The 72089-nt window shown below is 30.8% G+C and overlaps 2 protein-coding genes and 6 long non-coding RNA genes across 13 annotated transcripts; 7 read left to right on the forward strand and 1 right to left on the reverse strand.

The window, feature by feature from the left end:
• Nucleotides 1–10654: 10654 nt before the first annotated feature.
• Nucleotides 10655–14261, forward strand: LOC136271781 (uncharacterized). The gene is made up of 4 exons (XR_010709774.1): nt 10655–10799; nt 11236–11294; nt 12691–12813; nt 13709–14261. It is a non-coding gene; the product is annotated as an uncharacterized lncRNA (long non-coding RNA).
• A 1094-nt stretch (nt 14262–15355) lies between these two features.
• On the forward strand, nt 15356–23334 carry LOC105328236 (uncharacterized). Of its 2 annotated transcripts, none has more exons than XR_010709773.1 (6): nt 15356–16689; nt 16845–16900; nt 17826–17988; nt 18174–18305; nt 18741–18860; nt 21834–23334. It is a non-coding gene; the product is annotated as an uncharacterized lncRNA (long non-coding RNA). The 2 variants fall into 2 exon arrangements; XR_010709772.1 differs by having other exon boundaries at nt 15359–16689; nt 17857–17988.
• Nucleotides 23335–27488: 4154 nt separating this feature from the next.
• LOC105328237 (uncharacterized) lies at nt 27489–29902 on the reverse strand. Of its 3 annotated transcripts, none has more exons than XR_010709630.1 (4): nt 29591–29902; nt 28883–28938; nt 28189–28283; nt 27489–27962 (listed from the first exon to the last, which is right to left on the reverse strand). It is a non-coding gene; the product is annotated as an uncharacterized lncRNA (long non-coding RNA). The 3 variants fall into 3 exon arrangements; XR_010709629.1 differs by having other exon boundaries at nt 28883–28930; nt 29591–29896; XR_010709628.1 differs by having other exon boundaries at nt 28883–28916; nt 29591–29870.
• Nucleotides 29903–36991: 7089 nt separating this feature from the next.
• Nucleotides 36992–40355, forward strand: LOC105328239 (uncharacterized). Its single transcript, XR_010709750.1, has 4 exons — nt 36992–37124; nt 37348–37425; nt 37707–37799; nt 39123–40355. It is a non-coding gene; the product is annotated as an uncharacterized lncRNA (long non-coding RNA).
• A 2420-nt stretch (nt 40356–42775) lies between these two features.
• Nucleotides 42776–44638, forward strand: LOC117684459 (uncharacterized). The gene is made up of 2 exons (XM_066072282.1): nt 42776–43220; nt 43358–44638. Exons 1-2 carry the CDS (start codon nt 42881–42883, stop codon nt 44320–44322), a joined length of 1305 nt encoding a protein of 434 aa, XP_065928354.1. The 5' UTR covers nt 42776–42880; the 3' UTR covers nt 44323–44638.
• A 1056-nt stretch (nt 44639–45694) lies between these two features.
• Nucleotides 45695–47263, forward strand: LOC136271430 (uncharacterized). Its single transcript, XR_010709329.1, has 3 exons — nt 45695–45801; nt 46495–46553; nt 47138–47263. It is a non-coding gene; the product is annotated as an uncharacterized lncRNA (long non-coding RNA).
• Nucleotides 47264–50493: 3230 nt separating this feature from the next.
• LOC136271751 (uncharacterized) lies at nt 50494–54288 on the forward strand. The gene is made up of 5 exons (XR_010709732.1): nt 50494–50617; nt 50774–50829; nt 52479–52610; nt 53375–53488; nt 53699–54288. It is a non-coding gene; the product is annotated as an uncharacterized lncRNA (long non-coding RNA).
• A 5118-nt stretch (nt 54289–59406) lies between these two features.
• On the forward strand, nt 59407–71605 carry LOC117691368 (multiple epidermal growth factor-like domains protein 10). Of its 3 annotated transcripts, none has more exons than XM_066072211.1 (6): nt 59407–59541; nt 61431–61489; nt 61939–62070; nt 62405–62500; nt 63013–63105; nt 69941–71605. In XM_066072211.1, exons 1-6 carry the CDS (start codon nt 59447–59449, stop codon nt 70105–70107), a joined length of 642 nt encoding a protein of 213 aa, XP_065928283.1. In that variant the 5' UTR covers nt 59407–59446; the 3' UTR covers nt 70108–71605. The 3 variants fall into 3 exon arrangements, 2 of the variants coding, with proteins under 2 accessions (XP_065928283.1, XP_065928285.1); XM_066072213.1 differs by lacking the exons at nt 61939–62070; nt 62405–62500; nt 63013–63105 and adding exons at nt 67413–67544; nt 67864–67953; nt 68487–68579; XR_010709751.1 differs by lacking the exons at nt 59407–59541; nt 61431–61489; nt 61939–62070; nt 62405–62500; nt 63013–63105 and adding exons at nt 66787–66964; nt 67413–67544; nt 67864–67953; nt 68487–68579 and having other exon boundaries at nt 69941–70094.
• Nucleotides 71606–72089: the final 484 nt, after the last annotated feature.

The raw sequence follows: 72089 nt of genomic DNA on the forward strand, positions 1-72089 counted from the left end.
CCAAGTAAGAATTGCTTTTGTTGAATTGTTAATTTTTATTCGTAAAAGTAAAGCGTATATCTATCTCTCTATCTATCTCTCTCTCTCTCTATCTCTCTATCTCTCTATCTATCTATCTATCTATCATCTATCTATCTATCTATCTATCTATCGTTCTATCGTTCTATATATCGTTCTATCTATTTATCGTTCTATCTATCTATCTATCTATTTTGTGTTTCTTGTGTCAATCTTCGTGTTCTTCTGTACTCTGTTGGTATATTTGTTTGTATATGAATAACACTTTAACCATCAGCAAAATATATCCAACTTCCCAGAAGTGACAAATGTTAACAATTAGCAATTTACGAAAATCAACAAATGCAGTATCAATTAACGGAGGTTACTTTAACAATGGGATCTGCATAAACTCTATGTATCGATGTCTCTGTCTGTCCGAAACAAAACATTTCTGTCGCATTTTTCTCAGCAACTATCAATCGCAGATGCTTGAAATTTAAACACACTCTTTGGTAAGGCTAGTCATATGGTGGGATCCATTATTCTACGAATTTGATGTCAACTTCCTGTTATATGACGACTTTGTTTATTTTAAATGCTTGGAACTTTGATACACAATATCCGTTAAGGCATGCCATATATTGTGGTCTATTTTTGAACCAATCGAATGTCAACATCCTGTTAATATCGGCTTTCCTTATAATGCATATTAACATCAAAGCAGGTACTTAGCATCGTTTTTGAAAGTGAGGGGGTGGGTGCAGACTCATCCAAAGAAATCTTGACAAGCAAAAAAAAAAATGAAAAAAGAACTTTCCAAAACTTCAACATCCTAATCCAGGGGGGGGGGGGTAACCTTCATTCCCATTTTTTACAGACTCACAAAAAACGGGGGGCAACTCCGTGATAATTCAATTTTTTATATGTTAATTTCTGAAAATTAGTTCCTGCGTGAATAAGTCGGGGGGGGGGCACACACTGATGCTACGTGCCTGAAATACCTTGGTTTTTTTTTTTTAATTTCAATTTAAGCGTGACAAATGATAACACTGTTGAAGACCAAACACACGTTTTACCGGATTCAACAAATGCAGTATATATGGAAGGTTAATCGTATACATAATTGTGATATACAAAGTTTCGATGTCACAGTCATTTTAAAAGTCTCTATATCTTCCTGTCTCTGCCAAATACACAAACACATATGCTTTTAAAACACCGACCACAAAATTGTGATAAACATGTTTAAAAATGAATTAAATCAAATAAAATATGTACATTATCATATACATTATGTATAGTTATACATAATGTAAGTGTTATATACTTATATTTTGTGTCTACTGTAAAACTGTCTGATAATGGGGCCCGGTTTTGTCCAAAACGATGTTTGGTTCAGAAATGTCGTTTTTATTTAGATGTGATGGCTGGTACGACAGCTGAAGAACAAGCAACAGTTCTACAAAAATCAACAAAATATGAATCATATTTCAATAAAACTTTAGAGGAAGGTAAGACATTATTTATAGACAGTAAACAGAAATGAAGTAGGGCGATCTTATATCGCGTTTTATTACATACTTAGTAATGAATACAGATTTTTTGCATAATTATGTGATACTGATGACAGCACAAAACTCATACAAGTTATCAGCCCTACGGCTGATACAGATCCGTATCACAATCGTTGTGGAACTGCTCTGCCCTTTTTCTGTCTCCGCAATTGTGCATTTTAACAAACGAAAAAAAAAAAAAGATTTCTTACAGTCGACATATTTAAAAGCAGTTGAGTTGAAAGCTTCAGTTTTGGGGCAGTTATTTTCAAAACACGAGGATATTCCGGTTCTGTAGCTTCATGTTTGTTGACACAATAAGATCTTATTTATGTTAAATACATGTAAACTCTATCTTTTAAATAATATTTAAAATCAATTTGTTCAAGTTGATGCTTTTTTAAAAAAAAATTGTTTACTAAGTAATATGTAATAAATACCCCTTTTCCATATCACAGCCTGTATCAACCCTCGACCAATATCATCCCTCGGACCTTCGGCCCTAGGACTGATATTGGAGTCTTAGGCTGATATTTGCTGTGATATGGAAAATGGCATGTATTATTCTCTATATATCTACACTACATCACTAAAATGTGTTACGTTTATACACAAAGTCATTTTATGACCACTTTCATATAAAACAAATGTTGTTTTTTATCATTTATAATATTATTTACATGTATGTACTTATTCATATTCTCGGGAATATCACCATTTTTTAACATTCTTAAATTAAATAGTAAAATTAGCGCCTCGAACCCCCTTTTCTCCGTAAAACCTTGATATCTCCGCAACCTCTAAAGCATGTTTATGGATCCGCGCATATATGTTCACAGGTTGAGTAATACAAATTTTAAATTCTCGGTTCCAAAAAATCATATTATCCATACAAGTATGTGTGTTATACCTGACAACCCTTAATCCCCTTACTTTAATTACAATAGCATCATTTGTCTGGATTTCCTACACCTACACCAAGGCATATCAAGGCCAATTATGTTTAATTCCATTCGTAGACTATCGGTCTACATCCTAAAATATAGTGCTAAACCGGGCGGTACTGCTCGATTCGCACTGGTCTATATTCCTTTGGAATAAAGCCCAATGGCAGTCCCTTTTCCTCCTCTGCCGACACCCGAAGCTCCTAGACCTTTTTCATAATAGTTTCTTTGACCTATTAGGCTCATAATTTAGATAGATTATCAACACAAACAAGGAATGGTAAACATTATTCCTTACTTGTATCAAATATAAACCTATTTGCCCATTGCTGTTATAAAGTTTGAATTCTATGGCCATTCTCATTTCCCCTTAATTGGTATATTTTTTGTAATTCCGTATTTACTTGTGCAGGTGACCAAAAATACCCGTCTCCCTTTATATCTTCGGGTGATCTATACTCTATCAAATGTCATAATTTGTAATTTGATGTTTCCATGTACTGATATCTTCATTGAATTTTAGTGCATCCTGACTTTTTACTATACCCAGGTTAAATTTGTAAGCCAGTGATCCATTTTTTTATTGTTACCGTCTCTGAAAAGAGGTTGAAACGTTGAAGATACTAATTTTGTTTTTTAATATTTATTATTTGTTTAAAAAATGATGCATATAAGTTTATTTTGTCTATGTTACCACATTCATATTTAAATATTTATTTTCAGGTGTGTTAGTGAATTGTTCGTCTGTGCTACCATACATTACCAGGACATTTAATGAAATGTTGATTAGTCTTTGCATTTTGATATCTGCTGTCTTTGTCATCATTGCAATTTATCTTAGATTAAATGAAAGGCCTGCTACATTTGTATAGATGAAATTCGTTCAAAATGACTTAAGGTGGTATGGGACACTTTCATGTTGTGGTGTATTCTTTATCAAAATAAACAATAAAACCAAGTGTAATAATATTAGTAGTTTCCTACCCAATATTGTCACCTAACAGTGTAGCGCAGTGGTTTAAAGGGTTTATTACGAAACTGCAAGTCATGAGTTCGAATTCCGCTGAGGGTTTTACAATTTTTTACCTTTTAGATATTGTAAAATTTGAAAATTCTATACCGATGAAAGTATTTTAATTTTGATGTATTTATATGCACGTTAATATCGATAGTTACCTTAAAATATTTCATGAATGTATGCACTACATTTTATGACTCGATTTCTACCATATTGTTTAATTGTTACAAACACTTCATTACACGTTATCAATAACCGATATTATATCTATAGCTGAGATACACTGATCTCATTCACGACATTGAATTCCTATCATAAAGATGTGAATTCAGCACGCAATAGGTCGATTGACAAAATATGAATACATATAACTTGTTTTCGTATTTGAGGGCTGTTAATTTAAATCATCATCAGAGCATCAATATAAAGTTTGTAACTTGGCGGCAAAAAAGTAAAATTAATCAAAATAAACTCAAATACTGAATTTTGATTTAATTGTATGAAAATTCTAATAACTTTGTTTCCTAATGATTTTGACAGAATTTAGATTATTCTATTTTTCAAACAAGAATTTAAAGTTGCAGTTGTATATATACTTATCTATAGGGTATTTATATACCCATTTGAGATAATCCCTGAAAAAAACACCCTGACAATGATATGTTTGTACTTTTCATGTACCAATATTAATAGTATACAGAATTAAACTATTTTAAGACAAGATTTTTTCCTTTAAAATTAAAATGTGATTCATTGAAAAAATTACAACTTAAACCTATCCATCAATATGCAATTTTTTGATTCTTAAAAACGTGTTTCAAATTAGAACATAATGAAATAGTACATGGTGGCTACATGTATTTGTGGCATGTACAAAACTGAAAAGTTTTGTTCAACATTACGATAATGAAGACAAATAGTTTTCAAAGCAAAACAAAAGTCAGGTAGCTGTATATATTACACTAAGAATAAAGTTATAAAAATGAACTTTAAAACCATTAACTTTTTTCCCTCTAACATGCGCTTTTTTTAACAGTAACAAAACAGCAAAATAAACCTAAAAAGCTCAATAATTGTTTTATTTTTCTATATATACTTCATTCCCTGTCAAATGTGAACGGGCTTGAGTTAGCCTGGTAAGTACTATATATATGTGCATGAACCACTATTCGATAATCTTAATAAGGTACCATTTTATTAAATTTAAATAAAAATGGGTGCATATATCTTCTGTCATTCTTAGTAAACCATAAAAACGGGGGGCAACTCCGTGATAATTCAATTTTTTATATGTTAATTTCTGAAAATTAGTTCCTGCGTGAATAAGTCGGGGGGGGGGGCACACACTGATGCTACGTGCCTGAAATACCTTGGTGTTTTTTTTTAATTTCAATTTAGGCGTGACAAATGATAACACCGTTGAAGACCAAATACACGTTTTACCGGATTCAACAAATGCAGTATATATGGAAGGTTAATCGTATACATAATTGTGATATACAAAGTTTCGATGTCACAGTCATCTTAAAAGTCTCTATATCTTCCTGTCTCTGCCAAATACACAAACACATATGCTTTTAAAACACCGACCACAAAATTGTGATAAACATGTTTAAAAATGAATTAAATCAAATAAAATATGTACATTATCATATACATTATGTATAGTTATACATAATGTAAGTGTTATATACTTATATTTTGTGTCTACTGTAAAACTGTCTGATAATGGGGCCCGGTTTTGTCCAAAACGATGTTTGGTTCAGAAATGTCGTTTTTATTTAGATGTGATGGCTGGTACGACAGCTGAAGAACAAGCAACAGTTCTACAAAAATCAACAAAATATGAATCATATTTCAATAAAACTTTAGAGGAAGGTAAGACATTATTTATAGACAGTAAACAGAAATGAAGTAGGGCGATCTTATATCGCGTTTTATTACATACTTAGTAATGAATACAGATTTTTTGCATAATTATGTGATACTGATGGCAGCACAAAACTCATACAAGTTATCAGCCCTACGGCTGATACGGATCTGTATCACAATCGTTGTGGAACTGCTCTGCCCTTTTTTCTGTCTCCGCAATTGTGCATTTTAACAAACGAAAAAAAAAAAGATTTCTTACAGTCGACATATTTAAAAGCAGTTGAGTTGAAAGCTTCAGTTTTGGGGCAGTTATTTTCAAAACACGAGGATATTCCGGTTCTGTAGCTTCATGTTTGTTGACACAATAAGATCTTATTTATGTTAAATACATGTAAACTCTATCTTTTAAATAATATTTAAAATCAATTTGTTCAAGTTGATGCTTTTAAAAAAAATTGTTTACTAAGTAATATATATAAAAATAACCCTTTTCCATATCACAGCCTGTATCAGCCCTCGACCAATATCATCCCTCGGACCTTCGGCCCTAGGACTGATATTGGAGTCTTAGGCTGATATTTGCTGTGATATGGAAAATGGCATGTATTATTCTCTATATATCTACACTACATCACTAAAATGTGTTACGTTTATACACAAAGTCATTTTATGACCACTTTCATATAAAACAAATGTTGTTTTTTATCATTTATAATTTTATTTACATGTATGTACTTATTCATATTCTCGGGAATATCACCATTTTTTAACATTCTTAAATTAAATAGTAAAATTAGCGCCTCGAACCCCCTTTTCTCCGTAAAACCTTGATATCTCCGCAACCTCTAAAGCATTTTTATGGATCCGCGCATATATGTTCACAGGTTGAGTAATACAAATTTTAAATTCTCGGTTCCAAAAAATCATATTATCCATACAAGTATGTGTGTTATACCTGACAACCCTTACTCCCCTTACTTTAATTACAATAGCATCATTTGTCTGGATTTCCTACACCAACACCAAGGCATATCAAGGCCAATTATGTTTAATTCCATTCGTAGACTATCGGTCTACATCCTAAAATATAGTGCTAAACCGGGCGGTACTGCTCGATTCGCACTGGTCTATATTCCTTTGGAATAAAGCCCAATGGCAGTCCCTTTTCCTCCTCTGCCGATACCCGAAGCTCCTAGACCTTTTTCATAATAGTTTCTTTGACCTATTAGGCTCATAATTTAGATAGATTATCAACACAAACAAGGAATGGTAAACATTATTCCTTACTTGTATCAAATATAAACCTATTTGCCCATTGCTGTTATAAAGTTTGAATTCTATGGCCATTCTCATTTCCCCTTAATTGGTATATTTTTTGTAATTCCGTATTTACTTGTGCAGGTGACCAAAAATACCCGTCTCCCTTTATATCTTTGGGTGATCTATACTCTATCAAATGTCATAATTTGTTATTTGATGTTTCCATGTACTGATATCTTCATTGAATTTTAGTGCATCCTGACTTTTTACTATACCCAGGTTAAATTTGTAAGCCAGTGATCCATTTTTTTATTGTTACCGTCTCTGAAAAGAGGTTGAAACGTTGAAGATACTAATTTTGTTTTTTAATATTTATTATTTGTTTAAAAAATGATGCATATAAGTTTATTTTGTCTATGTTACCACATTCATATTTAAATATTTATTTTCAGGTGTGTTAGTGAATTGTTCGTCTGTGCTACCATACATTACCAGGACATTTAATGAAATGTTTATTAGTCTTTGCATTTTGATATCTGCTGTCTTTGTCATCATTGCAATTTATCTTAGATTAAATGAAAGGCCTGCTACATTTGTATAGATGAAATTCGTTCAAAATGACTTAAGGTGGTATGGGACACTTTCATGTTGTGGTGTATTCTTTATCAAAATAAACAATAAAACCAAGTGTAATAATATTAGTAGTTTCCTACCCAATATTGTCACCTAACAGTGTAGCGCAGTGGTTTAAAGGGTTTATTACGAAACTGCAAGTCATGAGTTCGAATTCCGCTGAGGGTTTTACAATATTTTACCTTTTAGATATTGTAAAATTTGAAAATTCTATACCGATGAAAGTATTTTAATTTTGATGTATTTATATGCACGTTAATATCGATAGATACCTTAAAATATTTCATGAATGTATGCACTACATTTTATGACTCGATTTCTACCATATTGTTTAATTGTTACAAACACTTCATTACACGTTATCAATAACCGATATTATATCTATAGCTGAGATACACTGATCTCATTCACGACATTGAATTCCTATCATAAAGATGTGAATTCAGCACGCAATAGGTCGATTGACAAAATATGAATACATATAACTTGTTTTCGTATTTGAGGGCTGTTAATTTAAATCACCATCAGAGCATCAATATAAAGTTTGTAACTTGGCGGCAAAAAAGTAAAATTAATCAAAATAAACTCAAATACTGAATTTTGATTTAATTGTATGAAAATTCTAATAACTTTGTTTCCTAATGATTTTGACAGAATTTAGAAAGTAACGTTTATTCTATTTTTCAAACAAGAATTTAAAGTTGCAGTTGTATATATACTTATATATAGGGTATTTATATACCCATTTGAGATAATCCCTGAAAAAAACACCCTGACAATGATATGTTTGTACTTTTCATGTACCAATATTAATAGTATACAGAATTAAACTATTTTAAGACAAGATTTTTTCCTTTAAAATTAAAATGTGATTCATTGAAAAAATACAACTTAAACCTATCCATCAATATGCAATTGTATCTTAAGGGTACTTTTTTGATTCTTAAAAACGTGTTTCAAATTAGAACATAATGAAATAGTACATGGTGGCTACATGTATTTGTGGCATGTACAAAACTGAAAAGTTTTGTCCAATATTACGATAATGAAGACAAATAGTTTTCAAAGCAAAACAAAAGTCAGGAAGCTGTATATATAACACTAAGAATAAAGTTATAAAAATGAACTTTAAAGACATTAACTGTTTTCCCTCTAACATGCTCTTTTTTTACAGTAACAAAACAGCAAAATAAACTTAAACGGGCTTGATATAGCCTGGTAGGTACTAAATAAATGTGCATGAAACACTGACCGATAATCTTTATAAGGTACCATTTCATTAGATTTAAATAAGAATTGGGTGCATATAACTTTTGTCATTCATAGTAAATCATATGCTGTATACGATTTTTTATCCATTAGTTTGTGATATGCAAAAAGCCTTTTAATAGAAAAAATAATTGCTGTATATTTTTTTATAAGGAATGACCATTGTTTATTCTTCATTATACTATTTTTTGTAAAAGTTTTTTTGTTTTTGTTTCTGTTTTTTTTTTCAAAATGATACTTATATATAAATAATGCAAAAACATAGTAAAGAAGACTCTCGGATAGGGTTAAAGATGTGAATACCAAGAGAACTGTATAATTGTTGATTTCATTTATTGACACTGTGATTATATCTTGACACTCTTAGTCAAAACACCTTTTTTCAAGAAAAAGGAAAATGTTGCAATTAAATATTCATGTATTGAATAGAAGAACATCAGGTTAAGAATTATTTTGTTAATCTTTGTAATTTTCATTTCTTTGTTTTGTTTTGATTTCAAGGCACTAATAAATTCAATGACAAAACAATGAGTGATATATGTTGCTTTTTACCACCAGCCTAATTTTATTTATTACATAACATTGTAACACATTAAGTATCATTATAAAACATAATATTACGTAAGTCTACGTAATATAATGAAATGATAATAATTTTTTGTGTGTAAAGTTGGAATGTTATTGAAATATGTCAAAATTATGAATTTGATATCAATGTAATGTTATGATAATAAAATTCAATATAAATTAGCAATGTTTAGTTAAATGAAGACTACAACATTACGAGACCAGACATATTACTAACGACGTCTTCATAATATACACTCAACAAAACTTCTAAGTGTTCACCCTGATAAATAGAATAATTTGAAAATTACAAATAAAATAATAGAAAATTCATTTTGTAACTGATGTCTTTTCATCATGGTAACTAATGTCCTTTTACCAAAAGCATAGATAAAATAAGACAACAACGATTGAAATCAATTACCAGTGACGAACTGTTAAAACATTATTTATAAATTGGTATTTTTCTGTGGATGCTTATTATAATGACAATTTTTTGTGATTTATTAAAAAAATGATCATTTACAAAACAACTATAGCTGTTAGAATATTGGTTTCTGCATTGTTTCCACGACATATGGTAGTGATTTTAAACTCCCTGGATTTTTTTTGGACTCGACATTGTATTAAAGATGAAGTAATCGAGGCAAACGACGTTATAAAAAAATTTTCTTCCAAAAGTGTTCGTCTTTTCATCGGTATTTTAAAACAATCCAAAATCTCTGAGCTAAATTCAACCAAACCGGAAGTGTTTTTGATATTTAGCAAATGTCAAGGTCAAGGTATCGGGTTGCAACTAGAAGTCAAGGTCAATGCATCGTTTTTAAAAATTTGAAATTAAAATGGAAATCAGTCACCGCGACAACGAGGCAAATAGATGTCCTTATTTTATGTCAGAAATACATTAAACTGGGTGAACACTTGGACGTTGTATAGAATGTACATTAAAAATTAAATAGTGGGGTAACTCGTAAATGGAGACTCAATGTATAAAAAGCATTTTCAAAGTAAATTTTAAACTCCCATAATCAATGGTTGAAAATCAAATTTGCCATAAAAATGCATTATTCTAAAAAGCGTGAAATTAAAATATTCTACGTAAAATTCTAAAAAAGGGGACAACGAGGCTGACTAAAATTACGGAAGATATTTTAATGTTGTAATATTATTAAAACTATAATGAGTAATAGTTTGTGCTGCAACAGCTTGATCATTTTCACTAAAATTAAGGAGGAACTTAACAAAATTTGTGTTTGCGTCCGCATGTAAATGTGTAGATGAATTGACAGCTACACTGTCTGAACATTTTCGAACATAATGTATTCTATCTGTAAGCATAATAAAGTATCAAATCTTCCGTGATTGACCCATGTAGAAATCAATGTGGCTTACTTAGATATAAAACAGACAAATTATGATAGTTACATTGCCTAAATGTTGTTATTGGAAGATCTGAATCGGCATCACATTGTATTCATACGCTGGAAATTAAAATTTGACTATATCCGTATTTAACACTTTAAATATTAAGGGTCAACACTGAAAAGCACTTTCATTAAACATATTAATTTAAAATGTCAAACTTGCCAGCAATATGGCTCTGAAATTTTATTTTTTATTTTCCTCCGCTGCCATATTAGTCCTTGTTTCACTGCCAACTTTAGAATGTTTTGATTTATTTTGGTAAGTACGTTGTATGCATGAACAAATGGATTATACTTCGTGGTGACATTTTAAAAATCTACCTAGTTGACTATATAAACATTTTTGATTAAATATATGTCGTTCTTCAATCGTATATAACGTTTGAAAACTATTGCAATCTCAGTGGTATTGATAAATTTTGTAAAATAAATATAACCATGTTTTGAATTTCAAATATTGGAGTGTCAGTGAAATATTCGTGCACAGTCTGAAAAGATTCTTTTATTTAATTTAATTTGGCCTTCTAAAAGTTTGTTAATGTAACGCAAATTTAAAAAAATAACCCCACAAACTGGGTGATATACGCTTTAACACAGGACAAACATCATGCAAAAAACTTTTTACATGTTTAGTTTACTAGAAACAAAAAATCGGTCATTTCTATGAATTATCAAGATTTTTGCGATGTTTTCAGGTATCTTCGGCGGTTTCCTGGAGTGTCACTTGCTAATAAGACCAGTGCTATTGTCAACAGTAAGTAATTCATTTTCTCCACCTACTAAACAAGTAATTCGTATCTTGATTTAGGAAAGGTATGACACGTAAGATCATTCCTTCTTCTAAATTCTTAAGTAAAAATTAAATCACTTTTATCCATATATCAAACCATTTATATCATTACCTTTTGTACCACTTTATGATAAGCAAAAAGTTTAAAGTTGTAAAAACTGATTTTCAATGTTTTAGTAGACTTTTTAACTCTCTTTTTTTTTTATAAATGCTTTGCAACAAAACCGTCTTATAATTATCATAAACAATACATAAAATCTTCTCATAATAGCTTTGAAAAAAAAATACCATACACTTTGGCTTAATTTGTAAAATTATGCAGTAAGCAAGATTATATCCTTTCTATGTGAAATCAAATGTAAACAGTCAAGCAGGCGAGGAGGACAGCGTTTGAAAACTTTTGCAATCAATCTTACCTCAGAAAGTAAAAGATATATTTACATATTTCCAGACCTTGATCCTTTTTTAAATGATAATATCTTTATTTATTAAAATTTATAGTTATTATGTTTATATGTTCTATATTCCAAGCCCGATATTTACTGAGGGGTTGCGGGCTGACTAATTAAGTTGGAATGAATCTTTAATTGCGCTTGCGTAAATTGGAATTCTGGGAAGAAATTAGACAGTTCGTGTTAGATAAATTCGTAATGGTCATGAAACTGGTCAGTTTCTGGGTCAAACTGCGCATCGTCGTATTGAAAGAATGTCCATGGGTATTGACCACAGCCGTGGTCCCGAGTCCGAATATATTCATGTATCTTCCCGACTCTCTTAGTGATTGGAAAAAAATACAACTTTAAGTAATAGGTAGGTGTGCAGTCAAACACTGCACACGGCTACCTGCTTGTCTTCTCACCTTCAGCCATAAAAAATAAAGGTGCATACTAAATGTACAACCGTATATTTGAATTGTTTTTGAAACTGTATATCTTATATTTTAATAGAAAGGATATTAATTTTTTATAACCTATAATTGATATTCCGCTGGATGACTTTCTTAGCTTTTTTAAAAGCTAACCCCGTTACAATTACAGTACCAGTACACAATTACTTATTACATTCTGCATCTGAATCAAATCAAATATTGACAAAAAGAAAGCTTTTTTTGTTTAAATATGCCTGTATCAAGAAAAGCAATGCAAATATAACGCAAATGAAAGTTAATCAGATATTGCAGATTTTGATATTTATTTTTTTTAAGAAAAAAAAATCCACTTAAATCTTAAAAAGAAAATACAATATGGACATGTGCATTTATGATAAAACAATGTTCGTTTCAGGTATCGGCTAAAATATAATAAATGACACAATGATATTAGCTAGGCGCCAAATAACACTTTGAATATCTTTTTTGTAGTCTCATCATCTGTAAAGATACCAAATGAATTGCCGACAGAATATTTACAAGATAAGTTACTTTTATCAAACCAAACAACAGCTAAAACAACAATGAGAGAAGAAAATACAACTAAAGGAGACGGTACATGTACTATTGAATAAAAAATTAAGGAAGAGTCTAAATAAATTGTTCTTTTCAACGCCCCTGATGTTAAAAGGATAAGTAATTTTATTCGATGATATTTTGAGTGCTTCTAATTATAAATGAAACAAAGGCGATTCACTTTTCCGTGTTCCATAGATTATTTTAGAAATATAATCGAGAATATACAAATAAAATGACCTTACATACTGTATATCCAAATCAATGTAAACCTTTTCTGTCGTTTTTATTCTATTTGTGGCCAAAAATGATTAGCTGACAAATAAAATGTTATCGATTCGATATCAAGTTTTTAAATTACTACAATACTTTGAACATAAAAATGTAAGAGAGAAAACGCCTAGGCTATATAAACGATGGATAAGTAATCATTTAAGGAATAAGGAATCAATTTTTGAGTATTACATGTATGAGATGATAATTTTGCTCGGGGCGTGGTCAAATTCAATTTAAAAAACCACAAAGAGCCTTATGATACATTTGACCACGCTCCGACCGAAATTATCACCTCATATTATATATTCAAGAAATGATTCCTTATTACTTATATCTAAATCATTTCCAATTTCTACACTTTAAAACAACGTAAAATAAAGCCACTATTTGTTCATGTAGCACATGCTATGTATTACTACGGGGCGCAGGCAACAGCGTTTTTCGGTTATGCTATAAGACACGCCCATATTGTGTCGTTCACCTTTTATGAAAGTATTGGGTTTAGGATTCAAAATTGATTCGTAGTGTTATCGTTAAGACAGTAGAAAATGTAAATATATATATTTTGTATTCGAATAATATGATTTGAAGATCTGATTATTATCCTCGTGTAAACATTCACAAAGTTTTTATTCATTCTGTGTGTCAATATTTTTAGAATTGTATCTACCAAATGAAAAGGATGACTCATGGCGTGCAAACAAAGTGTTAGTCTATTGCATAATAGGACTCTTATGTCTAGCATTGGCGATGGTGTGTCTTCATATTGTATTATGTGTTGTGATTAAACTGTGTCCATTAAAGCCATAATTAAAATGGCAATTTAACACCAATATACAGCTGTTAAACAATATTAGACTATGCGGAAGTCAGGAACAGAGTACTTGAAGGAATTAAATAAACTTTCTGCATTGTTTACATGAAAATAAAAGCCATTAGCCCTTATGTAATATAATCTGTTGTTTCATTTGATTATACATGTAAAAATACACACAATGTGTACATTATGCATTGGAGTAGACAGGACGAACAATTTCCGTACAGGGAAATTCTATTACTAGTAAACCATAAATTTATAATCTAATAAAACATTAGTCTTATGTAAATAAATACTATTTGTTAATATTTTAAACAAAAATACCTATTAGTTGAAATACACGAGGGAAAATTATTTTTTACATTTTTCCTTTTATTACATTAACTATAATAGATGGAGAGAAAAAAACAGCGATAAAAATACTTTCTAATACGCAGCTTTCCTAAAATAGTAATTGATCAGCATGATACATGTATGTCTTAGATTTGTTGTTTGACTGTTAAAACCCTTAACTGTTTTGAATGCTGCTATAAGAAGTAACGTACTTTTATAACACTGATGTATATATGTTTATATACATGTAAGCGTATTTCATTCTTGATCTTCTTTTTCGGATATAAACTTTAACAAGATCAATTTTTTTTATGATATCAAGATAAAATATTTGTATGACTCATGTCAATAGAGTGGTTACTATATTAAATTATGCTATATAATAATAATAGTGGTTACTATATTAAATATTATTAAGATATTACTTTAAAACTCAGGCAAATGACGGGATTTACACTTCTTTTGAGCTAAATATAACAACATACACATCTCATTTGCACATTGAATGACAAGAACAATTAGATGCAAGAAATTCTAATAACATTAACATCAACTAAGTAAAACAAAATCATACGTACGTGTATGCATTTTTTCAAACAAAAACATCACGATAGTATTTTACAAACACTTGTGATGAGAACATTAGCAACTGACTGAACAAACTAAATGGATTCTTATATCTATAGGAAAAGAAAGAAATTGAATGTATTTTTTTAGGCTTTTTTTCATTCATGATTCTTTATTCAGGATTGCGCATTTAAAAAAAACCTCTACAAATTCACCTGTAGCACCCGCATGTTCATAATAGTATATCATATTCTTAGGGTATGGATGTCTACGCACTTTTTTACTAACTTATATTAACATATCTTACTGCTGCACATTATTCAGTTAAAACAATCTTTTCGCAGAAGATTCATTGGCATTAATGCTGATCATTCACGAGACGTTCCTCAATTTATATAATTTTCGTTGATATGCCATTCCGTATTTATTAACATTTCAACCTATTAATTCCCAAAAATTTAGGGTACACTACCAGGCTCTTTGCGGAGCTAGCATACATTTATTTATTTTTTTCTCAAATAGCATGCAAAATGGATATAAATGCATAAATATAAAGTCATGTAATTGTTTTTATTTAAATTCTTTATATCTCAATCAAACGTAGCATATATCATGAAAATATAATTTGTGGATTACTTAGTGAGAATATTCACATTGTAGAGATAGGTAACATAGGAAAAAAATGAAATATAGGTCGCGTCTGAACGTATGGTAGCAAATTGAAATATATCAGAACTGTAAAAAATGTTTAGATGCTTATATGTGACACTTGACATTGGACCTAGATGAAAAAAATCAATCTTGTTCCATTCATTCTTAAATATACTGACAGACATTAGAAGAAATTTAATTCATAATTATTTTACCCATATATATCATTAACCAATAATATCTGGTATACATATATCATGTACAATTTTTCAATGTTGATTAATTTTTTGTATCATTTTATTTCAAGAGGCTACAATCATAAAAAATAACAATAAGGGTACGTCACAAATGCGGTTTAATTTTGGCCATTAATACGGGAATACTTGTGTTTTCCATTAGCATTGCTGAATGTTCGAAGGGGGCATGTCATTGACTTGCAGACACTTTGAATGGTCCTTTGAGGGATATTATACCACCCAAGACTGAAGCGAAGCTGAAGGCAGTGCAAACATGTCACCAGCTCGTCCAACAAATGCACGATTGAGTCAAGGAACAAAACAGACAAATTAAGGACGTTAATGTCGTTCGTTTTTTAGGAAATTTTGTGTAATTTACCCCGCCGTGGTCTTTGCGACCACGGTGAGGCAACGTGAAATGTTCTCGCAAATGACGTTTGCATATGTGTCTTTGGTGACGTGGAGTTGGCACAAACGGTTGGTCGTGTCTTGGAAAATCACTTGTTGATTCTGTCGGATAAAAACTCTCACAACAACAGGTGTACTATGGCGAAGGACATCAAAACGTTTTGCTACCTCCCACTGGCTAACGCCTACTTGCAGCATACCGATTGCTTGATTTCGCATTTTATTGTTTCAGCGCGGTACAGTGTTTTTCTATTATCTTCTGCTTTTGTAAGTGTTGCCTAAACGTGCGATAATAAAGTTGTTTAATTACCGTTTTGCGTTTTCATGCGTTTTGAATAGAGCTCTGAAAATTTCGATGCGATGCTTCTCACATTGTGCATACACTGAGAGCAGATAGGTCTAAAGTCCGTCAGACCAATTTTAGAAAATGTTTTGCTTTTACATAATTGCATTCTTATTTCCTTGTCCATTGGAGCGATAAAAATTATTTCAAGTGCTTCAACATTATTTCATTGTTTTATTTACGTTATTGATGAGAATGGGTAACATTCTACAAACGCGATGGATTGAATATATATATATTATAGTTTTAGCAGTGACATTAACGCTTGCTATGACATGCCACACGTAAGCAATCTTAATGTTGATTTGATTTTCGCTATTTATAAGATATGTTTATTACTGTAATCGTGACCGGATTCCGTTTTTGATTGTGTTCATGCAACAATTGAAGAATTTACATGACCATGTTTTAGGGTAATGTTTATGTAATTGTGTTATAGGCCTTTTAAGTGCTGTCTACGCTACCATATTGACGGAAAATCAAGTCGTTGTATAGGTATGTTCAAAAAATATCAAATGTATATTATAACTTGAAATCATTGATCAAATTATCGAAAGGATTTATAGGATGCAGTGCAAGTTAATGTTTCAATTTCTGAATCGGGTACAAATGCTTTGAGATTTCCCTGCACATTTGATTGTTTAAATAAGAAAATGAGGTTTGAAACTAGAGTTAAAAATTTAAATATACAGTCGCATCAATGTATCAAAATAATCATAAAAAACTAAACTGAATCAAATACGACAAATTATAAAAACCATTTTCATACATGTAGTACATGTAAAACACTTTTATGAAGTAATTACAATTTGAAACTTTCCATTCCATTCCATTATTATCTATGAAATTTGAAAAGAGCATAAAAATTACATGTTCATATCAAAGTATAATGATATATTTAAAGTATACACGGATTAATGCATGATACGCTAAGCTATTATACTTCTCGTTTAGATCACGACTCTGAACACACTGTCAATCTTTTTTGGGGGCAAACTCGTCATTTCCTTATAGAAAAAGGCTTAATTACATGTATCAATGCAATATCCAAAAAAATGTATAAATCACATTAGTTTTTTATGTGTTATAATTCTCATAAAATAAACAAAACCGTTAAGGTATAGTCATTTTAAAGTATACTGTAAATGTATATACAAGCCAATAGAAATTAATGTTTGAAAAAAATCATTAATTATGTTTAACGTAAACAAGGAAACACAATGAGGAAACAATCTTTGATTTCCTGGTTGATATATAAATACATGAAGTCGAGTTTAATGGAAATACAAAAGTTGTCAATGTATGATTTAGCTAATGTATACAATATTTATCAGTAATAATGGGTAAAACGTTTTACATGCATATCTATACTGTTAAACTTTTTTTTCTTGAGTTTTTGTTTGATTTTTTATCATTTAAGATTTCTGGTCTTTTAAGTCGCCTTTTATTAGAATGTATACCAGGATATTTTGGACCCTACTGCAGTAATACATGCCGCTATCCAACCTACGGCAAGGGGTGTCAGTTACACTGTTTTTGTGATGTGTCAGTCTGTGACTATGTTCAAGGTTGCAGAAGAAAGGGTAATGCTTAATCTTACTTAAAATTTGTTCATTTATAAGTTGTAAAATTCATAGCCACTTTTGTTTTTGGATTAAAAACACACGCTTAATTGAAATTGTAGGATGTAGTTTGAGCTATTTGACATCAAATACAAATATACATTGAGCTTTTGCTTATGTAAATGTGTTTTTAATTTCTTTTTTAGATTGTCCTTCTGGATATCATGGTCCTTTTTGTAGTGAGAAATGTCGTTACCCAAACTATGGCATCACATGTCAGTCTCAATGTTCGTGTGATGAACAGCACTGTAATCACATCAAGGGATGCTTAACACTAAGTAATGATATTGCATGTGTCATTTAGATATTGAAATATGAATGCTTTTCTTTTGCTGTTGACGTATAACTTATATTCAGTAGAATAAATAATTTTTGAGAGATCTGTAAAATTAATTTTCAAAGTTGCTATGAAATGTTGGTCAAAATGTAAAAATAAGATATTTTAATTTTTAATTCTTTGATATCATTGATGATATGCCAATTTATATTAAAAAATAACTCCAAGCAAGGTAAAACATCTTCTATATTTGTGTCTTTACAGCTGCATTATGCAGAATGGAGGTTGTTTTTGATAAATAAAGAATTTTGATTGTAATATCATTGTTCACTTTAAAATAATCATATGAAACATTTTCATGCTTTTGGCTTTTGAACAATTCTCAGTTTGAAATTAAACTGTTCGTCCACTATATTTTTGAATATTGGTATTGTAGTTTCTTCTGAAGAGATGCCAAATGCATTGCCGACAGAGTTCAAGCGTCAAGACAGATTAATGTTATCTAACCAAACAACAACAATACCACTGAGAAATGTATCCATGATAAAAGGAGACGGTAATTTTAATTAGAAGAAATGATATTATGTTCCTTCGTTATTAAGAGGCAAGACGACTGCACTAGATTTTTTGATGAAAATAGAAACACATAACATAGTTGAAATTGAAAATAGGCTAATTATTCAAATAAATGACAAAGATGTAAAAAAAAAAACCCACAGTAAATATTGAGGGGGTCCGACGGGACTAGAAAAACACCGCTAATACATTTTCAAAATATTTGGCAACATATAATATAGCATCTGACCCCCTACATAAAAAACATAGAAAAGTATGGCCCTGATAAGCCAATCATCAAAAAAGGGTGGGATATACAAAATATAAAATCGCTACAATTCAATTGCAAATTGGATCCCCCACCCAAAGGAGTCTTGGCTAAAAATAACTTTAACCAAAAAAGTTGTAAGTTTTTTAAAACGGAATGAAGTGCGAACATATATACAAAAGCTACAGTCCCAAGAATAGGGTTATACAAGACAAAATATTAGATATACAGGGTATTTCGTGCAAATAAAAGTAGTAAGAAAGTACATATAACTTGTAAGCAGAATATTTCTGTACTAACAAGTACCCTATGTTCTTTGGTTTACAAAAATTTATACTAATAGTGAAGTTCAAGTAACATAAGGCATAAAACACATTCAAAGCATTGTTGCAACCACTATTGAAATAAAACCACTATTGAAATAAATTATTTCAATAGTGGTTGGGAATGTATTTCATTAGAAAAATCACTTTGTAACCACTATTGAAATAAAACCACTATTGAAATAAAATATTTCAATAGTGGTTGGGGACTTATTTCATTAGAAAAATCACTTTGCAACCACTATTGAAATACAACCACTATTGAAGTAATGATTTTAATAGAGATTGGGGATGTATTTCATGATAAAAACTATTTTACAGACACCATTGAAGTTCAACTACTATTTAATTTATTTTTTTTATCGTTGATGGGAATGAATTACTTTATAAAATAATATTACTATGTAATCACTATTGTAACACATTTGGAAGGAAAGAAGTTGTAAATCATATTTGCAAACTATTTTGAAATGCAAGAAATCTAACGAATAATATCAAATACACAATTATGTTACAAGTTTCACTACTGTGTAGAAGTAAATAACCAATTCTTGCAAATAAACATGCATATACATTTCTTTTTATCTAACACCTAATTCAAATGCACAATTAAGGTACTAAAGACTTGCATATTTCACGGTAATAGTAATGGATCTATGATATAAATGTACTAATTTTAGGATGTCCACTGTTGTGCAGAAATAACCAATCCCCGCAGATAAACATATGAAATTGTGTTCATATCTTTTCTTTACCTTTCTCTTTCTATAGATATATCATGTTTTATGGAAATTGTAAATTATTTGTACTAGAAGACAACGTTGTAAATTGCCAGAACTTCTATTCAAAACCCCTGCATATTAAAAATAATTTATAGCTTATATATCATTATAGATTTATATAATAATGAACATCTCTATTAAGATAGATATTTTTAATAATGGTTGAGGATGTACTTCATTAAGACCAATATTGAATGAAATAAATTATTTCAATAGTGGTTGGGTATACGTTTCATTATAACCACTATTGAAATAAATTATTTCAATAGTTGTTAGGTTTGCATTTCATAACAACCACTATTGAAATAATTTATTTCAATGGTGGTTAAGGATGCGGTTCATTACAACCATTATCGAAATAAAATATTTCAATTGTGGTAGGATGTTATTTTAATGCCTATTATTCCGACTGTGCATAACACTTTCCGTTCCAGATGACAGATGGTATGGGAAACATGACCATATTGAGGTAAATCAAAGAACATTATAATCAAAATTGAATTCATCATCTCATAAGACATACTTCTTCTCTTAAGAAACTCCCCTAGCAGAAAGGAAAGTGTAACAAACAGACATAATAAAAGACATAAAACTGAAATGCATCATCAACCACTATTGAAATACTTTATTTCAATAGTGGTTGAAATGATAGGTATCCCCAACCACTATTGAAATAAATTATTTCAATAGTGGTTGAAATGATTTGCATCCTTAACCACTATTGAAATAATATATTTCAATAGTGGTCGTAGTGAAGTACACCCCCAACCGCTATTGAAATAATTTATATTAATAGTCATATTAATTTTATAATAATAATCATAAAAAAGAAATTATTCAAGACACAGGGGGCTTGAATAGAAGTTCTGGCAATTTACAAGATGTTCACTATTGTGCAAATAATATACAATATCATAGGACATGATATGTTTCTAGAAAGAGAAATGTAAAGAAAAAAATATAAATTGTCAAAGTAATATTAATAAAGAAATTCATTCTAAGCTACGATTGAAAAAATAATTCTAATAGTAGTTGTACTTCAACAGTGTCTGTAAATTGATTTTCAAAATGGAATACATCCCGGAACACTATTTGAATATATTATTTCAATAGTGGTTGTATTTCAATAGTGGTTGTAAAGTGATTCTTTAAATGAAATACATTCCCAACCACTATTGAAATAATTTATTTCAATAGTGGTTTTATTTCAATAGTGGTTGCAAAGTGATTTTTCTAATGAAATGCATTCTCAACCACTATTGAAATAATTTATTTCAATAGTGGTTTTATTTCAATAGTGGTTGCAACAAAGCATTAGCAATGCGAAAGTATATAAGTATAAACATTTTTTATCAGGACACACAGGGAACAACATCAAAGAAATGATATGATGAAGATGATATTATATATATATATATATATATATATATATATATATATGAGGTATTTTTAATAACCCTTGTAAGACATTTTTAAACATTCTTATGGAATTACATGTTTATCCAAACACCCGGTAATCATTATTTAAGATATAAAGTCACCCTAGGAATAAAATTCAGAACAACAAAGGTTTTATTTATATCGGCATTTCTATATTTTAGAATGGTATCTACCACATCAAGAGGGCAAATCATGGCATGTAAACAAGGTGTTCGTCTATTGCATAATAGGACTAATGTTTATAGCGGTGCTATTGTTGTGTCTTCATGTTCTACTATATTTTGTTAATTAAATTATATTCATAATAGCCACATTTACTAAGTCAATTTAATTTTTTTTTTCCGACTGATTCACAGATATTTTGTTTAAAACATGGATACGTTAAAACATGTTTAAAACGTCGTTAGGTAATATGTAAGCTTTTGTTATGTGAGGAATAGTGTTCAAAAAGGCAATGCTACATTATACTAAACCGTGCTTGTTTCTGCATTGTTTATATATAAAAAGAAAACCATATTTGCGCCTGTATAGTAGGTGTTGTTTTCCAATTGATAATGGAATACGCAAAGAGTATACATTACACAGGTTTTTTTTTGTTTGAAATAGAATATTTCAACAAAATACCGCACAGAAAGAACCAAGTCACATTCATTCCTTTAATGACGTTTTTCAACAATAATCCCATTTTTAGGTAGGTTTAAGACTGAAAAACTTTTTTATCTTGCAATTTCCCTTACATGTTGATGGATAAGCATGTTTCTGGAATGATACTCAAAATTTTATTGTGCACACCTTCAATATGCAGAAGTAAGCTGATAAAAATAAAGCTGTTGTTTTGAATCCTATTGATATCGATAAACGTTTAAAAAAAGACCGTGATAAATTATTAAAAAAAAACAAAAAAAAAACACAATTGTATGCCCTTATACACTTCCGAAAAACTCTTTCAACATCACCCGTGATTGAATTACCTATTCAATGGCTATGCGGACGATAGCAAATTTGTTTTCTCTCGAGACAGCAACTTTTTCACGAGGCCAAGTAAAATAGTTGTTGTCTCGGGAGACAATAAACTTGCTTTTTTCCTCAAAGCCAGTAAATATATAGGTATTTAATTATACCGAAGACAACTGTCTTTTTATGCGATTCAGGTTAACAAATTAGAGTTACTGGACTTTGAATTTATCTGAGCGACTTTGAATACACCGGAGGTGTTCCGAGATTAAAAAGGAGGGAAGTCGAATGCTGCGGTTATTGTTTTTCACGGTTAGAGAGAATAGCATGTTTGTTTATCGTATTTTTAAATAGAAAATATTCACAGTTACATTAACAAAGAATAATGGGTGCCTTGATCATGCATATTAATATGTAATAATATGTGTTGTTTTCAATTTATAACGAATTGATGTATGAAATAAACACAATGTATACATTATGCAGTTTGTATTTCTGAAATATACACCTTATGTATGAAAGAAGGAAATTTGACTTAATTAAACACAGATAAAGAAAGGAAGAAGGAAATTTGATTTAATCAAACACAGATAAAGAACGTAGACAAATTCGAGTTATTTGCAGTTTTCGTTTATTTTCTTCGCAGAGGATGCACATATTGGTATGAAATTTGGTATACATGTTTATCTAAATAATATTTAGGTCACGTGTGATATTGGATATGATCGAACACTTTTCGACAAACTTATGCCCCTTGGACGTAGAAAAATTATATTTATTTGCAGTTTTTGTTCAGTTTCGTCGCAGAAATTTCTGCACAGAGAAATTCACTTTTGTTGGAGCTCCACCTTCTGCCCCGACCGAGGCTTGAACTCACGGCCTCTGGAACCCATTCTCCTAGCAGTGAGCGGCCCCCTCTATCCCCACTCGGCTATCTAGGCAAGACAAATTCTAGCTTTCGATAACGAACGGAACCTAGCGCGCTGGCCGCGCACTACACAGTCGCTTGAGATACAGGTGGAATACAGTTAAACGACAATTTGAGAGGATCGGAACGATACACATTGCATAGATACAAACATATATAATAAGCACAAACATTGCAATAACTCTCAAATTGACATGTACCTGCCCATAGGGAATGATACAGATATATATAAAGCACAGAGAAATTCACTTTTGTTGGAGCTCCACCTTCCACTTTATATATATATATATATATATATATATATATATATATATATATATATATATATATATATATATATAGATTTTAGACAGAGTTATGCCCTTTGGACTTTCCAGTTATTTGCAGTTTTCGTTCATTTTCATTGTGGATGTCTCCAAGGGAGGGGGGCATACGTGTTTCACAAACATCTCTTGTTTACTTAATAAAATGAGCATTGTTTTATTTCTGTATTATATTTTAGCAGGAAATGTTTTGAAACCATAATTTTTTTTTTGGTGAAGCATATTTCCTTATTCCTTGATATATAGTGTTTGTTTCCAAGTTCATGAAATAAATTTATTATCAAGCATTGTTTAAACTAACTTTGTGTATTGAAGAGATGAAGTGAAAAAAATGAATTATTGTGTATTGAAATTATACATATTTATTTCACACCTACATTTATGTGTTGCTCTCAGGAGCATTTTAAAATGTGGCAAGATTAACCGTACTTGGTTATTTTGCATAAAAGTGTAACTGATCATCAATTAAAAATATTAACTTTGTTCTGTACATTACATCAATGAGTTGTTTGATATTTAAATGTACAATTGATGAAACTTATATAAATAAACGTAAAAAGGAACTATTCCTTGAATATAATCAGGTGATCAAATACTGTTCTGATGCGATCAAATTTTTCATAGAGCCCTTCTGTTTTCACTGAATGTGATCATCCCTGGCCGTATTGATCATCTCTTATTACTCAAAGACTGACTCCTTATTCTCAATAAAAGCGCATCACTGTCCGTACGCTTTGTTTATCCTATTATGAAACACTAGGACTTGTATCAGCCGCAGACCTCTTACCAGTTCAAAGTATCATCGTTTTACTAACAGCATTCCAGTTTGATTGTCGGGTCGTGTTAAAATTCTGTATGCTGATTATTATAATACACATCGATTGGTTGTTCGATTTTAATGATGTGAATGTTAATTTGAATATCAAACACAGAACCCAAGAACGGTCGGACCAATGATATTCCATGATTGTTTACTACATATTGTTGTTGTTAATATCAACACGTGATCAGTCCAAACTCCGGTTTGCCTAATTTATTTATATAAGGAATAAGGAATCATTCTTTGAGTATTATGAGGTGATAATTTTGGTTGGGGCGTGATCAAATCCAATAAAGGGCTTTATGATAGATTTGATCACGCCCCGACCAAAATTATCACCTCATAATATTCAAAGAATGATTCCTTATTTCTTATATTTATATAATTTGAGGCCATCGTACGATTAAATCTTTAAATATAAATAAGCAAACCCCGCTGGCGCCTGAATTTGGCGTCATTTGTATTATGGGTTATATAGTACAAAATCGATCCGTAGTGTTATCACAGACAAAAACACTGGATAATGTAAAAATAAAAATATACAAAAGTCATAATGATTTAGAGAACCAAAGTCAGAAAAAATCTACAACTATCGTTTGATATACACCTGTATCATTTAGAAATTAAATATGCATATACTCTGTTGCCCGAAAAAATAAAAAATTAATGTGTCGGGAACACTTACTTCGCTAAATGCGCTATTCAAAGCAATCTTTATATTCTGGGCTAAAAATGCAGCGTATTTTACCGCTTTTAACAAAATTTGAACTTTCCTAAAACCCAACTCGGCTAGATTTAAGTCTTGAGAATGTGTTGGGAGGAATATGTATTAAATGCCAATTGTAGTTAAACAAACTAAAATAAAACTTAAACAATTTTTCATGCAATAGAAACCAGCTGAATATAAATTGTGGAGGTTATCAATAATTTTTTTTATACGGGGTAATTATTTTTATTTTCTGTTTCTCATCTGCCACTAAAAAACGCTAAGAAGGGGAAGATGAACAATGTATTAAAATGAAATAAACGTCTCCAAAATGCCTCTGTTTGTTGGTCCGATGCCATTCGTAGGTAAAAAAAAATCACTTATTTATAATTCATATGTTTTATATTTTTTCAACGATATATATATTTCAGATTAGAAATTCGAGATACAAGATTTACGATACGAAATTCGAGATTCAATATCTTAATTAACCAAGCAATTCATGGATCTGAAAAATTGTATCTTAAAAACATCAAACTGTTCTAAATATAGATCATTCATACATGTTCTACGTTTTTTTTTTATCCTAAGTTATTTATTCGTATGATTTATTTTACGATGTACATGTATATGTACAATTTATTTAGTAAGAATAAAGAATGGAGTGTATTCTACGATTCTAAGTGATTTTGGTCGCCTTGCTTGAATTCCTTCCCGGTGCGTTTTAATTCGGTATATTTCACCTTTAATACGTTTCACCCGGGGTTTATTCACCACTGTATAAAAATGCGGTTATTGTAATGAAATTCATAATTGGGCAGGGGAATGGGTCCAGGGGAATAATTTTATTTTCAGGGGGCGAGTCCTATTTTCGGTAATATAACTAAGTGAATTTAATAAGCTTGGATTTTTTGGAGGATGGTGTTGGTTGAGGTATTATGAGTTAATTTTAATCTAAATACATGTAGAAATTATTTCAACAATAACTAATGCATTACTTATCGTTTGTTTTGTATACAATGTGATTTTAAATTGATCATTAGAGATATTATTACATCCTTTTGTAACGTGCAACGTGAGATTAATTCACGGATATTAATTTTTCTTAAACGTTTTTCACGTTTCTAAATGACTGGAATAAAACCAATTCTTAAATAGTACTAATCAAATAGAATGAAACACGATGATTATTTCTAACCGATTTATAAAGTATAATTTTCCTTAAGCTAACCTTGTACAACAGACCCTGATTTGAACCTAGTTTGAACCATTTTATTTCTGAGCCTATGCTCTCGGACTATATAATATATTCTAATGTTTCAAATGGTCCACCCGCACGATTCTGGGGTCCCGTTATTGAAATATAAACCGTACCTGTTGCTACCCTCCTTTTGATCTTTACTCCCCTGCGTCTACCAGCAGACTAACCACGATGCGCAGACACGCTTCCTATTTACACCCTTCGTCAATTCTGTTGACTCATCGAAGGGTCAAATAAACGTTTGAGACAGTTTATAACACCCAAGCGATAGCTTATGATTGAATATCTTTCATTGACTCCGATTGCCTCATATACATAATCGAAGGAATTTTCATTTCAATATGTAATTTATACGCAAATTTCCAACATTTTAAGACTCCCTTTCCTAGCAGACACCCAATTATGGTAATCATGATTTAATTTATGTGCCTCTCTAAAGAAGTAAACATGTAATGCAAGAATATTTATAATAACACTACTACATAACAAATAGCTGGACAATATCCAATCAGGCTACATGTAATAGCTACAAAGGTCTGAGTGGTAAAAAATTAACCAAAACCACCACTTTTCCCCCTTTACACATATTTACACCGAATAAAGAAACTGTAATTGATGTTGGGAATGCACAGATGTTTGGGGCAAAAATAGCCTTTATATATATATAAAAAAAAATTATCAAAAGTTCTCTCTCCCTCTCTCTCTCTCTCTCTCTCTCTCTCTCTCTCTCTCTCTCAAAATTTGTACTTTGCATATAATGATCTTATTTGTATGTATTGAGTAGAATTTATTTATTTATTAAATAAAAATTGACAACAACACAATTAAGTTCGCATTGATTAATTTACTCGTGTCTTAACCTGTAGTAATTTTATATCAACAGAAGAGTAGTACTCTAGAGTATTTATGTATTCAAAATCGTTCAATTCAACATTCAAAAGTCCTCAATGTTTGCAGAAATGCGAAGATTTGGAGAAAATCCTATAAAGCTTGCCATAGTTATGTCGGCAGGACATAAATACGTAGTGAGAAAGGCGTCGTTCACAAAAACCCCAAATGCTGTCATTTGTTTCGGTGTATCTTCTGCATCAGTTACCTTTATGGTTAGTTTAAAAGGATTTTCAAACAGCTTCGTGCTAAACTCATCGTCCCTCAGGAAAACTTCTTCTTGCCATCCGTTTTGTAAAAATGTGTTCAAAACCAATGTGTTTCGGGGCCTGGGATTGAAGTGAAATAAGATGTCTCTGTTCTCATTTGTTTGTCTTGGATTGGCGGCAAAGAAATTGACAGCGACACCGCTGAAACCAAAAATAAAAATAAAAAACAAAACAAAACAAAAACAAAAACAAAACAAACAATTCATTAAAAAAAATACACTCACATACATTTAAAAAAAACACATTAATTACAAATTATTTAAGTATGGTTCATTTAAAAAAAAGTTTCCATAGAATTTGAAAAAATAATCTTTCGTAAGCAGTCAGCTTCGAATATGATATTCTTTTGTTTAAAAAAAAATAGAACCTCTCTTGCTTAAATGATTTCTCTTTACACTCGACCACAATTGAAATCTTCCTGTCAGCATCATTGATATTCTGATCTAAACTTGATAAGGAAACCTGAAAAAAAGAGAAACGTTTATAATTATTATCACAATATATTTAAAAACGAGAAAGAAAGAAATCTGCGTAAATAAATTGTGTCTTTGTTTTCTTGGTTAATTTTCAACTTAAGTCATACCTTCATTCACACATACATCGTATATCTTAAAAAAGACAGTCGATAAAGTAAACGCCTATTCGGAACTATAATGACAGAATACCGTTTGGTAGATATATTAGAAAAGTGTGGCTTTTTAAATGCACATTTTGTCAAAAAAAGAACAATTTACATGTACAATTAGCATACTAGTATTTTATTCTGAAAGTCGTCCAATGTTACATGTATGTTCAAAAGACATTATTCGAACCATGTGTGTTTAGAAAAAAGAATTTTGGAATTAACTCTATTCAAGCTTTTACTTTAGAAATACAAATTTTGAATCAAAGTTTTCAGCAGTACTAGAAAACAATTTTAACGTTTTGGTTAATTCATGATTGATAATTAGAAATATAAGGACGCATATCAAATTTTAAGACGGCAAATCTTGGTTACATGAATGCAAGAATAGACACATATATGTAAAGCACAGATATGACACGTATAAATCAATACTCACATAAAGCATTCTTTTTGCCTTCATAAACTACAAACTGCAGAAAAAAACCTAATAAGCTGAAAGAAGCATTTCAAAAGATTTGTGTTGGTTCAGAAATCAGTCAAAGAAACACATTAACATATATCAAGAATATTCAGGATGGTGATTTTATTTTATTTTCATATAGCTACATAATGTATATTACCGGTATAGAAAGGAACTGGTGAATTTTACAGCAATATTTTGTTACTCAGAATAATAGTACGGATCATGTTCCAAAATTTACATTCGACATATTTTGGTTTGAATAGAGACGAAAAGCTTTAGCTATTTCCATTACAACAGTTCATGTATATGCAAATAAATTTTCACAATGCACTACCGTACATTATTTAATTTGTGTGCATACACCAGTGGAGTTATGAGACTTTGTCTTACAAAAAATAGTTATCCATTATTTTCAAAATATCCAGTATCTTACAAAATTGAAGATAAGGAAAAATGACTGGGTTTTTTTCTCTATAAAAAAGTTATTGTATTTAGTTAGGATGTGACGATACAGTGCTATTATGAAGCACAAATGACAAGGTTAATCAAAATATAGTTAACCATTTAACACTGTTTTGAAAGATAAGATATAAGAGCAATTGTTTTCCTTTAAACGTATTTGTATTGAATATTTTACTCAATATTTATGCCAATAAAAGTCATGTATAGAAAATTACTTACCACATTAATCAGTTTGTCTCTAGAAATGATTCTCTAAAGCTTTAACCTGGGAATATTTTGTGAAAAGAATGATGTTATTTATAAAAACGTTTGTCATGATTCTGGTCACGTTAACTTTTGAGGACTTCCTGGCAAATTGATAACGGGATGTAAACTTTGTATTAATACCTAAAATAACATCAACATTTGTCATGATTCTGGTCGAGTTAACTTTTTAGGACTTCCTGGCAAATTAATAACGGGATATGAACATTGTATTAATGCTTAAATATCAGGATTAAATAATTTAAAAACGATGAAGTCGTGTGATATTTATTAAAATAACTGAAGTTAATTTAGAATCAAGAATCAAATAACCTTTGAACCAATCAGAAAAAAATATGTGGGTTTTTTAAATGAACAGATTTTACAGCATATTTAAGCTTATTTGTTCACAAGGTTTTTTATGTTAAAAAAAAATCAGAAAAAGCCAAAAATATATCAACATTACTGTTACTTTTTTTATCTGCACATCTATGTTTATTTAACGCTTTAGATCATAAAATACTCTTTGTTCACATCTTAATTGATTCATTACACATACAAATGGTATTTCATTTCTATTGACCACATATAATAAGAACAGGTAATTTTCACTTTTAACTAAAAAGGGGGCGGGGACAATTTTAATTTAACAATACTGCTAGCTGGTGCTCATATAAACTTTCAATTTGCTTTTAATGAAGATATACAGATGGTAAAGCAAACATTGCCTTACTAACGTTCAAATAAAATTCTAAACATACATGTATGCTGCACAGAATACATAAAGACTTCAGCAGATACAAACACTGAGTAGTACAATCATTTCATGCAAATATTAAACCGTTATTTAAACAGCAAAGGAAATTTACCACTTCTTCCAGTAGGTATACTCGTCTCCTTCTTTACTACCATGACAGCTGACTGCTGGTCAGTGGGACAAATCATTCAATTAGAAATCATCTTCAAAAGTAGCAGGCAATATATTACTTGTCATAAACATTATTTTAACGTCGGCATTTCGAAATTTTGCTGAAATGGCGTTCACTCTTCAAGTTTTTATCATATGTTGCATTACTATGAATAACATTGACTTGAACAATTTTGTTATTCTAGAAATATGTTTTGATCAGATGGACATATACGTCCTTGTTTTGTGAGATATAAATTTATTCCCACGTGTATTGAATATTATACATAAACCTTAGTATATGTGTATAATTATATTAATACTATTAATTGAAGGTTAGGTAAAAAGAACCAAAACATGCAGGTAAACTGAATTTGTGAATAAATCATTTTAAAAGAAATTTATTTGTCATTATTGATGTACATGTAAATGACATCGATGAAAATTACAAAAAAGGGCGGGAGAAATGATATTTTAAAATGTTTTTTCTTCAAGATTGTTCAAACAGTAGGCTATAAATATACAATGTGCCTTTCTAAAACTAAGCTATAGCCATTTCGACAAAAATATTATATATTTGCATACTGCTGAGTAGGAACACATCTAATTAATGAATGTCAGTCACACTTAAACTGAATGTTTTATCATACATGAGCTTGAGATTTGTAATACCCAAGCAAAGTAGTACTGAAATTCTTTTTTTTTATGTCAAGAACATATTTGTGATACAGAGAAATATTCAAGACAACAGACACGAATATCTGCACATCGTCATATCTGAATTGCTCTCGAAAAGGAAAATATAGAACTAGGCATACTAATTTCAATGCTTCATGTGCACGAACTTTTGTATTGCTGATATATTGCCAACTACACTTTATTATCATACAAATATAAGATAATCGGAAACAATTATTATTCGTCGTATAAATGTTTTTCCGTTAAACAAAATACGTGTAGATAGAAAATTTTAACAATTCTAACAGTTTTTTTTACAGCAAAAAGAAAAATATAAAATACATTTTCCACAACTATGCGTAATACAACTGGTTTTTTCCCTTGCGGTTTAGATGTGGTCTCTACGACGTGTGCGTATTGCAGAACAAAACAATTTTGTTATTTTTATTACTGTAATTCATGAAATTTAATGTGCGTAATATTATATGGACTATTCATATGATATAATGTGACATAGAAAAACAAGAAGCGTTTTTAGCCGTTTAATTGGATTACAATAATGATAACGTTCATATTTATTGTATTTATAGGATTGGTAATATAAATACCCTCAATCATTCTGAAACCAAACAGAAAAATATTTTGTAATTAAGTTTATAATGATAATGCATCACAAATTAATGCATATAGTCTCTGTAGTGTTACTGCATATAGTTTCACAAAGATAAATATGCATAATGTCACAATAGATTTGAATAAAGAAATTATTTAGAGCTAACAATTTATTTTAAGGCTTATTGCAGTAAAAATCTTTACATTACAACGATTAGATTTATCTCCAAAATGACGTACTAGATTGTTTTGCGCAAGGTCACAATAACCGCATAACACAACGTTGCATCATCGTTTTTATCTTTGAAAAAATCATATAAGGGACTGTCTCAAAAGATTTAAAATATAAAACAAATTGTGTGAGATGAAAAGAACATTTATAAGTGTATGATTTTATTATATACACCATTTCAATTCGTTGGATAAAGCTAATATAAAATCACACAATATAGATATCCTCTATATATTCAACAACTAGATTTGCGCATGTTCTTTGAAGAGATTGCTTACCGGGTTATCACAGAGATCCCGGTAATATAACATGCCTCTATCCTAACTATGGAGAAGATTGTCAGTTAGAATTGTTCTGTGGGGAAGTGCAATGCCATCATATCACTTGGTGTGTTTGGAAAAGTAAGGTTTATTGATATGTTACATGTAACTACTTTAGTAAGAGGTAAATACAAAATTATCTATCTATCTATCTATCTATCTATCTATCTATCTATCCATCTATCTATCTATCTATCTATCTATCTATCTATCTATCTATCTATCTATCTTGTCTGTTTGTCTGTTCATCTGTCTGTCTTTTCGTTTATACGTTTGATGGTTTGCATCCATTGCACTGAATACTTACTAGTATAGATGCTTCAGATTCAGCGGATACCATGCCTGTTGACAAAATGCCTTATAAGCTTTATAAATTCCCATCTACTACAAATGTCATTTACTCTTCAGAGGATGGTTAACATACAACAGGTAGGTATTTATATAATTTTAGATGTATAAAATACACCAGATCTGATATCAAATTTGTTTCGGTCATAATACAGAGCTAATATTTAATACTTGCAAGCAATTGTAATTATATAAACCGTTCAACATTGAAAAGAATGTAGTTTCGGGGGTGAAGATGAACTGTTTCTGCATTTAAACTATTAAGTATCAAACCAATAATGACCAGTCTCTGTATATTAGCAGCTGCTTTTATTGGTATCATTAGCGTTTATCTTAAATTGAACAAATCAACTTGTGCTGAATTGAAAAAACATACAACACTACAGAAAAGACAATGTTCATGCAAGAACTGATAATACGATTGTTTAAGGTGATTATGTGGGCATTTACCATCGTTTCGTTAAATCGAAATAAATTTGCAATTATTATTATGAAACATTTAATTATACACAAGCAAAATTAAAGTATATATATATATAAATCATGTGTACACAATTTAAAAAAAAACTTCAATCAACAGGAATAGAATGCATCAAAAGGCATATGTATTACACTTTATTTCAATAAATTAGTATCACAGTCCCCAAATCCTCCCAAAATTGAAACTTACATGTACATTTAAATCATGCATGTACTTCTCTAAAGAAGTTAACATGCACTGCAAAAATGTCTATACTAATACTACTACTTAACACATAGCTGGACAATATCCAATCAGGTTACATGTGAAAACTATAAAGGGTTGAGTACAGGAAAATTACCAAAATCACAAAATTACACAAAAAAAGGAACGTCTATGGAAATGCATAGACGTTTGCGTGAAAAGCAGCCTTCACAAATTTTTATTGTCAATTTTATCACTTTCATCACATTTTAACATAAATAATCTCTCTCTCTCTCTCTCTCTCTCCAGTTTTCGTATTGCTTATTGTGTTCCATTATACAGTTGTTGACTGGGGTCGAGGGCAACAGTTGATCTGTCGGACCGGCTCGCAAACTGTTGCCCAAGGTCGAAGGCCGCGGGCAACAGTTTGCGAGCCGGTCCGACAGTTCAACTGTTGCCCGAGACACAGTCAACAACTGTTTTGTTATACCCCTTCTAATTAATAACACGTTTTCGCGGAATGTGACGTCATCGGTCAACAGTCTTTTTTAACAGTCGATTTTAACAGTTCCAATCTAACAGCTCCAGTCCAGCAGTCAAAATGCTGGACTTTTTTTCGTATATAATTATATCGTAACTGTTTTACAGGGGTATAACAATATACAATTATTTAATGCTTGAGCAGTCAATAGACCAGAATATTTTTCCCGAGGTGCAGGGAACAGCTCAGTATGATCTATTGCCCGAGGCCAACGGCCGAGGGCAATAGATCATACTGAGCTGTTCCCTGCATCAAGGGAAAAAATTCTGGTCTATTGACTGCTCAAGCATTAAATAATTGTTTTATTACCTAATTCCTTTTTTAGTTTTCGGGGTTTACAATTTGCATATTGCAGATGGTTTTCGTGCCATTATTCAATATACTCAGATTTTTTTTTTCCATCTTTTACATGCACAAAGCCTGTTGCATGCATTACAACATCTCAATTTAATATTAGTTTACTCAAAGAAGGGGGAGTCTTTAACCCATTAGATTTTCATTAGTCTTTTACCTCATATAAAGCTTTAAACCTGTTGATTATTTGATACTCCATTTTGATAACATTGTATTTGGTTTCACCAAGTACTAAAAATAGCGTCTATGTAAAGGAATATACATTCCCTGAGAACTATCGAAAGGATATAACATTAACATACCCGCGTTCTGAAATACGTTGCCGGTCCAATAGATCGCAGTCTATTGACCGGCGGTTCAATAGATCGAGGTCTATTGACCGGCGGTCTAATAGATCGCAGTCTATTGACCGGCAGTTCAAAATAGACGCAAATATTTAATTTGTAATAAAACAACAAAATCCCTTTGATTAGGTAATAATACGCTATATTGCAAATATATTGCAGATATGGATTGGGACCTATACTGATATGGATTGGGTTTCTATACAATTCGCGCTACATAAATTTTGTAAAACCGAAAGTTAAATGTACTTTTTTTTTATATGCGTCACAAGTCACGGGGTGTTGAGATCCTTAACCAGACAATATGATCTCGATAAGATTTTTGTTTCCTTAAGTAAAGAGAACCTGACTTGCTTTGTTATATAAAGAAGGCGTTAATTTTGTGTTAAACGAAGTAAAGATTCAAATTATTAAAAATCAATTTCATATATAGCCCTAGCTTAATGATTTTGTTGAGGATAAGGATGGAGATTAAAATAAATTATACTCAATTCATGTCTTCTTATAGGTATAAAATATGTATAGGCGAATGGTATACTTATATAAGAAAAACATTCATATTTATTGATAAAAAAAGTACAAATATAACAATCTTTCATTGTACATGTAATGCTCTTTTATCTGAAATATTTCAAATAAAAAGTTATTATGAAAGAATGACAAAAATGCTTTGCTTTGCAAACATTTCATGAATATCATGCGAGACATACATCCCAATACCCTTTACCACTCTAGAAATGTAATACATGTAAATAAATTATCTAAGTTGTCATTATGACCCAAATCAAACCTTTGACAGGACAAGCAGTGATAGAAGAGTTATTTTAGCAGATATTATATATAAATAGTTTAAATTTTTTGTACATGTAGGTGCATGATTACAAATGAATGCATAGGATAGATAAGTCATAATAGAATGGTAGGAATATTGCCTATGTCACAATAATATGAGCATAATTCAGAACAAATGTATTCGAGGAAATATGTACTACTATAATAAGCATTGAGGAAATTTCTTTCAACTTGTAACTTTCAATCATTTCCTTGTTTAAAAAAAGAAATGATGTGAACATTTTAAGTTTACAAATATATATAATTTTTATTTACTTGCAGTAATATATATACAAGAAAACTTGTCATCGGATAAAACTTTTGAAAATTGGTAACATGGACATGTACATGTACCTCCGTACAAGTGTATTCAGGAGACTTACTTTCATATTTATTGTAGACATTTTTATAACTGTTACGATTTCCGCAGAGTCGTGTGGCACGTAAGACATCTTTTTTTTAAAATTAAGATTATACGGTGTTTATTTTTTAACAACAGTATGTAATATTGACTAGACATATAGCTCATGTGCAGACAGCATACGAAATGTATGCAATAAATATAATATAACATGTTATCATTGATTTTTGAAGACCTCCAATATGTTGTTGGTATTTCCAACAACATTATATAAATATGATTTAACATGCTATCATTGATTTTTTTAAGACCTCCAGTGTGTTGTCAGTATTCCCAATTTGACAAGAAATCTAATAGTTGCAGCGGTAAGTACTTAAAGAATGTTAGATCAAAACAGTACAACTGAAACTATAATTCAGGAATTTTACTTGTAAGAATACGTTAGAAGCTTCAGCGTGAAAAAAATGTTCACTAGTATGAGACGGTTTTGGTTATTTTTTGTGCTAAATTTCTTTATTGTTACTATTTAATGAAAATGATTGGGTACTAAACGTAAGTTTAGACACTTATTCTATTCACAATACCAAACAAGTGCTAAAACAGCATTTTATATTACCATAATATCAAAAGAAGACCTTTGAACCACTCGTATGCTACGAAATTGATCAGTCAAAAACGTTTGTATTTTTAAATACGATCCATCAATTAAATAAACTTCTATTAGACAGAAACATTTACTGTAAAGCTTTTTAAACTATTGCTTATCGTTTAAAATGCTGATGACGTTATGATAACTTGCACATGAAAGGCTTTCTATGGGAGAGAAACTTTTTTTCAGTGTTTTGTTTAACTATTCCTTATTGTTGTAATAGTAATGAAAAATATTTCTTTTTTAAATATCTACATATAAGAATTAGCTTGATGCTATCATAAAACCGAGAGATTATTCGTCTGTATTTAATCATATCCTTATCTTGCTGGCTGAGTAAAATCTCAGTTTTATTAATTTAATAATTCTCACAATATTATCATAATTCCCAAATCCATTGATTTGTTATAAAATTCTTTTTTTGTCAGGACGGAACCTTATCAAAGTTGGATGTAAAATCTATAACATAGAATATAAATGTTTTTCAAAAACATAACTTTATATTCATTTACTTAATTTCCTTTCGGCGTTTAATAGATTGTATACCAGGATATTTTGGAAGGGACTGTAATAGTATGTGTCGCTATCCAAGCTATGGGCAATATTGCCAGCTAGAATGTATATGTGATAAAAAGTTCTGCAATCATATCAGTGGATGTGAACAATTACGTAATGTATCAATCAATCATTCTATCTATCTATCTATCTATCTATCTATCTATCTATCTATCTATCATCTATCTATCTATCTATCTATCTATCTTGTCTAATCTAATTTATATATCACTTTTTTGTTGTATATTCCCAACCTTTCGTCTGTATGTATATATGAGCAACACCTTAAACCATCTGCAAATATATTAATTATATCCAACTTTTCATATTGATTCAGATGTTACAGATGATGATGACGTTGAAGACCAGTCAATTTTTTCACGGAATCCAACAAATATAGCGACAATGAATGAAGGTTAACTTTATTTATTATGTGATCTGCATAAGCTCTATTTGTCGAGATCAGTGTTTTTCGAGACACCCCCTTTCTTAGTATTTGTGTGATTCCGACAAATGAAAAAGCTATTAAAACACAGACCAGTTAACTGTGATCATGTATTAAAAAATAAAAAAAAATCTTCCATGAAATGTAAGCATAATATGATAGTTTTTTGTTTCCTCTATAAAACTGTCTGAAAACATGAACCGCTGTATGCCCAGATCAATCTTAAAGAACAGGAATGTCGTTTTATTCAGATGTGACGGATGGTACAGTAACTGGAAACCAATCATATTTTACACAAAACTCAATAAAATATGAACCGTATTCCAATAAATCTGTAGAAAAGGGTAAGCCATTATTCGTAGACATTACGTTGTATATAGTTTTATTCTATCATTGATTAATTTTTAACTCTCTGATTGGCTGAAATCCAAAATTATAGAAAAAAAATCAGTTATATCACCTGCACGTGACCTACGAGGTGAATATAACAATTGATTTTTTTCTACATTAAACTAAAATTGATTGGACATTTTCAAAAGATCGGTTAACATCATTCTTGTCGTCCAATGAAATTTCGCGTTTTTCACAGTGTTTCAATTTAAAGATTTGTTCACTTGATAACACTCAATTTCATAAGTCTGCATTATGTAACTGAATCATAGAATAAAACAATTGTTGCTGGGTTTTTTATGAATACAATGATTAATCATCCCTAGAAGTACAGTATCCTCCTCGCCCTTCGTGCTTGGTATATTTTGTACTTCTCGAGTAGCTCAGTTATCGAATTGACCTAAATAAAAACACCAGCAATAATTGTTAAATATCATTTCCAACATATTTTTTTATTATATATGTGGGTTTCAATAATATTGATTGATTAACATTTTACTAACATAACTTACATGCAAGGTTATTTTTTCCTATTGTTAGTTGCTATTAAAATCGAAAAACTGAGGTACTACGTGTAACCATAGTTGATCTTATTAATCAATCAGCGATATGTAGTAGTTCCTTAGCTGTATTTATATAATAACGCACATATTTATCAAATATGAATATTTGCGGATTTTTCGACAAGAATTCCGAGTTATAGAGGAAAACCCTATGTAAATCTTATTGTGTAATATTTAATAATAGAAATGACGCCATCAAACTCTATGATAATTGAAATCGTTCTCGAAAATTGTATCTAGTCAGTTTTTTAACAAACAAATAATAAAGAAGTCTAGTCTAGCTACGCCAGTACTGGTTCTATCGTATGCCCTTAATCTTTTTCGGCTGTTAAAATGGCGGCACTTTTGTCATCAATGCTCTGGCGTAGGGATACATACGACAACAAAATTATCTCAATTGTTCTTATCATTTAAAATCTGACAGTTTTCAAGGTATCTACAAATAAGTTCCCTTGAAAAACAATGCTTCTGAATACATTACATCGAATTTATCGATTATGTTAAAGTACTAAGTCTTGTCAGCGGTGATGGTTTTTCTATTAATGGGTTGTGTTGATTTATATACACTGTTTCACATCCGTTTTCCCAGAGTAACTGCATAGAATAGTTGGTTAAAATCAACTCTTAAAAAAAGACAATAAGTTGTTTATTTTGCCTTATTCATTTATTAGGTTTAAATTTAAAAATGTTTACCTTTCTATATTTTATTTTCAGATGTGCTACGGAATTGTTCATCAATTCGACCATACATTACTAGGCCATTTAGGAGCAGGACAATGTTAATTAGTCTCTGCTTATTGACATTTGCTTTCTTTGTCATCATTGCAATTTATTTCAGATTAAACAATAGGTCTACAATTTCTCTTTAGATGCAACTAGACTTTGACCCGTGCTTGCACGGGTTGACATTGCATACATGTATGATATCGGGCATTTACAAAAAAATATTCATCGAAACACCGTATATTGTTGACATTTGCATCACCAAACTTCAAGCCTACAATAATGCTATTAATTTCACTACACTCTGTTGAGTTGGAATATACTAACTGCCTCTCGGGAAAGGCCTTCAACACAGTTAAAATGCCTCCCATATACCCGTAATGTAGCAGAAAATTGCAGAATCGCTCCAAAACGATTGTGGAGAAAATTAATAAAGATGCATTGACAAACCATTCTGAAGGTGTAAATACCTTTCTTCGAAAAGTTTAATTTTATAATTGCAGAACTCAACATATTGCAAGAACGTTTTTTACACACCATTTTGAAACTCGGGATTTTTATAGTAAATGCACTGTGTTAGAGTTATCTCCCGTATTTTCTTTGATGAACAGAAAAAAAAATTCAAATGAAAATTAACATGCACTTGTTTTATCGTTTCCAAGTTTATCCATACAAATGTGAGATTGTGGAATTATAAACTAAAGAGCCTTCCGTGATTGAGCGTGAATGTAATGCACATGCGCAAGATTGTAAAATCCAAAAAATCAGATGATTTCCGGAATTTTTAGGAATTTTCGTTGATTATTAATGAACGAAGCTTGATTGAGACAAAATAAAAAACAAATTAGTAATCTTCAAGTACCAATGATGTTTGAAATATATAAAACAAAAGACAGTACTCTTCCGGTTTATCGGTATTAAAGCTAAAACAAATTGAGTCTATTATTTTAATATAGAAGTATAGATGCTTTCAACATCGCTAAAATATATCATCAATGTTAGCACTAACATAATTGATACCTTTTCTATCCAAACATTTAATTGTTACACTCTACATACATGCAACATGTATGTACCTATCAATTTATCTATATAGTATACTAACCTTCTGCCATCAGTCTGTATTATAAATAATTTACTTATGTGTTTCAATGCATAATTTACCTTGTATAATATTCTGCTCTACATATTATATGTTGCAGTTGGTTTTAACATATGCTTTTTACAGTTGCAGTATTTTCATTTTTTTCTACTTGAATTATTGGTATAAACAAGATATGATGTACAGCAATGTTTATATGTTTTGATCAGGATATAATCATACTCTGATCAATAAATTTTTCAACATATCTGTGAGTTTTTTTGATGGGTAGGTCGGAGAATGAAGAGACATAAAGTATACTAACTACACTAATCTCATTTATGCACTGAAAGATTACTCTCATAAGGCTTTGAATATGAACACAACTGTCAGATAGACGAAATATTAAAATATATATTACTTGTATCCATATTTGTAGACTGTCTTGTCAAATCTTGGAAAGAAACATACGTTCCTCACTAGGTGACAAAAAGAGAAAGATTAATCAAAATGACTTGCAGTAATTGGTATACTGCATTGCATGCAGTGGTGTGAATTTTTTTTTTTATGACAAAATTTAAAAGTGATTCTTATATTCTGTATATTCATGTGAAATAATCACTGAGGATTTAGGGTTCTTAACAAAAAAGCAGTAAGAAGAAACCCCAACAATAATCTGTTTGCACTGTTACTGTACAAACAACAAACAAAATGTTGAGTACATAAATTTTCTTGAAAAATAAACATGTAATTTATTTTTAGCTGTCCAAGGAAAAACATAGCAATAAAATCTTATCTATATCGATGTGCAATCGCATCCGAAGCATATTGTAATGATTCCTATAAGCTTGTTGCAAAATATGAATAAAATGAAATAGTAAATAATAACTGTATTTGGCATTTATAACGTAAAACGTGGCTTCACGTAGGAAAAGATGTGATATCATTATCAATCTAATCCAGGATCTTAAGAATACGGATTTATTCTTAAATGCAAAAAGGGCAAGTGGCTATATTTGCGTTCAACGCTAATATATATAATAAACAACTGGAATGCATGAACGGTTTCCTTTACCATACTATTTTAAAGAGCCAAAACACCTGCAAACTGATTCAAATTTCATTTTATATACTTGTGTCACTGTCAAAGGTAGAAGGATATATTCTTGTACATGTAACTGCATAGTTTGAATGAACTACTTATCAAAAGATTTTAATAATCAAGGTACTATTAAACCCGACCTAAATAAAAAAAATTGCGCATGCAAATATATCATATGTTAATTGCCATTCATAGTCAAGTATTTGCTGGATGTGCCTCTTTTGATATTGTGATATGTAAAAGTAGCAGTTTTAATTTTTTGCTGTTTAATGAGATTGTGCTGTATATTTTTCTGTGTTAACATGTTTGATTATTACATATTGTAGACTCGTTTCTATCTCTAGTAAAGTTATTTCTAACATAAAGTGTTTAACTGTTTTTATTGCAAACACATAGCAAAGACTACGTATCGAAAGCATTGAAGATGTAAACACAAAGAGGATGGCACAATGTATAATAGTAATTTATCATACTTTTACAATGATTTTATATTAATATTGTAGCTGTTAGTTATTCACATCCATCTTTCCATGCATTTTAAATGAACAAAAAAATTGTTTATAACAGAAACGACATAAAAAGGTATCGCTTTATTTCGCCTCATATCAATATTCGCCCTCTGACGTCGAAGCAGATATGTTTGTAATATTGTATCACGACTTTGACATCGCTATAAATGAAAGTCATAATATTTTGGCAAATCAAAAATCAAATGTTCACTAATATTTCTTAATTTTGCTTTCTTTATAATCTACGTATAACACGCGGATAAAATAAACCTAATCATTTCTTGGGACGAAAACAAAAGGGTTCCCTTTTCTAAACATAACCATGATTCATTTTGATTTGTTTTTTGTGTTGTCCATATAAAATAGTGTACATTTTCTTAAAATACTAAATGAAAGAAGAAATAGAAAGGAAAAAATGAACAAATCTATTTAAAATTAAAAAATGGAAAGGTGGAGAGAAGTGGATTTTGAAATAAATGGAAAAGAATCGGTTTCAGAAAGCGTTATCCGTGCGGCGTTATGAAAATAGTGAATCAGCGCGTCTTTATTTTACAAAGGGTGTCGCTAGAATTATTCCCGCGTTGAATTTATTGATTTAATGAGAATCACAACATTACGTGTCCAAAAACATATCACTCACAACGTCTTGATAATACACATTTATATCTACATTTTCAACTGTCTTTGTCTGTGATAACATTACAAATCAATTTTGAACCCTAAAACCGAATAACATCAAAAAATATGAGTGACACAAAATGGGCGTGTCTTATAGCAAAACCGAAAAACGGTATTGGCTGCACAGCGCGCGTAGTAATACATTGCATGTGCTAAATAAAAAAAGTAGTGGTTTTGAAATGTTTTCTTTTCGCACACAAAATGAATGAAAATTAAAATGAGCATGTAAAGGTTACCATTTAAAATGAAATTTATAGAAAAATATCTTAATATGCAATCTAAATATTTTATATAAACGGCTCGTCTGCTGATGAATAGATTTCTTATAATGATCGTCTGCTGATCACTTCATTTTTTATTTCGATCGAATGCAGCCACCATGAACGACGATATATCAGATGCGGTAAAATATGGCGATTTTGAAGTATTTAGTGGGGATAATTATGAAGCCCTCCTGCCAGAATTAAAATTAGAAGGTTTTGATTCTGATTTTGACAATTTTCCATCCGAAATGGTCGTTTCGGACTTCGATATAACATTAACCCAACAGGCATTTGCCGATTTGAAAAAATCCGATGATCCCGGGTTGCCAGCCCCAGAAACGCCAACAAGTACTCGTTTTGCCAAGCTTTCCGACGACGAAATTAAAGGATTTCAGGAACTCACACAATCAAAGGCTACAAAACAAAGCACCAAATGGGGTTTAAAGATTCTTACAGGTACGCTTCTTTTTTTTTTTTAAAGTAAATATTAGTAAGCAATTAAACGCAAACAAAAACAGCCCATATTATGCAATTACAGTTTATTCTCAAATTACTGTCAAAACATGGATATCATTGTGCGTTTTCTATTACAGATTGGCATATTGAAACGTTTGGAGTCCCTCTAGATCTGGCTGAGATTTGCGAGGAGGATCTGGCGAAAAAACTCAGTCGCTTTTACTGCGGAGCAAAACCCCAAAACCCGAAAAAGGAGCATACCTCCGAATATCATAAAAATACCATGAAAGCAATCAGAGCCGCCATAAACAGGCATTTATCCGACATCGGTCGAAATATAGACATTGTAAACGATAAAGCATTCAAAACTGCAAATAAAAGTTTGACCGGTCTCATGAAGCATAGAATGGTCACTGGAACTTCTCGCCCTACAACTCATAAGGAGATCATTCACAAATCAGATTTACAGAAAATTTCTGCTTACCTGGAGAGTGCATATTCTTCTCCAGTCAATCTGCGACTTGCAATGTGGTACATCATTGCGATACATTTTGTGTCTCGTGGTCTTGAATTCCTTCATCAGCTTCGGGTAGATTCCTTCGATTTCAAAGTTGACGAAGAAGGCTCCATATATGCTTGTTTGAAGCATGAAACAAAACAAAAAAACTATCAAGGTGGCATTCACAAACTTGAAGCACTGAACGACAAAAGAATGTATGAAACTGGAAACGAAACTTGTCCTGTGAAGATGTTGAAGTTCTTCTTGTCTAAAACGGACCCAAATGCGTCTCATCTTTTCAATAAATGCGTTAAAGATGCCATTTCTTACCCGAAAGATTGCAACATATGGTACACAGCCGATCCCATGAAAAAGCGATCATATGTTAATTTCCTTCCGGATATTTGCAAGGCCGCCGGGTGCAAACGTTACACAGCTCACTGTCTAAGAGCGACAGCAATTCAGGCCATGAACGACGCTGGATTTGAAGCAAGACACGTCATGTACTTCTCCGGGCATCGCAACGAAGCTTCCATACGTAGCTATAATCGTGAACTGTCTTGTACCCAAAAAAAAGTGCGAGTGCAACTTTATCTACAATAACCACCGCAATTGTCAAAATAAATGATCCATCTGAAGATTCATGTGTAATTTCCGGCCAACAATCACAGAATCTTCAAATCGTTCCCTATAATTCTGAAAATTCCAACTTACCTGTCAAAAATGAACTTAATTGTTCCACAATGTCCGACTCGAGCATTAAATCTGGAGTTTTGAATAACTCCCGCTTTGAGAACTGTTCCATTACCATCAAGTACAATCTCGACTGAGGTGTAGATCGACCGCCTTACCGCGCAGGAGGAAAGTACCTTCCGCTATCACGAAATAAACACTCTAGTTATTTACTATTTTGCAACTACACACATTTTTTTTAAAAATCAAATAATATTTGATTTGATATTTTGTTGTATCGACTTAATAAATTTGCAAATTTGACTCTTCAATACATGTCTGTGAGTTTTCATGTACAACACACGTGTGATGCAAGTGTCAAATGACGTATTCCTGGGGCGCCAGTAGGGTTCGCATAATTATACGAATTAAAACAACGGTAAAAATGTTATAATTATTAGATCTTTAATCGTGCACATTAGAAATAATTTAAATATAAGTAATAAGGAATCATTCTTTGAATATTATGAGGTGATAATTTCGGTCGGAGCGTGGTCAAATCTATCATAAAGCCCTTCGGGCTTTATTTGATTTGACCACGCCCCGACCGAAATTATCACCTCATAATACTCAAAGAATGATTCCTTATTCCTTATAAAAAAGTGCAGTAACTTGTAAAACAGAAAGTTGTAAAATCAATGTATAGAAAGCATTTTAAGTAAACTTTATATTCCTATTTTTCAATAACTTAAACTGAATTTGTCACGAAAACGCATTATTCTAAATATAAAAAGAGGTTTTTAAAATATTTCATCTTAACTTTCAAAAAAAGTGACCACGAAGCTAACATATTATGGAAGACATCTTTATGTATTTATATTTTAGTATTGAAATTGTAATGAGTTATAGTTGGTACTGAAATAGCCTGATCCTCCTCATTATAATTAAGGAAGAACTTATCAAAATTAAGTTTTTTGCGTCCGCAATTAAATGTGTATATGGATTTACAACTACACTGTGTAAAGATTTTCAAACACATGATTATATATATAAGTATAATAAACCATCACACTTACCGTGCTTGACCCATGTAGAAATCAATTTGGCTTACTAAGATATGAAACAGATAACTACACTGCCAATATGTTGATATTGGAATATCAATATGGACATCAATTTTTTTAATACGCCAAACAAGCGTAAGTTTTTAGGATAACCATATCCGTATCAAACACTTGAAATATTAAAATCAATATTTAAATAGATCTGAAGTGCACTGGCATTAAATAAATTCATTTTGAAAATCAAACTTGCCAGCAATATGGCTCTGAGATTTTATTTTTTATGTTTCTCTGCTGCCATATCAATACTTGTTTCGCTGCCAACTGTAGAATGTTTTGATTTATTTTGGTAAGTATGCTGTATGCATGAACCACTTATCGAATATTTACAAATGAATTTTACCTGTTGGTGACATCTTAAAAATCTACCAAGTTAAAATAACATTTTAGTTGTTTATATGTCGTTCGGCAATTGTAGATAACTGTTGAAAACTATTGCAATCTACCCAGTAACGAATTTATGTACAAATGACGGTATTTTGAAATTCAAATAGTGAAGAATCAGTGAAATGTTACCTGGAAAATCTGAACAAATTCTTTTTAAATCAAAACTGTTCAAATGGGCCTTATAAAAGGTTTGCTTATGTAATGATTTTTATAATGCAAACTATGAATGAAAGTAAAAGCTTATCGATATTAAAGTTTTTCTTCGTCCGTAACTAAAAGTATGAAAAAATCTAGAGTTAAGATAACCTTACAGCACCTCATATTATTAAATTAATCAAGAATTTATTTGTGTTCTAAAGTAAATATCTTAAAGCCCCTAATTTCCTATGTCCGATTTTTGTATATATTATCGATACTTATACATAAAACATATGTAAACAAATGTTTATTAGCTTGGCCCCCAATAATAAAAAATGTTTTCTACAAACCGTGCCATACCCTTAAACGCAAGATGAATATCATACAAAAATAATTTAAATGTTTAGCTTAATAGAAAAAAATCTATGAATAATCAAGCTTTTTACAATCTTCTCAGGTATCTTCGGCAGTTTTCTGCAGTGCTTCTTGCTAATAAGACCAGAGACATTGTCAACAGTAAGTAATTTAGTCTCACTACCTATTTAAAATATAATTTCTGTCTCAATATATGAAAGTTACGACGCATGAGATAAAGCCCTCATGAAATTCTTAAGTACGTTACACCATTATTATTGCTACTTATTGCATCATTTTATGATAACCAAAGACTTAAACGTTGCCAAAATCTGAATTTCAGTTTTTAAAATGGACCTTTTATCTTGTTTTATATGAATGTTTTGCATTGAAACCATCTCATTCTCATCACATACAAAGCATAACATCTTCTCATAATGACTTTAAGAAAATATATATACTGTACACTGTGGCAGAATTTGTAGAATAATAAAAGTAAGCAAGGTTCTCTATGTAAAATGTTCTTTTTTAAAATGTTGCACAATTATAAATAGATATTTTTTCAGCGCTTAATGAAAAAATCGAATATGTACATATGAGTTTATTATAAAATAATGCTCGTATCAAGCATGAACTAAAATATGATAAATGACGCACTTCTTGATAATTGCTCTAAATAATTATTTTTATTTTTAGCTTACACATTAGCTAGGCGTCGAATGTCATTTTGAATTTCTTTATTGTAGTCTCGTCATCTATAAAGACACCAAATGAATTTCCGATAGAATTATTACCTAAAGATAAGTTACTGTTATCAAACCAAACAACGACAAAAACAGCTGTGAGAGAAGAAAACACGACGAAAGTTTACGGTATTATTGAATTGAAATATGAATCGTAATCTTTACAAACTATTTTTTTCAATTTCATTAAGAAAAACCAGTTTTATTTAATAACAATTCGATTGCTTCTAATTATTATCAAAATGAAAAGCTTTTCACTTCTCTGAGTTCCCTATTTTAAAAAATATAATTAAATGGTATTACATATTGCATAACCAAATTAATGAGAGCCATTTTCCGTCCTATTCACAACAAAGTATTTATTAATTTTGTGTGTCTATATTTTTCGAAATGTATCTACCAAATGAAGAAGAGTACTCAAGGCGTCAAAATAAAATGCTATTCTATTGCATAATAGGACTCTCATGTATGGCGGTGGTGATTGTGTGTCTTCATGTTGTATTATATTTTGTGATTAAATTGTATCCATATAAAGCCACAACGAAAATATCAACTTAAATAGCAACAACATCAGACAATTTATATTTTACATGTATTAGACTATGCGGAAGTCAGAAGAGTACTTGACAGATGTAAATAATCGTACTAAATTATGTTTGTTTCTACATTGTTTTCATGAAAAAAAGCATATATAATATGTTATGATGCTTCATTTGGTAACAGAAATACCGGTATACATATTGCGTACATTATGCAATGTAATAAACAGGACGACAAACCACTTGTAGGTAATTTCTATTACTAGCAAGCCATTAAAATTTAATCTGATAAATAATATCTCCGATAAGAAACACTTCTTGTTAAATGTGATAACAATAAATACCCATTGATTAATTGAAATAGAGAAAATTACTTCAAATACATAAAAAGAGCCTGGTTACCTTCTGTCTCTTCTAATCAAATTATCCTTTTAAATTGGATTAAGAAATTAACACAGTGTTAAAATGTATTTTTCTACCTTGCAATGCTCCTTATATAACTGATTAGACTGAATTAGAATCGTTTTGCTACTCTACTATTGTAACCTTAACTTATTTGAAAGAAGATGATAGTAGTAACATAGATATGTAACGTGTTCATATTGATATACTATAAAAGAAAAAAAATAGAAATAAATCATAACACAACAACTGTTCGCTTCCTTAGAAAATTTCAAACATCACACATTTATGATAGAAAGCTGTTGTAGTCATTGTAGAGATAAATTAAATTGTCAGCTAAAATATGAATGTATTGCATAAATATAATTTATTATTCGAGAAACTAATAGTATAACGACTCAATTTTTGACTACCATCGTTCAAATTGATACATAACTTTTGTTCCCCAAATCGTCACGACAGTAGTTAATTAATTATGGCTAAAGATGAGAAGATCAACAACTGAAAACAATAAATTGTGAATTGTGTGTATTGACTGTTCATAACTCTTTCTGTGCTGAGTATAGCAGAGTGTCGAATGTCTTTCAATATTCAGGTTTGCAAACTAAAAGACAACGGCAAGTAAGATGGAAGAAATTTTGATAACAGGCACATCAACCTAGGAACAGAATATTCAGGCCACACCAATATTATTTCTTGTTTGTCGGACATTCATTGAAAAAGGATACAAGCGGGCGAGCGATTAAAAATGAAATCATCATTTTTTGTAGCCAAAACTTTTATGCGGTACAAAAATAAATTTGAGCGGACATATACCTCATGGCAATGAGGGTTTGGTTCAAAATGACTGATTGTAACCGAAACCTTTGATAACTTTCACCCTAGACCATGCCACCATCCCATCTAAATCTATCGCGTTCAAGGACACACACAGGTTATGTTAACAATGAAAATCTCAACATATGTCGTCTGCATTGCTAACATTAAATCTTGATTTTTTCCGGAGAACACAACCTGCATTAATTCAGATTTTGCTTGGTCCACTGTAATATGTAACGTCAGCGATGCGGGTTAAGTCATAGCCCTTTGTAAGATTCTTTGCAGTAGATCACATTGGTTTCAATACTCTACAAACTGTTCAAGGATGAATATGCCAACTTTGACGTACTCACGTAAAATGTTCTCGCAAAAGACATTGGTGTATGTACGCCTGTTCATGTGTTGTTGTCAAAGACGGGAAACTATGACTAAGAAGATCATTTGTTGATCCCTTCTGATAAAAACTGTTGCAACAACCTGTTTATTGTACATGGATGAACATGTAAAGGTCTTGCTACCTCACACTGACTACATTGTAACACCTGCTCGCAGCATACCAATTGCATGATTATACAATTCATCATTAACGCTTTTCACTGTTTTTTATGATTTAATAAATTGATAAAAAGAAATTCAAAATCTGATATTGGTACCAAAGCTTACATTACTAAAATATTTTGTAACGACAAATCTACCGTTTCGTCTTTTCATTTGTTTCGAATAGAGCTCTGCAAATTTCCTGCACGCGTACTACATGTAACATCGTGCAAAAACTGAGGTAGCAAGGAACAGTTTCGGATAAAGTACCCGTCAATATATTTGTAAATTAAGAGTTGCAGTACTTGAAGGCTTATGACTGTTTATGAAACGATTTTCAATGATTATCATTAGTTGGAGGAATGTTTCTTTAACTTAAAATTGATATGCAATATGTAGGCCACATATGTTAGGTACAAGGAAATCAGAAGAAAACTGCGAAACCTGCGGCTCTGACTGTTGTATTGTCTTTACACAGTGAAAATGCAAGTTACAGACGGGTGGAAAAATAACAAGAAAAGTAGGTGGATGGGACATTGTAAACTATGCACCGGTAAGTTTCTGACATGTGATGGTGCAACTTGCACAAGGTACGGAGGTTCAACCCTTTGCAGGGAATTAGCTGGGGGGGGGGGGGGCCTAAAAAGCTGAAAAAATCATGAAAAATTAGCAAAATATGAAAGGGTCAAAATCTCATTAAAAAAATAGTATGTAGAAAATTTTACAGGTTTTGACGTGTAATTTTCTTCAGAAATAGGTGACTGGCCTTATAAAGAGTGAATTATAGGTATTTGTGCTGAATGGGAAATTCTAGTTACAGAGTTCCGAAGACATGCATACCCTGGCTACAATGAATTCTGAAAAAACAACTTTCCCGTGCCCACTGAGCACAGCTTCGTCAGCACGATGCAAAGTTGATAATGTTTGCGATAACAAAAATTTAATATTATAATTATGAACAAATTGGAACAATTAGTTTGCTATGACATAGCAGAATTTTAATATATAAAAAAGGATTTCCGTTTGGATTAGAATGAAAATATTCACTTCAAATGCTCAAACATTAGTCCATGGATTAATTAACGTAATTGATGAGAATGAGCAACACCGTACAATTGCGGTGGATTGAAAATATATTTTTCATAGCTGTAACAGTGACGTTTACGAATGCTTTGGCATGCCGCACGTAAGAAATCTTCATGTTCTTTAGATTTTCGTACTTCATAACATACATGCATGTTTAACATTCTGGTGGCAAAATTCATTTTTTATTTTGTTAATGCAACTACAAAAGAGTCTACATGACCAAGTTCTAGGATGTTTTCATTGAATTGCTTTATAGACATCCTAATTGCTGCATCCGTTACCATACTGACGGAATATCAAGGCATTGCATCGGTATGTAAAAACATTGATAAGAATATTAAATGATTCGTAGTATCAGGAAGTAGTAAATGCGTCAACTTCTGAACCGGTAAAAAGATTTTTGACGGATTTCCAACTTACGGTTCTTTTGGAAAGAAAATACGGTTTAAAGGGGCATGGTCATGACTTTGGTCAAATTCTTTTTTCTGTATTAAAGTAGATCCAGTGTTCTGTGATGTCATACTATTTTGTAAAACTTTGAGTTCTTTAAAATTTGCGCAAGATAGTATTATTTTTTTTATGTGAATATGATCACAATAGATGTAATTAAAATACTGTTAAGTTCAAGATATTTTCGCAGCTTAATTTTATCCTAAATTCCCAATTTTTTTAGACATTTTATCGATACTAAGGGGAAATAACTCTTTTTCTGACTTTTCTTTCAGTTGTATGTCTAAATGCTATAGTTTTTCTTATCCCAACGATTAATTTTAAAATATTTTTGAAGTTTAAGTTTTCTGATAAAGTTAACATTAAAATTAAACAAGATATACACATTTCTGCCTGCAAAAATTTTACTTTTAACCAAAAAATACGGTTTTCTGATGCTAAACTATGCTTTAGTTTATGTTTATCTGACATCTCAAAAAGTATGATGACAAGTATATTTTTTCTAACAATTGATGAAATTTAAGTCTGTTAAGTTGAAATCAGTTCGGTTTTTTAACTTTCATCAGAGAATTTTACGAGTATGGAGTTACCTTAGCTACTTCCAAAGCTTTATAAATGCATTTTTTAAATCAAACGAAATTTCAGTCAGTCGTTAAGTGATATGATACAGAGCTTACAATTCGTTGTCATGTTAAAAAGGTTCGTGCCCTGTTTTTGTTTACTCTGGTTCAAGATACCAGTAAAAAACCTTTATCAAGCTGGTTTGTCTGTCTTCTTATTCATTTTAAGCATGAATGAACAGCTTTTAACGTTCAACACATTCATTTTAGGTCTGAAATTGGAACTGTTACTTTAACATTCAAATCATATTTTGGTTGCCTATTAAAAATGTCTCAACTTTGATGTAAGTACAGCATTGCTAACATTAAGGTGAGAAAATCATGTTTGACGAAAATCGCGACCATGCTCCTTTAAAAGGAGAGTTAAAAATTTACCAATATGGAGAGGCCCATGAGCTGGAAGAATGTTGTTTAGCTCTTTGTACCCCAACTTTTATTTTCAATGACTTTTTAATATAAGTTTTGCAATAAAATTTGCTTTGCGAAGCCCGCTTCTCGTTGTGCTCGGTATTAGTGAGTCCTGTAAATCTATAGAAAAAAACTGATACACATAATTTTTTGAAAAGTATTAAATACATTATTAATTTTTTGTATAAACAAGGGAACAATATAAAGAAGATTCCCTATATTTGATGTATATATCAATACATGTACAAAGTTAACAAGTACAAGTTAAATTTAAAAAAATCCCAAGATCAACGATGCATGATTTATATAATATTCACCAATGATGACAAAGACAAATATATTAAAACACATTATATTTTGTTTTCGACTCGTGTAACATGCATATTAACACTGATATACATGTACGTATAGCTGTATGTTGCATTGGAATTGTTTAAAATTTACCATTTTAAATTAAATTGTCTTCAAACTGCCTTTTAATAGAATGCATACCAGGATATTTTGGACCTAACTGTAGTCAATTTTGCGAATATCCTTTCTACGGCAGAGGGTGTCAGTCTCGTTGCTTGTGTGATGTTTCAGACTGTGACTATGTTCAAGGTTGCAGAAAAAAGGGTAAGGATTTATCTTATCTATGCAGCTACCATTTATTGTTTCTTTAAATTATTGCCACTTTTTCGCATTTAAAACATACGACTCGATTGAAATTGTATTATGTAGATTGAGATGTGAAAAACTTTATACAAACATGCAAAGAACTGTTGAAGAACTGTTAAAACACATATTGTGGATTTTTTTGTCCCTCTCGGTATAATTATTATTATATTATTGTTAATATTAATGGTTTTCTTAAGATTGTTGCCAACGTACAACTTATATTCAAAAGAATTGATAAAACGTTGGGAGATCTGTTCAATTAAATGTCAGATAGTTGGTTAGAAACGTTGGATCAAAATCGTATGCTAAGATATAATTGTAATTCTGAGTTATCAGGATGATAATCCTGTATATATCAGAAATAAGTTTTAAAAAGAGGTTACACATCATTTGTAGAAGTGCTTTAAGTTTTGCAGCTTCGTAATCTAAAATTCAAGATGTTTTTGAATCATTTAATACCTATGATTGTAATATCATTGTTCACTGTCAAAGTTTAATAATATTAGCTACTTTGTATGCTTGTGGCCTCTGAATATTCTATACTAAACCCTTAAACATTTACATATACTAGTAATATGTACACGTCATTAAAATGATCTTCTCTGGAAAAAATCGTTAAAATGATGTATGTCACACCTAATGTTTGCTTTGGAAGAACACTATATTTATTTGTTTAAACTAAACCTATTCGTACAATATACAGTTAAATATGTTCATTATAGTTTCATCTCCTGAAGCAATGCCAAATGTATCGCCGACAGAGTTAATGAATCAAGATACATCGATGTTATCAAAACAAATAACACTGATCGAGGAATATACACAAAGAAAAGAGGGTAATTCAGGAATAAAACGGAAATGATAAAGACGAGCTATCATGATATCATGATATAGTTTTAATAACTGTATTTCGGCATTTTTAAACATCTAAAGTGTAGTCTTTGTATCTCAAAATATTGTTTTCAAAATCTCAATTTAACGCTAGAAATAATGTTTTTAATACCCAGAACTACGTATTCGTAATTCCAGTGCTTCTATTTTTTTAGAATTGCATCTTTCATACCAAGAGGACAAATCATGGCATAAAAACAAAGTGTTGTTCTATTTCATAATAGGACTTTTATTTATAGCGGTGTTATTGGTGTGTCTCCATATTATACTATGTTTTGTGGATTGAATTGTATTCATAATAGCCGCATTTACAAACATCGTATTCATAACATGTTTTGTAAAAACAAAATGGGTGTGAATTAAGCGTTTTAACACATTTGAAACGTCGGCAAACGATGCGGAAGTGAGGAATAATGTACAAAAGGAAGTACAACATTAGAAAGAACCGAGTCACACTATATTCTTTAATAACGTTTTTCGAAAATGATCTCATTAAATGCTTAAAAAATATTTTCTATCTTTAATTTTTTCTTACATGCTGATGGATAAGTTTTTTTAAATAGGTTTATCTTAGAACTTAAGCTACTGTAGGTAAAGTTGTAAAGTTGAGACATATTGATATCAATATATGTTTGATAAGGTTTTAAAAAGCCAAACAAGCGCGGGCCATCTCACTCTTTCGAAAACTCTTCAAGATCACACATGATTAAAAATCATAAAATTCATGCCATGTAATATGCAGTAATATGTGCTGGTTTTCCGGTGTTATTGAAATACAGAAACAAAATATACCGTGTATTTTTTGGAAAAAATATTTACTTTTTATATAAAGGAAGGGAATTTGACCAAATTGCATCTAGAAAAAAAAATTTGGATTTTATTATTTCTTTTATGACTTTTTTTTTCCATTTTCAGATAAATTTAATACTGTAACAAATGTATTGTTCTATGCATTTTTCCTTACAAATTGATTTATATGATCTATATTACTATGGTTTTTTAACCTTTACTATATACCAAATTTTTTAAAATGCAATAACCTGCTATAAATATAGTTTTTTTTCTATATTTATATTTTTTTGTTTTCTAATCAACTGCTTGTGGGTCTTCATCCACTTTTGATGTAGTCATGATGTTTCAATATTAATATTTTATGGGTTTTTTTATATTCCATCATGGAATCAAACAAGCTTTGGTCAGTTAAAATGGTTTTAACATTAAATGCCAATATACGCAAAAAGGATAGTACCCGTAACAGTCAAAACTCTTTTTTGTAAAATATAAAAGAGTACCAATTAGTTTTCTACATTTAAGGTTGTACATTAAAAGCTTAAGACGCAATTCAATTCTGATTGCATTTGCATTAACAGAAAAATTAGTTGTTGATATGGTAAATACATTTTTGAACAATTCAAACATGTAGGCACTTGCTTGATATATATATATATATATATATATATATATATATATATATATATATATATATATATATATATATATATATATATATATATATATATATATATATATATATATATTTTAGTATGAATGCCAACGCACTTATCACAAACATAATATATTTTATAACTGTACCAATTAGGCTATTGTATAATTGTTGAATGTGTCCAATTAAACTTTAAATGACATTACATAGCAAGAAAGTCTTTATATTAATACAACTGTTTTTTTAGTACCAAGAAATCAGAAGAGTACTGTCTTTTGTTTAATATATTTTAAACATCATTGGTACTTAAAGATTACTAATTTGTTTGTATTTGTTCTCAATCAAGCTTCGCCAATTAATAATCAACGAAAATCCCTTTAAAAAATTCGGAAATTATTTGGATTTTTTATATTTTACAATCTTGCAAATGTGCATTACATTCACGCTAAATCACGGGAGGCTCTTAAGCTTATGTTTCCACAATATCACATTTGCTTGGATAAACTCCGAAACGATATTACAAGTACATGTAAATTTTAATTGAAAATTTGTCTTATATTCTGTAATAATGGAAATAACTCTAACTCAGTGCATTTAATACGAAATATATTGAGAGTTCCAAATGTCAATATGGTGTGTAAATTTGAAGCAAGTAAAAAACGTTGGTTAAAAAATTCTTCATTAAAATGAATTAAATTTTTAGATGAAAATTTGACTGTTATTTTCAATGCAGCCTCATTAATTTTCGGCGCGATTCTGCATTTTTTGCTACATTACGGGTATATGGGAGGATATCATAACTGTTGTGCAGGCCTGTTCCGAGACAGTTAGATTATTCTAACTAAGCAGAGTGTAGTGAAATTATCAGCATTATTGTAGTCTTAAAACTTAGTTATTTAAATGTCAACAATACGGTGTGTCGATGTATCTATTTCGTAAATGTCCGATATCAATCATAGGCAATGTCAACCCGTGCACGCACGGGTCATAGTCTGGTACATTTAGATCCTGAATAAATAAAAGCCATCCCCCCTAGATATTCTTATGTTTATAATCATTAGTCCCTTTTCTAACAGGATGATTTTATAGTCATGTCACATGTTGAGTATTGCAGTTCTCCAAAAGATCCTAAACAATTGCTTATATTTGGGATATAAACCTACATCAAACTCTGAACCTTCTTGGGAGGCCGAAAAATTGTCTTGGGGCCACAATCTTAACAATTATAAAGAATCGTCTGGCTGATTAGTTTCTGAAAAGATTTTTAAAGATTTACTCTACATATTCCTATGTAAAAGTTTGACCCCCCCCCCCCCAATGTGGCCCAAACCTACTCCTAGGGGTGTCATTATTTTCACAACTTTGAATCTACACTACCTGAGGATGCTTCCAAACAAGTTTCAGATTTCCTGGCTGATTAAGTTCTGAGGAGAAGATCTTTAAAGATTTACTTAATATATTCCTATGTAAAACTTTGACCCCCCCCCATTGTGGCCCAACCCTACCCCCAGGGAGTAATGATATTCACAACTGTGAATCTACACTACCTGAGGATGCTTCCACACAAGTTTCAGCTTTCATAGCTGATTAGTTTCTGAGAAGAAGATTTATAAAGATTTACTCTATATATTCCTTTGTAAAACCTCGACCCCCCATTGTGGTCCCACCCTACACCCGGGGGTCATAATTTTCACAACGTTGAATCAACACTACCTGAGGATGCTTTCAAACAAGATTCAGCTTTCCTGATTTAATGCTTTTTGAAAATTTCTGAATTTTTTCATTAATTTTTAATTATTTCTTCTTAGAAAAGGGTGTGGCCATAATTATTTACAACTTTGAATCTCCTTTGCCCAAGGATGGTTTGTGCCAAGTTTAGTTGAAATTGGTTCAGTAGTTTTTTTGTAGATGTTGAAAATGTGAATAGTTTACGGACAGACTGACAGACAGACGACAGACAAAATGTGATCAGAAAAGATCACAATTTCAGCTCAGGTTAAATTAACAGAGAAAGGTAAAACAATATTCATAGACATCGTGAGTACGTGTATGTTAGGGCTTCCAGATTGATTTGAAACCGATTTGTTGAAAATCATTTATGTATGTACTTCATACGACATGACGTCACAAACAGCTTTGACGTCGCGATCTTAGTTCCATCCTTTAGTTCTCCGGAAATAGATCGTAACGTTAAAAGTGAATTATAATGAAACCATAAAAGAACCACTTGTTTCTAAGTTTTGTTTAAAGTAAAGGACTATTTTATAACCTGATGGTTTTGAGATTCTCTCTGCTACGAGTAAACAAAAGAATAAAGATTAGTTTTAATGCATGCATGGAACAGGTGAAAGATTAACACAATGTTCGAATAGTTTGCATAAAAATGGCGGAGAATATAAGTACAATGTACCCATGTTAATCATGCTTCGAAACCCTATAGATTTACCCAAATTTTATATAAATCACTTCTGATTTATTAAAATGTGCCTTTTTATGATTTGGCGATATGTTTTAACTTTAGAAAAGAAAGAAGCCAATTCTGAAAGTTCAAATATATGACATATGAAAGAATTTTTAAAAAAAATATTTCTGATTTAAAGTCATTTATCACATGCGATAATTACTTATGCCGTAAAAAAATCAACTGTTTGAATTTTTAAAGAAATTGTCCAAAGGAATAGAATTGGTATTAAAATGTGTTTCCCGTCCAGCGTCCCTACGTCCTATAAGTAAGCGAAATAGCGCGTCTTTCTAAACAAAGAGAATTGCTAGAATTACCGCGTTTAATTTATTCGGTCAAATAATGTAACCAAACAGAGAACTCTCTACTTCTTAATGAAAAAATGACAATAACAAACCGTGAACCATCTCAAAAATCCATAAAACGAAATACAAATTCAAAGCAAAGCAACACGGCCCTCCAAATATAGAGGTAGGATCAGGTGCCTAGGAGGAGTGAGCATCCTCTGCTGACCGGTCACACCCGTAAAACATATTAAAAAGTTCATCGAAATATCGCCTTTTTCAATGCATTCAGCTTCCTGTTGCGAAGCTCCGGCAAGTAACATTGTTGCAGCCTAGTTGCGTTCATCTTTGTTTAAGGGTGGCATGGCAGCATTAAACATGCATTAAAATCTTATACACAATGGGTTTTATAAGAGTGTTAACCGTTTTTGTTAAATTCGAAATATCAATGACAATAGATCTAGACCTCCGATCGTGCAGAACACTCTTTTCATAAACAATATTAATCAAGCGAAACCATACGGCTCTTGGATTTTAAATGCCCATATTGTTCTTAAAACATACCACAGGTATTCAGTGATAAAGGTAATGGTTGTTCCATCTAATATTTTTAAAATGTATTTAATGAGTAAAAATTACGCCTTTGCTTTTTGGTTGAATATATATGTTCACTAATTATTGAAGTAATTTTTGCTCAAAACAATTGTTACATCATATCTTTTATTACATGTATAACCATAAAAACGATTTTTATTTTAATGAAAAATAATAATATATTCTATAATATTTGTTTAAATTTGTATTTTATGTTCACATAAAACATAATACTGCATATGCATGACTGTATTTTAATTTAATTGCTTGTACTAAATTTGCTTTTAAAGGGATGTTAAGGGTTTGTTGACGTCATTCTCGATGAAACAAATGGAATGGTTTATCAAAACTAAACGCGCCCTAATTTTATCAATTCCAGGAATTCCTGGTACTTATGTACGTGGGAAATTGTTGGATGTGTTTACGTAGACTATATAATGACATTATACAACAAGGAAGTGTTGTGTGATATTTATATAACTGGGTATACATAAAAAATATGTATTGATGTGTATAAAAAAAACCTGCGAACATTAAATGAATATGTTTTTCAACATACTTAAACTAAATTATTTGTTATTAGTTTTAAAACAAAGGTAAGAAAAATGAAAATATGAAAATGATATGAATATTACTCTCTCAGTTCATGTGATCAAAATCCAATACTCGTTCAGCTTATTTGAAGAAGAAAAACCAATTTAAAACATTCATCTGCATATATCTGTTAATCTTAAAAGTGAAATTCGAATTACTCTTGATTTATACTTAAAATTGTTCGTGATATTTTAAAACATCACACGGTTACATTTTACTGTGGTTTCATCAATATTCGTTGAATACCAATTTTCGTTGAAGTTTATCCTTGAAATTAAACATTCATTAAACTGCAATTTCTACTAATATTTTTATTGATAAGGTCATTGGCCACGACTTAACGTATCCTTGAAACTGTGATTTTTCACTTTATCCACGAAAATTGATACCCTAGAATATTAATGAAACCACAGTAATATTCAATTAAGAACAACTTTTGATTTTGCGTCTGCTTCCTCAAGAACAAGGACACATTGAATTGAGTGTTAACAGCTTAGAAGGACGAGTGTTAACAGTTTAAAAGGCAATGGATTTTTTTCATGTGAAAATGTTGACAGTTCTTATCTTGTTGTTTTTAATGAACGTGCATATCAATAAAGGTTATAATACTAACTGTCTACCGTAAGTATTGTGGATTTTGTACAGTACCGATCAGACCCAACCTTACAGAAAGTTAACCCCAACTAAACCCAGGGTTTACTTTCTAGGTTTATTATAGGAATGACTGTATAAATTTTTTTGTTCATCGACAAATGAATCTAAAAACCGCATCGCAAACTTTATGAAAGCCGAAGGCTTTCATAAAAAAGTTTGCGGTGCAGTTTTTAGATTCATTTGTCGATGAGCAAAAAAATTTATACTGGCAATGCTTATAATTCAATTTCAAACACAAATGTTGTATATTTAAGCGAAATTTATTTGTAAAAAGCAAGAGTTAACAAGAAACAAACAAGGTCATGAAATTAACACGCGGAGTGATTTACTCGAGGAGTTGTTTATTGTGTATTACTCTTGATCTGGCTTTACATTTACATTGATTGAACAATTTTGAAAAACAGAATTCTCTATAAAAGATTTTGCTGATATATTTGAGGTTTGTTTTTTGAACAGCGATTGTTGATACAGGTATGCACACTCACTGCCCTGGTCGTCGGGATAGCTGGGCCCCGCACCGCCTTCGCTCGCTGATGCCAAGCTGGAAAGAGTCTTGCTTATTGCGAGTTTCTGGTTTCCCGAGCATTTTCTCGCATAGCTGCGGATAGAACCTTCGTTTCTGTGTCCACTCAATAACATTATATGACGAAGTTCTATTCCTTCGTCACTAAGCGCCTGAATGCTAGGTGCTCGGAGGCAGTATGCTGTGTACCGTTGTTTACACTTAGCATTTTTGGATATATCACACATAAAAAAATCCTCATCAATTTCTTGCAGAAAATTTAAATTTTCACCATTTTCTTCCATTTCTAGATTTACTTTGAAATCTCCGTGCTCATCCGATTCCATCGAGAAAACGATTAATTATTCTTGCAGACGTTGATGTATATTTCATTCCTGACACTTTTCCAGAAAAATATTTAGAGTTATCCTTCTTTGTTATTTGGAGTTATCCTTCTTGATATTTCTTCATTATATTGATTAAATCTGTCTCTAATTAAAGAATTTAAGAATATATATTAAATGGTTGTATCCAATATATAAAATTGTATAAAATCACATCATGAATGATGGTTAAAATTAAAATTTAGGGGTTTAAAATACAAAATTAAAAAAATACTACTATAGCTAATGTTAATCTTATGCACCATTCATACATGTATTTCTATTTTGTATGGTATATATAAAACTAAAAATCATTAATATTTCGATGTACAGCCAATGGGTTAGTATTGAGTCTGTGCAGAAAGTAGAACGCAAAACTCGCATTCGTCGAGCTATGAACGGAAATGAGCGTAATGGTGAGAGATGGGAAGAAAGTGATAAAGACAAAGAAAATTGAATTATTCTGTGTTTACATCGGGTTAACTAGAGTGGACCAAGAGCAAACCTAGAGTAAACCCAAAGTAAACCCAGAGTGGACACAGAGAGTAAACCTAGTCAGAAGTATACCGCTGAAAGGAAACGCTAACGGTGTATTCGGAATATACAAAGGGTAGGAATTACAGGCAGTAGGATTGTACATGTACGATAAAATACTAGTCTGCTTCACACTCCACTGCATACAGCTGACCTCAAAAACAATTTCAAAGTAAACTCAAAGTAAACCCCGAGTAAACCCAGAGTAAACTCCGAGTGGACCCATATTTTCAATAAATAAACCCAGAGTAAACCCCAAGTAAACCAAGTAAAACCGGGCTTTAGTTGGGGTTTACTGTGGTATTAGGTTGGGTCTGATCGGTACTGTATCTGTTATTCATATTGATTTTAAAATGTACCTCTTTTGCTTTCGTTCATCACTCATCTTAATCGTCAACGAGTATGTGTATAATGATTTGATTTGAATAATATTGTAGACCACTAAATTGCTGTAAAAGTTACCGTTCGAATCAATTTAATGAAATCATTTGCACAGGTATGTATTACAGTGAACTTCGGGAGGATATATTTAATCCATCACCATATTTCATTCCTCACCATTCTCTAAAATTGGGAACTGATACCATGTTTAAAAATACATTAAAGTTAATGAAGGTTCTATCTGATGCTTATTTTGTTTTTAAAGTTAATGATATATCTAAACGCCTTGATAATTTTATTTTCATTTTCATATTTGTATTATCTGTTTTGAGCAATCCATTCATATTATCCAGGCTTCATACTTAATTCAACAAACGTTTCTGAAAATTGCTAACGTTTTAATGGGAAAGATGAATACTGGTAAAGGTGACTTATATTTTAAATATTACGAGGAAAAAAACCGCTATCTATGTGTGTATTATTAAAACTAATACATGTTAGTACAACTGAACATATTTTTTGATGGTTCTTCTTCGGTTATATTTCTAAGTTGTTTTTGTTTAGAGTGTTTACCAGGGTATTTTGGATCCTACTGTAAAAACACATGCCGATATCCTAACTTCGGAAAAGAATGTCAATTAGATTGTGTTTGTGATGAAGAAAACTGTAATCATATCACAGGATGTACACAGAGAAGTAATGCTCGTGTTATTTTTGTATAAAAGACTGACGTTAAATTCATAATATCTAAGAATATTACGATAATATTGCAGTTTATAAGCTTATAAGTAATGGTATTTCATAACATTCATTTCATAATTATCACTTCTTTATCATTGTCATATTATTATGTGTATTGTTATCATTTTGTTTGTTATTACTTATTAATGAGTATGAACTTAATTTGTCATGTTTTTCAGCATGTTCAGAGAAATATTCTGGAACACGATGTAAACATATCAGTTTTCAATGGACTATGCAGAATGTTAGTTTTGTATTTATGTATTCTACGATTTGTTCCATTTTTTAGCCTCAAATAAGACTTTTTGGGCGACTAATCTTCCGCTGAACAAAACAAAATCAAACATAACGTATGTTTTACATGAGCATACAACTTTAAAGAAAGGTAAGTTTTATCTATCTATCTATCTATCTATCTATCTATCTATCTATCTATCTATCTATCTATCTATCTATCTATCTATGTCGTGTTTCTTGTGTACATGTATCTCGTCGTGCGTCCTTCTGTCTGTTTGTCGGTATCTTTGTGTGTATGTGAGTAACATTAAAACTCTCAGATATGACGAATGAAAACGACGTTTAAGACTAAATAACAAATTAACGAAAATCAACAAATGCCGTATCAATTAATAAACAATGGAATCTGGATAAACTTTACGTATAGATGTTTCTGTCTCTGGAAAATCACTTTCTGTCTATCCCATCTGTATGTGCTTCCGTCGACTAATAAATTGTGATAGGCATGTTAATAAAATGAACATAAAATGAAATATATACATTATCTTAAATGTTATGTGGTCGTGATACGATTGGTGTTTTATTTTTTCTTAAATTAAACTGTTTGAAAACTGTTTATATCTAAAGCAATGTTTAGATAATAAACATTCTTTTAATAAGATGTGATGGATGGTATGACAGCTGAAGACCAATCAGATCATACACAAAACTCGACAAAATATGACCAATACTTCAATAAATCTACAGAGAAAGGTAAGACATTATTCATAGACATCGTGATTACGTGTATGTTAGGGCTTCCAGACTGATTTGATATCGATTTTTAGAAAGTCATTTATGTATGTACTTCATACAACATGACGTCACAAACAGCTTTGACGTCGCGATCTTAGTTTCAATCCCTTAGTTCTCTGGAAATAGATCGTAACGTTATAAGTAGATTGTAATGAAACCGTAAAAGAACCACTTGTTTCCTTAACATGGATGTTGTCGTTAATACCAGAGGGACATAACGCAATATTCAATAAAAAGATTGGAAATTTTTAAGTTTTGTCTAAAGTAAATGACTATTTTATTAACTGATGGTTTTGAGATTTTCTCTGCTTCGTGTAAACAAAAGAATAAAGATCGATTTTAATGCATGCGAAAGAGCTTAGAACAGGTGAAATATTAATACAATTTTAGAATAGTTTGCATAAAAATGACGGAGATTATAAGTACCCATGTTAATCATGTTTCGAAACCCTATAGATTTACCCCAATTTCATATGAATCACTTCTGATTTATTAAAATGTGCCTTTTTATGATTTGGCGATATTTTTTAACTTTAGAAAATAAAAAGCCCATTCCAAAATTTCAATTAAATGAGATAAGAATACATTTTTTTTTTAAAGTCTTTCTAATTTAAAGTCATTTCTTACATGCGTCAATTACTTTTGTCGTAAAACAAATCCACCGTTGGAAATTTTAAAGAAATTGTTTAAAGGAACATAATTGGTATTGAAAAGTGTCTTCCGTCCGGCGTCCTTACGTTCTAGAAGAAAGCGAATTAGCGCATCTTTCTAAACAAAGAGAGTCGCTAGAATTACCGCGTTTCATTTATTCGGTCAAATAATGACACCAACATTATGTAACCAAATAGAGAACTTTTTATAACCTGATGGTTTTGAGATTCTCTCTGCTACGAGTAAACAAAAGAATAAAGATTTCAGCATTCAATTTTAATGCATGCATGGAATACGTGAAAGATTAATACAATTTTAGAATAGTTTGCATAAAAATGGCGGAGAATATAAGGAAAATGTACCTATGTGAATCATGCTTCGAAACCCTATAGATTTACCCATATTTTATATGAATCACTTCTGATTCATTAAAATGTGCCTTTTTTTGATTTGGCGATATATTTCAACTTTAGAAAAGAAAAAAGCCCATTCTGAAAGTTCAAATATATGACATAAGATAGAATTTTTTTAAAAATATTTCTGATTGAAAGTCATTTATCACATGCGATAATTACTTATGCCGTAAAAAAAATCAACCGTTTGAATTTTTTAAAGAAAGGAATAAAATTGGTATTAAAAGGTGTCTCACGTCCGGCGTCCTTACGTCCTAAAAGAAAGCGAATTAGTGCGTCTTTCTAAACAAAGAGAATCGCTAGAATTACCGCGTTTACTTTATTCGGTCAAATAATGACACCAACATTATGTAACCAAACAGAGAACTCTCTACTTCTTAATGAAAAAATGACAATAACAAACCGTGAACCATATCGAAAATCCATAAAACGAAATGCAAATTCAAAGCAAAGCAACACGGCCCCCTACCAGGTGCCTAGGAGGAGTGAGCATCTTCGCTGACCCGTAACACACTTCACACCCGTCACACCGTCACAACCGTCACACCCGTAATACACATTAAAAGGTTCATCGAAATATCGCCTTTTTCAATGCATTCAGCTTCCAGTTGCGAAGCTCCGGCAAGTAACATTGTTGCAGTCTAGTTGCATTCATCTTTAAGTGTGGCATTGCAGCATTAAACATGCATTAAAATATTATACACTATGGGTTTTATAAGAGTGTTAACCGTTTCTTTAAAACTCGAAATATCAATGACAATAGATCTAGACCTCCGATCATGCAGAACACTCTTTTCATAAACATCATTAATCAAGCGAAACCATACGGTTCTTGGATTTTAAATGCCCATATTGTTCTTAAATCATACCACAGGTATTCAGTGATAAAGGTAATAGTTGTTCCATCTAATATTTCAAAAATGTATTTAATGAGTAAAAGTTACGCATTTGCTTTTTGGTTGAATATATATTTTCACTAATTATTGAAGTAATTTTTGCTCAAAGCAATTGTTACATCATATCTTTTATTACATGTGTAACCATAAAAACGATTTCTTTTAAATGAAAAATAATAATATATTCTATAATATTTGTTATTTTTTTATTTTATGTTCAAATAAAACAGAATACTGCATATGCATGGCTGTATTTTGATTTAATTGCTTGTACTAAATTCGTTTTTAAAGGGATGTTAAGGGTTTGTTGACGTCATTCTCGATGAAACAAATGGAATGGTTTATCAAAACTAAACGCGCCCTAATTTTATCAATTCCAGGAATTCCTGGTACTTATATACGTGGTAAATTGTTGAATGCGTTTACTTAGACTTTATAATGAGATTATACAACAAGGAAGTATTGTGTGATATTTATATAACTGTGTTTTTTTTCGCCAAGAATCATAAAAAATATGTGTTGATGTGTATAAAAAAAAACTGCGAACATTAAATGAATATCAACATACTTAAACTAAATTATTTGTTATTAGTTTTAAAACAAAGGTAAGAAAAATGAAAATGATATGAACATTACTCTCTCAGCTTATGTGATCAAAATCCAATTCTCGTTCAGCTTATTTGAAAAAAATAATCAATTTGAAACATTCATCGGCATATATCTGTTAATCTTAAAAGTGAAATTCGAATTACTCTTGATTTATACTTAAAATTGTTCGTGATATTTTAAAACATCACACAGTTACATTTTACTGTGGTTTCATAAATATTCGTTGAATACCAATTTTCATTGATTTCGTTGTTAAGTTTATCCTTGAAATTAAATATTCATTGAACTGCAATTTCTACTAATATTTTGCATTGATAAGGTCATTGGCCACGACTTTACGTAACCTTGAAACTTTGATTTTTACTTTATCCACGAAAATTGATACCCTTGAATATTAATGAAACCACAGTAATATTCAATTAAGAACAAATTTTGATTTTGCGTCTGCTTCCTCAAGAACAAGGAAACATTAAATTGAGTGTTAACAGTTTAAAAGGACGAGTGTTAACAGTTTAAAAGGAAATGGATTTTTTTCATCTGAAAATGTTGACAGTTCTTTTCTTGTTGTTTTTAATGAACGTGCATATCAATAAAGGTTATAATACTAACTGTCTACCGTAAGTATTGTGGTTTTTGTACAGTACCGATAAGACCTAACCTAACCGAAAGTTAACCCCAACTAAACCCAGGGTTTACTTTCTAGGTGTATTCTGTGTTTACATCGGGTTTACTAGAGTGGACCCAGAGCAAACCTAGAGTAAACCCAAAGTAAACCCAGAGTGGACACAGAGAGTAAACCCAGTCAGAAGTATACCGTTGAAAGAAAACGCTAACTGTGTATTCGGAATATACAAAGGGTAGGAATTACAGGCAGTAAGATTGTAAGATAAAATACTAGTCTGCTTCACACTCCAGTGCATACAGCTGACCTCAAAAACAATTTCAAAGTAAACCCAAAGTAAACCCTGAGTAAACCCATATTTTCAAAAAATAAACCCAGAGTAAACCCCAAGTAAACCAAGTAAAACCGGGCTTTAGTTGGGGTTTACTCTGGTATTAGGTTGGGTCTGATCGCTGCTGTATCTGTTATTCATATTGATTTTAAAATGTACCTCTTCTGCTTTTTTTCATCATTCATTTTAATCGTCAACGAGTTTGTGTATAATGATTTGATTTGGATAAAATTGTAGACCACTAAATACTGTAAAAGTTACCGTTCGAATCAATTTAATGAAATCATTTGCACAGGTATGTATTACAGTGAACTTTGGGAGGATATATTTAATCCATCACCATATTTCATTCCTCGCCACTCTATAAAATTGGGAACTGATACCATGTTTAAAAATACATTAAAGTTAATGAAGGTTCTTTCTGGTGCTTATTTTGTTTTTAAAGTTAATGATGTATTTAAACACATTGATCATTTTATTTTCATTTTCATTTCTGTATTATCGGTTTTGAGCAATCAATTCATATCATTCGGGCTTCATACTTGATTCAACAAACGTTTCTGAAAATTGCTATCGTTTTAATGTGAAAGATGAATGCTGGTAAAGTTGACTATATATTTTAAATATTACGAGAAAAAAACCGCTATCTATGTGTGTATTATTAAACTAATACATGTTAGTACAACTGAAAATATTTTTTGATGGTTCTTCTTTGGTTATATTACTAAGTTGTTTTAATTTAGAGTGTTTACCAGGGTATTTTGGATCCTATTGTAAATACGCATGCCGATATCTTAACTACGGAAAAGAATGTCAGTCAGAATGTGTGTGTGATGAAGAAAACTGTAATCATATCACAGGATGTGTACAGAGAAGTTATAAAAAAAAGACTGACGTTAATTTCATAATATCTAAGAATATTACAATAATATTGCAGTTTATAAGCTTATACGTAATGGTATTTCATAACATTCATTTCATAATTATCACTTCTTTATCATTGTCATATTATTATGTGTATTGTTATCATTGTGTTTGTTATTACTTATTAATCAGTATAAACTTAATTTGTCATGTTTTTCAGCATGTTCAGAGGAATATTCTGGAACACGATGTAAACATATCAGTTTTCAATATACTATGCAGAATGTTAGTTTTGTATTTATGTATTCTATGATTTGTTTCATTTTTTAGCCTCAAATAAGACTTTTTGGACGACTAATCTTCCGTTGAACAAAACAAATTTAACGTATGTTTTACATGAGCATACAACTTTAAAGAAAGGTAAGTTTTATCTATCTATCTATCTATCTATCTATCTATCTATCTATCTATCTATCTATCTATCTATCTATCTATCTATCTATCTATCTATCTACCTACCTATCTATCTATGTCGTGTTTCCTGTGTATCTCGTCATGCGTCCTTCTATCTGTTGTCGGTATATTTGTGTGTATGTGAGTAACACTAAAACTCTCAGATGTGATGAATGACAACGACGTTAAAGACTAAGTAACAAATTAACGAAAACCATCAAATGCCGTATCAATAAATAAACAATGGAATCTGGATACACTTTACGCATAGATGTTTCTGTCTATGGAAAATCACTTTCTCTCTATCCCATCTGGGTGTGCTTCTGTCGACTAATAAAGTGTAGGCATGTTAATAAAATGAATATAAAATGAAAAATATACATTATCTTAAATGTTATGTGGGCGTGATATGATTGGTGTTTTATTTTTTCTTAAATTAAACTGTATAAAAACTGTTTATGTCTAGAGAAATGTTTAGATTAAGATATTCTTTTAATAAGATGTGATGGATGGTACGGCAGCTGAAGACCAATCAGATCATACACAAAACTCGACAAAATATGACCAATACTCCAATAAATCTATAGAGAAAGGTAAGACATTATTCATAGACATCGTGAGTACGTGTATGTTAGGGCTTCCAGACTGATTTGACAGCGATTTGTAGAGTCATTTATGTATGTACTTCATACGACATGACGTCACAAACAGCTTTGACGTCGCGATCTTAGCTTCCATAGTTTAGTTCGCTGGATCTCTGGAAATAGATCGTAACGTTAAAAGTGAATTGTTATGAAAGCGTAAAAGAACCACTTGATTCCTTTACATGGATGTTGTCGTTAATACCAGAGGGGCATAACGCATTATATCAATATTCAATAAATAGATCGGAAATTTCTAAAGTTTTGTCTAAAGTAAATGACTATTTTATAAACTCATGGTTTTGAGATTCTCTCTGCTACGAGTAAACAAAAGAATAAAGATTGTTTTAATGCATGTAAAACAGCTTGGAACAGGTGAAAGATTAATACAATTTTAGAATAGTTTGCATTAAAATTGCGGAGAATATAAGTACTCATGTGAATCATGCTTCGAAACCCTATAGATTAACCCACATTTTATATAAATCACTTCTGATTTATTAAAAAGTGCCTTTTTATGATTTGGCGATATGTTTTAACTTTAGAAAAGACAAAGCCCATTCCAAAAGTTCAAATATATGACATAAGAAAGAATTTTTCTTTAAAGTAATTCTGATTTAAAGTCATTTATCACATGTGCCAATTACTTATGTCGTAAAAAATATCAACCGTTTGAATTTTTTCAAGAAATTGTCCAAAGGACCAGAATTGGTATTGAGAGGTGTTACCAATCCGGCGTCCTTACGTCCTACATGTAAAAGAAAGCGTCTTTCTAAACAAAGAGAGTCGCTAGAATTCCCGCATTTAATTTATTTGGTCAAATAATGTCACCATCATTATGTAACCAAATATAGAACTCTCTACTTCTTGATAATACACATTAAAAAGTTTATCGAAATATCGCTTTCTTCAATGCATTTGGTAATAAATTTAACAGTTTTCCTCGCTTGATAACACTCAATTATGTCTGTATCATTTATTTCTGAGTCATTATAAAACGAGTTTTGCTATTTGAATATTTAAGATATCAATAGGATGATTCGCCAATCCTCGGGTTCAGTAAATATTGTATTTTTCGTGCAGCTTAGTTACGGTATCGACAAACAAATCAGCAATAATTGTAAAATATATGTATCATGATCGTTAAATAAAATTGATTGGTACCAGCGCTTTGAACCGTTTTTATGTTGATTTACACTGCACAAACATTACACAGTTTTTTCTGTTGTTAGTTTTTCTTTAAATGATGGCATCTTTTGTACTTGGTTTAAATTTATATAAAAAAAAAAATAATTTCGGTATTTCTTTTTCAGGTCATGATGTGATACTAAATTGTTCATCTGGGCGACCATACATTACCAGACCATTTCAACACAGTACAATGTTGATTATTCTATGCTTTTTGACATCTGCTTTCTTTGTCATCATTGTATTGTATTTTAGATTAAACAAAAGGCCAACAAATTGTCCATGGACATAATTTGTTCAATTTTGATAAAAACATAGCATTTATGTAAGTGCTTGCATTTTTGACACTATTTTTACCATATTGTTATTTACCTTTCAATTTTATTTCTATGCACTAACCACACTTATCTTATACCGATCACAGATTCCTCTCATAACGCTGTGAATTAGAACAGAATTGTTAGGTAGAAAAATTATGAACATACATGTACATTACTTGTATTTATATTTGAGGGCAGTATTGTCAAACCTTGGTACCGATACATTAACGTAACTAGGCGAAATAAGAGAAACATAACGAAAGTACCTCACAGGAACTAGTATATTGCATTGCAATGATTGCATGTAGTGTAAAAAAAAACTCCTTATATCAGTGATGTTTTGGTTTATGATAACATTTAAGTATTTTTTTTATTGAGGTTGATGCAAAATATGAATAAATAGTAAAAATTGGCTTCATGTCACATTTTAACACTTAAAACATGACACCACTTTGAAAAGGATGTAATTTCAATATCCATTTAATCCACGATCGAAATGTCAAAAAACGGAATAATTATTCAATGCAAAATAAAGGTCAAGTGGATATATCAATCTAACACTCATAATTTAATAATTAAAAAATATTAACAATCTAAAACGCATGAGAATTTCCTTCCTCTTTCTCAATAGCTACACAGCCTGCAAGATAATTTTTGCTTTGAAGGTCATATGTTTACGTTTCACTGTAAATGTATTGGGATTTGATATATCGTAGTAACTACATGTTCTTAATTTGCGTTAAATCTCTTCTCGATACGGTAAATTCCTAATTGAAAGCGAGGAATTAATATGCGCTTAAAATCGCCAGAAACCCGTCACGCGAATTTTAAAATATCGCTTTTAATTTTTGGACATATGTAAACTATATAAAAGAAGATAAAATATCGGCATTCACGATTGATTATTCTCGCGATTTTAATCGCAGAATTAAGTACTCGCGTAAAATAAGGAATCTACAGTAGCTTTCAAAAGGTACAATTTTATTTTACGTAAATCAAAACAATTAAGCATATGAATAAATTTTACATTGAAAGGTGTGTAGCAATACATGTAACCAGTGGTCGCTCTGGAAATATATTTTTGAACAGAATTAGTAGTGCAATATTTTATAATTTTTTAGTATTAAGAGCAGTGATCGATTAACTGATTTCTTTTATATCTTCCATTTACCTGTGTAAATCTAAAAGCATATTACTTTACTGATGTGAATGTGTGTACATGTATAAATGGGCACTGACAGGAAAAAATCATTGTAAAACCTGTATTAATCTTAAAATTGTTTATAAAAATACAATGAATAAATGTGAATAATAAAAAAAGGCTATGTGCGTGAGTTATTCAGAGTTAATCATATGCTATATATATTTTATCCATTTTTGTTGTCTGCCAAAAAATGTTTCAACTATTAATAAGAAACAATTTCTGCATATCTTTTTAAAGAAATGTTACCTTTGCATATTTTAGATAAGTACGATGCTTATAATTAGTAAAAGCTGTTTCTAAAATGATGTGTTTATATTTTTTATTGCAAAAACATAGCAAAGAAACTCATTAAGAAGTGGAAAGATATGAAAACCAAGAGTATGGTATAATAGGGGATAAAATGTTTTGCGACTGTGATTATGTTTTGTTACTGTCAGCCATTCAGAGCATCTTATTTCAAAAACAAAATATTGCAGTTCAGTATCTCAAATGGTAGAAAATCATAAACATTTTGGTAAACTACTTCAGTTTGATGTTTTTTTTATTGATTTTAAAGAAATATGATATTACTTTCTCAAAAAAAAAATCATAAAAAATATATAATGTTGTTATGCTTTTATAACCAAGAAGAATTTTTTTCTTGTATAACAAAAATCTAAACACAATTAATCGAATTTCTGGTTGTATAGTTTAACGCTTACTAAGCAGGTTTTGTTCAGTCATAAAGCAAACTGACAAAATTCAAGGATT

This window comes from Magallana gigas, chromosome 9, assembly GCF_963853765.1.
Source record: "Magallana gigas chromosome 9, xbMagGiga1.1, whole genome shotgun sequence".
Classification (NCBI taxonomy): Eukaryota; Metazoa; Mollusca; class Bivalvia; order Ostreida; family Ostreidae; genus Magallana; species Magallana gigas.

Excerpts from the sequence above, each read along its gene's own strand:
- LOC117684459 (XM_066072282.1), top strand. The coding sequence starts at position 42,881 with ATGAACGACGATATATCAGATGCGGTAAAATATGGCGATTTTGAAGTA. Across the intron at positions 43,221-43,357 it reads GGGTTTAAAGATTCTTACAG|ATTGGCATATTGAAACGTTT; the intron begins GTACGCTTCTTT and ends TTTCTATTACAG.
- LOC117691368 (XM_066072211.1), top strand. The coding sequence starts at position 59,447 with ATGGATTTTTTTCATGTGAAAATGTTGACAGTTCTTATCTTGTTGTTT. Across the intron at positions 59,542-61,430 it reads TATAATACTAACTGTCTACC|ACCACTAAATTGCTGTAAAA; the intron begins GTAAGTATTGTG and ends ATAATATTGTAG. Across the intron at positions 62,501-63,012 it reads GCATACAACTTTAAAGAAAG|ATGTGATGGATGGTATGACA; the intron begins GTAAGTTTTATC and ends TCTTTTAATAAG.